Source organism: Diceros bicornis, chromosome 4 (genome assembly GCF_020826845.1).
Source record: "Diceros bicornis minor isolate mBicDic1 chromosome 4, mDicBic1.mat.cur, whole genome shotgun sequence".
Classification (NCBI taxonomy): Eukaryota; Metazoa; Chordata; class Mammalia; order Perissodactyla; family Rhinocerotidae; genus Diceros; species Diceros bicornis.
Window position 1 is genome coordinate 84,594,936 of NC_080743.1, and position 72,089 is coordinate 84,667,024.

General features: G+C 41.8%; 2 protein-coding genes across 4 annotated transcripts; both read right to left on the reverse strand.

The window, feature by feature from the left end:
- Nucleotides 1-1,223: 1,223 nt before the first annotated feature.
- NPL (N-acetylneuraminate pyruvate lyase) lies at nucleotides 1,224-41,425 on the reverse strand. 3 transcript variants are annotated; one of them, XM_058539912.1, is made up of 12 exons: nucleotides 41,371-41,425; nucleotides 37,293-37,376; nucleotides 28,730-28,803; nucleotides 26,906-26,993; nucleotides 23,752-23,809; nucleotides 20,776-20,851; nucleotides 11,960-12,052; nucleotides 10,498-10,646; nucleotides 10,337-10,383; nucleotides 7,937-8,021; nucleotides 4,534-4,573; nucleotides 1,224-1,837 (listed from the first exon to the last, which is right to left on the reverse strand). In XM_058539912.1, the coding sequence occupies exons 2-12, from the start codon at nucleotides 37,358-37,360 to the stop codon at nucleotides 1,653-1,655; spliced, it is 963 nt and encodes a 320-aa protein (XP_058395895.1). In that variant the 5' UTR covers nucleotides 37,361-37,376; nucleotides 41,371-41,425; the 3' UTR covers nucleotides 1,224-1,652. The 3 variants fall into 3 exon arrangements, with proteins under 3 accessions (XP_058395895.1, XP_058395894.1, XP_058395896.1); XM_058539911.1 differs by lacking the exon at nucleotides 41,371-41,425 and adding an exon at nucleotides 38,197-38,356; XM_058539913.1 differs by lacking the exons at nucleotides 7,937-8,021; nucleotides 41,371-41,425 and adding an exon at nucleotides 38,197-38,356 and having other exon boundaries at nucleotides 1,752-1,837.
- Nucleotides 41,426-66,915: 25,490 nt separating this feature from the next.
- On the reverse strand, nucleotides 66,916-67,953 carry LOC131404829 (small ribosomal subunit protein uS2). The gene has a single exon (XM_058539914.1). The coding sequence runs from the start codon at nucleotides 67,879-67,881 to the stop codon at nucleotides 66,994-66,996; it is 888 nt and encodes a 295-aa protein (XP_058395897.1). The 5' UTR covers nucleotides 67,882-67,953; the 3' UTR covers nucleotides 66,916-66,993.
- Nucleotides 67,954-72,089: the final 4,136 nt, after the last annotated feature.

Genomic DNA, 72,089 nt, shown 5'->3' on the forward strand with positions numbered 1-72,089 from the left:
ACTCCTGAAGGAGAAAGAAATATGAGAAAACAGTACATGTCATTCCTGGGCAAAAAGAGAAGTGAGGACTCACATGTGGAAGATAAACAAACATATAGATAAGGAGAACAGATTAGTGGTTACTAGAGGGCAAGTGGGTGGGGAGAGGATGAAAGGGGTAAAGGGGCACATATGTGTGGTGACAGATAAAAACTAGACTGTTGGTGGTGAACACGATGCAGTCTACACAGGAACTGAAATATAAAAATGTACACTTGAAATTTATACGATATTGTAAGCCAACATGACCACAACAAAATAACTAAAAAAAAAAAAAAGAGCAGTGAGGAGAGACAAATATAACAACCCTTAGCCAGCTGACCAATTAAAGAAAGGGTTAGCAAAGATAAGTGAATCTACCGATAATTTAAAATTCTCATTTTGAAAAAGTTCTCTTTTTAAGAATTAAAAAGTAAAGCGTATGAATTTCAAATACGTTTCCTCTGCCAATGAGCAGAGGAACAAGAAGAAGAAACAAAACAAAATCTTAGGAAATTAACAGACAGGATAACCAAGTTTAAAATCACCAGAGGTTAACTGTCAATACACTTGGTTACCAGAAAGCATACAGCAGGGCGTGTTAGAAAGCAGACTGAACGGCCAGAGGTATATTAGAGAGAAAGAAAAGAGTAAAGAAAGTGTGGAGAGAAAACTAAAGTGAGACGTTTGGGTCATCCCCAAATTTTCTATCACTGAAGAAAAGTGACTGCTTGAAACCGTGAAGGGCAAATAACAGTGGCCCTTGGCTCACCGTAGCAGGGAAGTTGGCCTTCACCTCCAACAGTTCAGGGTGCTGCAGGGGGAGCGACTTTCTTCTCAGTGAGGAGAGGGGAAGTTTGTGGTGCCCAGAACAGAGCTCTTCCTTTGAAACTTTGAGCTTTGAGTTCTCTGTATAGCAACAAGCGGAGACTTGAATGAATTCTTCTTTGGGGAAGGCCTTTCCTTTGTTATGTGAAAACCACTCTAGTGGGCCCTTTAGTTATAAGAACTGAAGCAAGTTTTCACCTTACCCATTGTTTGGGGGGAAAACTGTGATGTTGCAATTAATCTGAAAGCAGATGTTCTAGAGTTAGACTGAGCAGCCAAGTGAGCTGGTGTGTTAACAGTTGTGTATAGCTGAGTCATGTTGTAATTTGGCATTAAAGTTAGTGTGCCTGCCTAAAAGCAAAAGCTCCGAGTTGTCCTAGATTCCAAATGAATATTTATTAAAATGAAAGTACATTATAGTGGTTTAAAATTAGAAAAATTTAAAATAGGATTAAGAATCAGAAATCAAGATAATGAGAGCTCCTTTATAAAGGCAGCTGAAATTAACCAATTACAATTTTCCTTCTGATTCCATCTCATCCATATAAGCAGAAATTTCTCCACAAAAATTGTGTGAAATACTGAATGACTTAGGGCTCATGACTCCTTTTAGAGTTTTTGCCTCTTCACAAAATAAAACTTTTTAAGGATCATAGTAGGTACTTAAATACTTGTTGATTGACGTGAGATTTCATTTGCTAGCAGAGAGTTTAGTTCAAGCTCTTCTAAAAAGTCCTTGAGAAATGAATGCACTATTCAAGGTGGATTATGTCTCAATGTACACACTCTGATTTAATAGAGAGGCACTAACTACAGGCTTCCAAGTTTCCTTCCTTTAAATCATTGAAAGAAAGGAAATCCAGGCTCTTCAGTTTAGCTTCAGCATTATCAGTAAACTCCCTGGAGGCTTTCTGCAGTGGAAGCCGGGGTGGGCCCATTGGAATCCCGGAGACCAGAGTCATGATGGCTTTGGTCTGTGACACTCCAAAACCTAGACAGGAAAAATAAATGAGGAAACGTGACTGGGACTGTCAGCTTCACCACAAACATCCCAAAGCAGAGATCATATTCTTACAGTGACTACTACAATAGGATAAGGTGGTACTAAAAGATGGGAACATTTCTAGTCAATATGGCAGACCGAGCAGACATAGGAAATCCTTCTTCCTGCCTCAAATACATAGAAATGCTGGAAAATTCTTAACAAGTTGACAAACTGTAAAACAAAGACTCAAAGTAAGATGCAAAGTCAACCTCAAAGAAGGAGGGACCAAAGTTATCTGGAATAAAGAGGTCAGAGTGGTGAGGAGGAGCTGAAGCCAAGTGGTCCATCAGGATAATCTGACTCAGGGATATACCGTTGTTGGTCAAATGACCAATGAAGTCAAAGGGACTTCATCTCTAGGAGAGAATTTAGCTCAAGCACATCTAAGAAGTCCCTGAGAAATGCACTATTTAAAGTAGTTTATGAGTCAGTGCTACTGTTTTAGAGCTGGTGTTATAAAACTGGAGCAGGAATGCAAAATGAATCCTTGGGTCTGTGCACAGCAAGGACCTGGAATTAAATTCCCTGTATGAAACTGGTAGCCAGCCTTCTGTGAAAAGCAATAGAAAAAAGCCCAGCCCACTGGCCTGGGGATAGAGAGGCAAAGAAGCTTGACTTCTGCCAGGGCTGTGGATGGAAAAAGATCATATGAAAGAAACCCCAAGCCTGTGCTGTATATAAATATGGATCCATATTTGCATTACACACTTGGTATAGGAACCAGACTAAGAAATTAACCTAAAGACTGGTTAGAACTGGTGAAACTATAGTGTCCTAGCAGAGGCAAATGTAAAACCACTTGACTGGACACCTCACAACCTAGAGCACAAAGGATTGCCCAGAAAATGACAGTTTCTGAAGATGAGTTCAGAAATTACAAAGCACATAAGGAAAAAGAAGCTGCAGGAGAGCCAGCAAATGCCACAGCTGACAAATTTCACATGATACAAAATTCTGAAAGAGACTTCATGGAGAAAAAGAAAGAGTAGAAGCCATAGGCTAAATGAAGGGCATATAAAAAGAATAAGATTTGGAAAAAAAGCCAAAAAGAAATACTGTAAATGAAAAATATAAAATTAGTGAAACTAAACAGGAGAAAACATAGCTAAAGATAGAATTAGTGATTTTGAAGGTAGATCTAAGAAAATAATCCAGAATTCAGCACAGAGAGAAAGATATTTGTTTTCTTAACTAGCTATTGCTTTTGGATCCAAGGTATGATAAATAACTTTCTTTTGCTAAGTGAACTTAGTTACAGTAACAATTGAGCATTAGAAAGAAAAATACTAGCATGACTAAATATATAGACTATAGTTTGATGAATGCAAAATGGCCCTCCCAGGCTTATTATGAATAGTGGAATAGGGAGCTACCTTCATAAGACTTAAAGTTTATTAAGATAAGTCTGTCTTTGACTAAACCATGAAAACTCCAATCCTCAAGGAAGTCTTAAGATATGTTCTTTTAGACCATAAAAACTATCTTTAGGAGTCTCCTTTTAAAATGCAAATATTCTGCCAAAAGAGTAAATCCTTTCAGCTAATATCTTAGAGGTATATTTTGCAAAACTGTTGCAGTATTACTGCTGGTATGCAAAATGATCTTATAAACACAGATAAACTTTTAGTTCTTTTAAAAATTTAATAGTTCAATATCTACTTTAGTGCACTTTAGGAACATATAACTATCATAACAAAACCAAAATTTTGGGAAAAATATTGCTTAGGACAAGGGGATAATAATAGGTAACTAACAGCACTCATGGCACACAAATATGACAAAAATCATGAAGGTGGAAAAGCAAATGGGAAACACTGTCTTTGAAGGATTAAGAGAGCTAGCTGAGAACCCTATGAGAATGAAGGGCATAATACATAACAGGTGCTTGGGGCTCGGGAGGAGTTGCCAGGATGAGGCAGAAAGGCTCTGAAGAGGAGGTGGGATGTCTGCCAAGAATAAACCTAAAACTTTTCCTGGACTTGACCCAGGTTCTCAGGAAGGGCCAATCTCTTGCAGAAGTGGAGTGAATGGTGGCCTTGGTCATTTGTTATGGGATAAGACTTGGAGACTCTGGAGAGGTTTTTCTAATCAAATTCATCATATTTTCCTCAAATTTTACCTTGTCGTCTATCCAAACCTCCATCTATTTAAGCTTATTTGTGTGAACAAACTCTTTTTAAATTGCAGACACTCTTGGGAGAGCTTTCAGTCATTCACGGTTTAGTAAGATCTATATTCAAACTCCCTTCCTCCAAGCACTTAGGCTGAAATCAGCTATAGTGTGGCTGTAGAATTTTAATAAGCAGAGGCAAGTAAAGGGAAGGAGTGCTGCTGGTATAGGAGAGAAGGAACAAAAAGTGGTGTGTGTACAGAGCGGGGAGGTGAACAAAGTGCTAAAATGGAGGAGAGAGATTTGTAGAAGGGTGCCAAAGACCTTCCAACTAGGTTTACTTCACCATTTTATAGGGTTGGCCCTGAAGGTTAGTATTGGAAATAAAACTCTGCGCACAACAAAGCATTAAAAAGTGTTCTTGTTGGACTTTCAGACAGAGTGATGAAAGTCCCCCCTCACTTTCTCTGAAACCCTCAGAGAAGTCCATTTCCTTTACACTCTCCAGTAGCAGACGAAGCAGGAAACTTACCTAGTTTGACCACAAAGTTGATGAATCTCTGAATACAAAACTGGAAAGGAACAAACAAATCTATAGTCAGTATTACTGAACTGTGATAACAATTTAAAGCATTTAGAGGTCAAATTGCAGAAACTCCCGTCTATAATAGTCCACACACCTTAGTTTTCTAAAGGTGTGTCAGAGTGGAGAAAAACAGCCAAGTGAGGATGGTTGAGATCCATCCAGGAGAAGATAGGATCTTTTCATACACACAAGTTTATAAAATGGGCCCATGTAGAAAAGAAGCTCCAATGATAGAATTGTACCAGAGAGAGTTAAGATGGCGGAAGGCACCCTTTATCCATCTGGCTTACGTAGGTAAACTTATCAGCTAGTGCAGTTGTTTTCCAAGTGGGGTACACTAACCTCTGGGGCACCTGTCAAGACACCTAAGGGGCACCTGGCGAAGGCTAAGATTTACTGGACTCAATTTATATATCCTCAACTTCCAAAGTGCTATTTTCTAAAATTGATCAGAATAAGAATTCACATGTAATGGAGGTGCAGGTTGTCCTTTTATATTTCCCCTTTCACAGTCCTTCTTCTCCCATTTTTGAAAAACATACCTCCTATATCACTGCCTCAGGACACCTCTGGGAACCAAATAAAGGAGCCAATCAAAATGTTGGTATTGGCACTGACAAAGAGTGGCAGAGTGATTCCTCTAATTAATGGATAACAAGTCCTCTAAAAAATCATAGAGTTTTCAGTTTTTTGTTTTCAACATTGCTTTCAATGTTGTTACTCAGGTTGTCAGCTGAAAATCATTAAATGATCAAGCATTCTGTGATTTTTGGCATATGATTCAAAAACTGTTCGAAGAATTGAGTGACATTGCTACAACAAAATTTTTTCCATTCTTATCTACTAATTTATAGGAATGGGGTTTCACAGAAGTTATTTCTCTAAAATCAAAAAACAGAAATAGTATCGATGCTGAATTTTAACTTATCCTAGCATTAAGTAACATTCATCCATGAATTCATGAACTAATTCATAAAAAAAGACACCCATCCATCTCATTAAGAGATGCATTTTCAATAACATTTTACTTTCATGTTGTTTTAATCAATTGGATACTAATAATAAAAAATTCAATGCAGAATAAAATTTAATACCGAGAGCCTTCCAAACACATATGTTCTTTTTTCCCTCACATATAAGCTGTAGCACATTACATTCACAAGTTTGTACTTTGCTGCTTTTTACACTTAATATATCATGGAGATCTTTCCAGATCTGTATATATAAACCCATCTCTTCCTTTTAAAGGGCTGTATGTAATTCCACTGCATAACTCAAACATAATGTATTTAACATTATGGATGGATATTTGGGTTGTTTCCGTCTTTTGCTATTATAAACAATGCTGTAAGGAATATCTTTGTACATGTGTCATTTCATTTACATAAATATAACGGAGGGCATTTAAGTCCATGAGAATGAATAAGTTTAGCCCTAACTTTTTCCTTGTCTGCTTCTTCATTTGACTGCAAACTCCCTTAGGGCAGAGACCAGCCTTTTTGAAACTATGTCCTCAGCTCAGCCCTTGGCATATGAATAAATGAGTAAACAAGACCCACTTGCACTTGCCTTCTGTAAGAAGAAACAAGGAATGTGGTCAACTAAATTCCTTACCAATACTGTTGAGTGGGATGATTTGAGTGGGAGTAAAGGAAAAAAAAAGAGAGATGGAAACTAGATCAGCCAATAAAAGAAACCACTAAGTGAAAAGGTCCATATCACAGCTGTTTCAGTTTACTCTATCCTATGATTTCCCTGTTGTTCAGCTCAGAACAGGTTGGAATTTTCAGAAATAACTTTTTCTGGGAAGCCCAGGAAAAAAAAAATAACGAGGAATGCAAAGAGATGGCAGAGTCCACACAATTCAGACTTAGTCTCTTAATTCAAACCAAAGTCTTGCCAATGTTTAGTTTACTCGGCATAGCTTCCAAAGTCCCTACCCGGTTCCTGCTCTCAGCTTCACTTGGTCTGGGGCTGAACAAAGGGGAATATTAAGTAAGCTATTTAAACCTTAGGTAGAAAGTAGATTTAGCCTGGCTTAATGTTCAGGACTAAAGGGTGGGGGATAATTAATCACTCCTGGCAACTGCCTCCTCATGTTCTCTCTGGGTTGGAGCTCAGGTCACTCCCTCTAACCTCGAGGATGCTTTGTACTTCTGCTCTCTAATCTGATTGTCCTGATGGTGGCCTGTCCTGTTCAAAAAGACCCCTTATCTGAGCTTTACTGGGACTGACCACCTGCTCTAATCTTGCATATGCCTTTCATTCCCACTTATTTTCTTGGGATACTCCTCAGCCGTTTTTATTATTCTGAAAACCCCTGTGCCTCTTGGCCTCTAAAAGTCTTTCCCTTGTGCCTACCCTATTTCTTTCCACCTCATTCCATTTACCTAAAGTACACACCCTACTCAGCTGCTGAGACTGGTTCTACCCTTCAGTGAGGCTATTCATTCTCTGCACAGAGAGGTTGTCCTCCATGTAACATTAACAGCAGCCACCATTTCCTCTGGGGTCTTCCCTGTAACACACCAGCTCCTGCTGCTTTTCCTGTTTCAAAGCCGGTGTCTCCTTCTGGATCAACCACTCGGCTCTTGTTTCCTGCCTGGTGGATGTTTTCAGTTCTCAGCACATTTCCAGGGTTAAGAAGACTGACCTGTCTGACTTTGGATTAAGTCTCCTCATTTTATGTTAGCAGCTTCATAGATTCTTCAGATACTCTGGTGACTCAGGTGTGACATCCTCAAGGGGATGGCATGTGGTTATTTTCCCAGAGATCTATCACTATTATTTTACAGTCACAAAAATACTTTGAACATACAGTAAAAATAAGATCATTTCTAGGAGGAACAGAGAGGAACATTCCCGTATGGAGCCTGTCCTGATTAGATGTGTAGGGAACACAGACAATGGGGATAGGTTTGTTTTTTTTTTTTTTTTTTTTTTTGTGAGGAGGACCAGCTCTGAGCTAACATCCAATGCCAATCTTCCTCTTTTTTTGCTGAGGGAGACTGGCCCTGGGCTAACATCCATGCCCATCTTCCTCTACTTTATATGGGACGCTGCCACAGCATGGCTTAACAAGCAGTGCATTGGTGCACGCTCGGGATCCGAACCGGCGAACCCCAGGCCACCGCAGTGGAGCGCGTGCACCCAACCCCTTGCGCCACCGGGCCAGCCCCAGGTTTGGTTTTAAACAAGAAAAATTAAGAAACAGAAAGAAAGCAAAGAAAGAGGCAGCTAGGCGATTTTAAGGAGGGCAGGTGTGGTAGGAATGCTGATGAGAGAGCCTAAGAATTATCCAGTGGGGAAGAAAAAAGCCTGATTTATGTGAAGGGAAGAAAAAATTAACCTGGTGGTTCAGGGCTGAAGAGAAGTCCTTTTGTTCAAAAGCCTCCAACATCTGGTTTGTCTTTTTTCCCAGGTAATTATAGGTACTGAAAAGAAAACAGCACACACTGCAGGATCAATAACTCAGTGGGAAAGGTCCAGATCTTCAAACCCCTCTGCTGCTTAAAAGGAAAAAACATACCTGGACTTCTAGAGGTCTATTCATAGGCCCTAATCTATTAGAGGATCAGGTGTCTAGAAGTCTATCTGTAGGCCCTAATCTATTTGAGGATCAGGTGTCTTCAGTTGAGTCTTCCAGCAACACCGAGCAGGGCCAAGAGGAAGCAGAGAACACCAAAGGGAATAAAGAAAAGGAAGAAAAACAAAAAAAGGATAAAGTTAGGAAAAAGAAAAAAAAAGTGAAAGATGGAAGTCTAATAGGTAGGGAGCGACTGAGACCAGCAGCTGTCCCGGGGCCCACACTGGGGGGCAACGCTGGATAAGAACTGTGGATAAAGTGTAATATCTGAGGAGAGTCCTCAAAGCCTTCTGCTGAGGAACTGGGTGAACAGAGCACCACAGTAAAAGGGGCAAATCCCAACAGATTACCTAAATTCTTTGCCAACTTACATATTACCTGAGACTAGTTTCTAATAATAACATTAATAATGATAATAATAAAATGAGAGACCATTTGTTAACTGCTTGACGTAAATTATGTCTAATCCTCTCAAAGCCCTGCAAGGTACAACTGGTTTCTATTTCACTGTGAAAAAACTCAGTTCCAAGACGGGCTACAGAGTTGTCACAAAGGCTTTCCATCGCTTCATGCTGCCTTCTATCACAATTCAACAAAACTGAAGGTGAGAATGTTATTTGATCTGATAAAATGTTCTTGTGAACTTAAAAAAAAATCCCTAACTTACCAATAAAGACAAACATCTTAGACTAATTACTGAATTCTTAGGGAAACCAGCAAGGTGGAAGGTTATAGAAATTCGTAACAAGGATATTTCCCCAGTTTCTAATGACTTCTCATATGCTAAGTCAGTATCAGAAAAATGTATTTATCTTGATGTACCAAGAACAGAATGTTGTTGCTGGTACCCCCATATATGTAGACCCCAGAGTCAACAGCAAGAGATTCCAAGAACGTGAAGTTCACATTATCTTCTGGTAATAAATTAAGGAAAAATAAAATATAATAGCGAAGTCACTGGTAGATGTGAAACACTCCTAAGTCACAATATGTACATGAATGTCTGAGGAGTTTCAGAATCCTAAAATTTGAATCCCAGTGGTTTTAAATGTATCCTCAGTTAGACAGAGAGGAATGTGATTATAATTAAGAAGAAATGAAGTCTAACCAAATGTACTTTGCTTATAGACTATGTTGACAGAATCAAAATGCCTAGTACGGAGGCCAAAAAACAAGAGTCAAAAAAGTAAGCATTTCCAGGGAAAAAAAGTTTCCACAGTCAACAAATGCAGGCATCCAGGTTTCCTTGGCAGAAATGTCCTTATACTGGTGATGGATGCCACACGCCATCCTGGCTTGGTGAATAAGCCATAAAGACCATTCAACTCAATCACCCTTCATCAAAGCCAAGCTCACCAAGACACTTTATGAATATTACTTTGCTTCTCCCGTACTTTTCCTACGGGGAGGAAATGTATTTTCAGTTAATGAAAATATTTCAATCAATCTGCTTGCAGGTATATTTCTAATGAATTAGGTTAACATGTGCAGTGGACATGCTAATGGAGTTGCCAGCCTTCCCCAAGCCTTCTGCTGAGTAGGCATTCTATGTTCCTGGCTGCAGCTGATTGGACCTTAGGTGGACACCTCACTAGGCAGCGCTACCTAGTGATATCCTGAGATGCTCCATTTGGGCATCATGATTGGCCCTGTGCACGGAGAAGCAGAGAAAGCCCATCTGGAGAGAAAGAGAGGGAAATAAAGGGATGTGCAGAGAGATGCAGAGGTGAGAGTCTCCAGAGGACCACAGACGTAGAACAATCTGCCTTGGCTGTTGAGGGCTTTGCAGTTCCAGGTTCTCATCCTGAGGCCTGGCTGCACTTCCTCCTCTTGGGTTTTATGTAATTTCCCAGTATTTTATAATAACTTACCTTCTTTTACATAAGTTAGCTTGAATGGATTTCTGTTATTCATAACCAAGAGATTTCTGTGCATGCTCTCAGCTTGTGTGCCTCACCTCTAATCCAACAGTGCTTCTAATAATGACTGAGTTGCTAACAAACTGCTAAGCTCTAAATTCCCTTTCACTGAAAGAATGTGGGAAAGAAAGGCAACTTCCATCAGAAAAGGTATACACGCAAGAAGGGTAACTACTTAGGTGATGAATGCCCCTGGAGGGGTACTGTACATTTATAACCATTGGGAAAAATGAGTCATGCTTACCTGCCCACCGCTCCAGTCGCTCCCATCACCAGAGCACTCAACAGTTGCTAATCAGAAAGAAAAGAGTATTCACTTTTATGAAAAAGAGAAAGAGAAATGATGCTACATAAATTGTTTTGGACAGAAACTAACCTACTGGGATATGCCAGGGGGTGACTTACCTCATCCACCCCAAAAAGGAAAGCAAACTGTAGCTGGCGATTCTGATCAACACACTGCCCGAAGTCTAAAAGATCTGTGTCACTGAATTTCAGCCCTTGGAAGGTGGGGATCTTCTCCTGAATCCCATCCAACACCTCCTCAGCACGAACTGCTCAAAACAATAAATGCCTCATTAACCTGCACACCTCTGGAAAATGTCAAATAACATTTCATACAGCCCTACACAGCTGCATTGAGCTACCAGGGGCTGTTCTCAGCTGGAACTGACTGCAGACTGGACATAATCACTTGCCTTCACCTAGCAGTTCCTATGTACTTTTTAAAAATTTTGATTTATTTTTTTATGAGGAAGATCAGCCCTGAGCTAACATCTGATGCGAATCCTTTTTTTTTTTTCTTTTTGCTGAGGAAGATTGGCCCTGAGCTAACATCCGTGCCCATCTTCCTCTATTTTATATGGGATGCCACCACAGCGTGGCTTGACAAGCGGTGCTTTGGTGTGCACCTGGGATCCGAACCTGCAAACTCTGGGCCACCGCAGCAGAGTGCATGCACTTAATCGCTTGCACCACCGCGCAGGCCCTAGTAGTTCCTATGTACTTGTCAAATTATAGCCCCAAGTCTTCCGTTCCTTGAAGACAGTAGATAGATATTTATAAATTTATAAAGCACAACTTCTGTTTTTTCTTTTAAGGAAGTTAGAAAGCAGTGAGATTTAAAAAATAATCTTCTAAGAAATTTCATCTAATTGTAACAATCTTCTCGCTGGAGAAGTATAATAATAATAAAAGAAAAGCTAGAAGAAAAGTGAGAAGAGATCAGAGTACCTTCCTAAGTGCCAGCCAACGAGAATAGTGTAGGGTACAAGGTAGACACAGTCCCTGTCCTATGGCGCTTACAGGCTGTGTCTTCCCATATAAGGAGAGGTGTGTGTGACAGACACAAAGTGTCTTCTAGAAGCGCTTGGGGGCCAACTAGTCTTTCATACTTAACTTCCATTATAAGGTGGTGTCAATGGTTGATAAGGGCTGACTTATTTTTTTATTTTTGGTGAGGAAGATGGGCCCAGAGCTAACATCTGTTGCCAATCTTCCTCTTTGCTTGAGGAAGATTGTTCTTGAGCTAACATCTGTGTCAATCTTTCTCTATTTTTTGTATGTGGGATGTTGCCACTGCATGGCTTGATGAGCGATGTGTAGGTCTGTGCCTAGGATCCAAACCCATGAACCCTAGGCCACCGAAGCAGAGCGTGTGAACTTAACCACTAGGCCACCAGGCCGGCCCCAGGGCTGACTTATTTTTGATGAGTGACTTATTTTGAAGCAATTGGAACATCTAGTCAACAGTGTTATGCTTTTGTGATGCGAGGTGGGGTGGGGTGGGGTGGGGTGGGACGGAGTGGGGGTTTCTTAGCGGAATAGAGTAAGATGTGAGAGGTGGAGGGAAAGAAGCAGTACTTACTCTTTATCCCTGTCACGGCAGGAATGTGATAGTAATAAAATGGCAATGCAGGGGCAGCGGCAGCCACCTCCTTTAGGAAATTAATCAGGACATCTGAAAGAACAGCAGGAAAAGTCATAGTGTGAACAAGTGTAAAACACTGCCTTTCCCTGGTAAAAAATGAACCATCTAATGAAATGCAACCATGCTTTATGAAAGCTGAAAATTCTTGACTACCCTTACCATCCCCGGACCTTGCAACTGCAATGTCTTTGCAACTCACTTCACTCAGTTTTATTTTCCTTTTTGTAGAAAAGCCAAAATAGTATGATCACTTTCCTACCATACTATAATTTTATTTATTTATTTATTTTTTTCCCCCAAAGCCCCAGTAGATAGTTGTATGTCATAGCTGCACGTCCTTCTAGTTGCTGTACGTGGGACACGGCCTCAGCATGGCCGGAGAAGCGCTGCGTTGGTGCATGCCCGGGATCCGAACCCGGGTCGCCAGCAGCAGAGCGCGCGCACTTAACTGATGAGCCACAGGGCCGGCCCTTTCCTACCATACTAAAGTGCTATTAAAAAACTGATGCAGAGGATTCTGGGAAGATGGCAGTGTAGGAGGACTCTGAACTCATCTCCTCCCATGGACACAACAAATCTACAACTCCCTGTGGAACCATTTCCTCTGAGAGAGATCTATAAACTGGATAAATAGAACCCCACAACTAGGGAGAACACTGACAGGGTGAAACGGGCAGAAATACACCTCTGCTGAAGAAAAAACACATCCTAGCCACAGCGCTTCACAGCTGGGGGCAATCTTAAAGCCTTTCTTGGAAGAGTAGGGGGGATCTGAGTGGGACATCTATGCCATAATAGGCATCCCAGCCTTTGGATTCAGCACAACCGAGACGGGTTCCCATAATACCTGGCTTTGCCATTAAAACCAACAGGGAATACCCACAGAAAAACTATCAAACTTCAGGGAAAGAAAGCCTGCTGTTAAAGGGCCCATGTATAGATTCACTCATTCCGGAAACCAAGACAAAATCACCAGAAAGAAAGGTGCATAGTCCTTTGGTAAAAGAGATTCTCTTGCTAAGCTCTGAGTGCATCTCAGACAGGCAGGAGGCAGCTGGGCCCACCTCCCCAGGACTGAAACACTGGCGGCAGTGATTATTGTGACCTAATAGGGCTGTTGTGCTGACACAGACGCTGGCAGACACCACTGGATTTCTTCCTCTGGCCTGTTAGCACAGGGATTTGCCCTGCCCACTAGAGCACCGATTTAATCCAGCACAGCCAGGGCAGGTACCCTGCCCGAGGAACTGGCCCTGCCCACCAGCAAGCCTGTGGGCCCACCTAGGTGAGGTGTGTGGGACTCCGCAGCAGGGTGAGTGGGTCTATCTTGGTGGGGTGTACGTGAATGGCAGGCCTACGTTGGCACGGTCTGTGGTTCTGGGGGCAGTGGGGCACATTGTCCACAGCAGACTTGTGTGCTGCCAATCTCAAACAGCCACACAAGAGATCTGCCCCTCTTTCCAATGCCTCAAACCCCATTGTGTGCTGCCATGCCTGAGGCCAGCCACACTCATGTGTGCTCCTGAGAGAGCCAACAACAGCCCAGCGCTGCAGGGAGCCTCACCAGAGGCCAGCAGCCATTGTGAGTCCCTGAGCCTAGCAACCAGCCACACTGAGGGCCTGACTCACTTAACAGTAAAACAGCAGCAGTTGTGTGCTATCAGACCTTATAGCCAGCCATGCAGGAGCTTGCCCAGCTCAATAAGGTGACTAAAGTGACCACAGCAGTCATACACAGCTGAGCCTTACAACCAGCTACACGGGGGGCAGCCTAGCCTACCCGTGTGTCCACAGCAAGAGCAACCCTGCTACAACAGAAGGGCACACGTAGCCCACACAGGGGACACTCCTGGAACATTTGGAACTGGTGATGAGAGGGAAGCACACTGCTGGCCCCCATAAGGCATCTCTTACATAAGGCCAAATTTCCAAGATTATGAGATGTAGCTGATATACTAAATACATAGATATAAACACAGAGAAATAGGCAAAATGAGGAGATAAAGGAATATGTTCCAAATAAGGGAACAGGACAAATCCTCAGAAAAAGAACTAAAAGAAACAGCGATAAACAATCTACCTGATAAAGAGTACAAACTAACAGTCATAAGAATGCTCAATGAACTTGGGAGAAGAATAGATGAACACAGTGAGAACTTCAACAAAGAACTGAAAAACATAAAGAACCAATCGGAAATGAAGAATACAATAACGGAAATGAAAAATTCATTAGAAGGAATCAACGGCAGAGCAGATGACAGAAGAATGGATCAGTGAGCTAGATGAAAGAGCAGAGGAAATCACCCAAGCTGAACAGAAAAAAGAATTAAAAAGAAAGAGGATAGTCTAAGGGACCTCTGGGACATCAAGCTTACTAAAATCCATATTATAGGTGTCACAGAAGGAGATGAGAGAGACAAAGGGGCAGAGAACCTATTTGAAGAAATAATAGCCGAAAACTTCCCTAACCTAAGGAAGCAAACAGACATCCAGGTACCAGGAGCACAAAGAGCACCAAACAAGAAGAACCCAAAGAGGCCCACACCAAGACACATTATAATTAAAAACGGCAAGAATTAAAGAGAGAATCCTAAAAGCTGCAAGAGAAAGGCAACAAGTTACATACAAAGGAAACCCCATAAGGCTATATCAGCTGACTTCTCAGCAGAAACCTTACAGGCTAGAAGGGAGTGGCAAAACATATTCAAAGTGCTGCAAGGAAAAAACCTAGTCAAGAATATTCTTCCCAGCAAGCTTATCATTCAGAACAGAAGGAGAGATAAAGAGTTTTCCAGACAAGCAAAAACTACAGAAGTTTATCACCACTAAACTGGCCTTATAAGAAATGCTAAAGGGATTTAAGTGGAAAAGAAAAGACCACAAATAGGAATAAGAAAATTATCAAAGAAAAAAAATCACTGGTAAAGGCAAATATACAGTAAAAGTAGTGGAAAAACCACCTATAAAGCTAGTGTGATGGTCAAAAGACAAAAGTACTAAAAATATTTATCTCCATGATAAGAGGTTAAGGGATACACATGCACACATACAAAAAGAAGTTAGATATGATATCAAAAACATAAAATGTGGGAGGAGGAGAGTAAAAGTGTAGGGCTTTTAGTAAAAGGTCAAACTTAAGAGACCATCAATTTAATATAGATTGCTATTTACATAGGTTATTATATATGAACTTCATGGTAATCACAAACCAGAAACCTATTATAAATACACAAAAAATAAAGCAAAAAGAACCCAAACATAATACTAAAGAAAGCCATCAAATCACAAGGGAAGAGACCAAGAGAACAAGAAAGGAATAGAGAAGAACTACTAAAACACCCAGAAAAAAGTAACAAAATGGCAATAAGTACATACTCATCAATAGCTACTCTAAATGTCAACAGATTAAATGCTCCAATCAAAAGACATAGGGTGGCTGAATGGATAAAAAAATAAGACCCACATATATGCTGCATACAAGAGACATACTTCAGACCTAAAGACACTCACAAAGTGAAAGTGAGCAGATGGAAAAAGATACTCCATGCAAATGGCAATGAAAAGAAAGCTGGGGCAGCAATACTTATATCAGACAAAATAGACTTTAAAACAAAAACTGTAATAAGAGACAAAGAAGGGCACTACATAATGATAAAGGGAACAATCCAACAAGAGGACATGATACTTGTAAATATCTATGCACCTAACATAGGAGCACCTAAACATAGAAAGCAATTATTAGCAGACATAATAAAAGGAGAAATTGACAGTAACACAATAATAGTAGAGGACTTTGACACTCCACTTAAATCAATGGATAGATCATCCAAACAGAAGATCAATAAGGAAACACTGACCTTAAATGACACATTAGACCAGATGGACTTAGTAGATACATGCAGAAGATTCCTCCAAAAACCGAAGAGTACACATTCTTTCTGAACGCACATGGAAAGTTCTCCACGATAGATCACATATTAAGCCACAAAACAAGTCTCAATAAATTTAAGACTGAAATAATACCAAGCATCTTTTCTGACCACAATGACATGAAACTAGACATCAACTACAAGAAAACTGGAAAAGCCACAAATATGTGGAGATTAAACAAAATGCTACTAAACAAGTGTCAATGGAGAAATCAAAATACACCTGGAGGCAAATGAAAATGAAAATATGACATGCCAAAATTCATGGGATATTGCAAAAGCGGTACTAAGAGGGAAGTTTATAGTAATATATGCCTACCTCAAAAACCAAGAAAAATCTCAGATAAACAATCTAACAGTACACCTAAAGGAATTAGAAAAAGAAGAACAAAGAAAGCCCAACATCAGTAGAAGGAAGGAAATAATAAAAATCAGAGCAGAAATAAATGAAATAGGGACTAAAAAAACAACAGAAAAAATCAATGAAACCAAGAGCTGGTTCTTTGAAAAGATAAACAAAATTCACAAACTTTAAGCTAGACTCAATAAGAAAAAAAGAGAGAAGGCTCAAATAAATAATTCAGAAATGAAAGGGGAGAAATTACAGAGGACACCACAGAAATACAAAGGATTATAAGAGAATACTACAAAAAAAAGCTATATGCCAACAAACTGGATAACCTAGAAGAAAGGGATGGATTCTTAGAATTATACCACCTTCCAGAACTGAATCAAGAAGAAATAGAGAATTTGAACAGACCAATCACTAGTAAGGAGACTGAAACAGTAATCAAAAGCCTCCCAAAAAACAAAAGTCCAGGACCAGATGGCTTCCCTGATGATTTCTACCAAACATACAAAGAAGACTTAATATTTACCCTTCTCAAACTCTTCCAAAAACTGAAGAGGAGAGGAAGCTTCCTAACTCATTCTATGAAGCCGACATTACTCTGATACCAAAACCAGACAAGGACAACACACAAAAAAAGAAAATTACAGGCCAATATCACTGATGAACATCGATGCAAAAATCCTCAACAAAATGCTAGCAAATTGAATGCAACAATACATTAAAAAGATCACACACCATGATCAAGTGGGATTTATTCCAGGGATGCAGGGATGGTTCACCATTCGCAAATCAATCAATGTGATACACCACATTAACAAAATGAAGACTAAAAATCACATGATCATCTCAATAGATGCAGAAAAAGCATCTGACAAGATACAGCATCCACTTATGATAAAAACTCTGAATAAAATGGGTATAGAAGGAAAGTACCTTAACATAATTAAGGTCGTGTATGACAAACCCACAGCTAACATCATACTCAATGGTGAAAAACTGAAAGCTAAGAATGGGAACTAAACAAGTATGCCCACTTTCGCCATTCTTATTAACATAGTATTGGAAGTCCTAGCCAGAGCAATCCGCAAGAAAAAGAAATAAAAGGGGTCCAGATTGGAAAGGAAGAAGTAAAACTGTCACTGTTTGCAGATGACATGATTTTATATATAGAAAACCCTACAGAATCCACCAAAAAACTATTAGACATAATAAAGTTGCAGGGTACAAAATCAACATACAAAAATAAGTTGCATTTCTATACATTCAACAATGAAGGAGCAGAAAGAGAAATTAAGACTACAATCCCATTTACAATCGCAACAAAAAGAATAAAATACCTAGGAGGAAATTTAACCAAAGAGGTGAAAGACTTATACACTAAAAACTATAAAACATTGTTGAAAGAAACTGAAGAAAACACAAAGAAATGGAAAGATATTCTGTGCTCATGGACTGGAAGAATTAACATAGTTAACATGTCCATACTTCCTAAAGCAATCTAGAGATTCAATGCAATCCCTATCAAAGTCCCAACATTTTTCATGGAAATAGAACAAAGAATCCTAAAATTTACATGAAACAACAAAAGAGCCCGAATAGCCAAAGTAATTCCGAGAAAAAAGAACAAAGCTGGAGGTATCACATTCCCCAATTTCAAAATATACTACAAAGCTATAGTAATAAAAACAGCATGGGACTGGCCCAAAAACAGACACACAGATAATGGAACCCAGAAATAAACCCACACATCTATGGACAGCTAATTTTTGACAAGGGAGACAAGAACATAAAGTGGAGAAAGGAAAGTCTCTTCAATAAATGGTGTTGGGAAAACTGGACAGCCATGTGCAAAAGAATGAAAGTAGACCATTATCTTACACCATACACAAAAATTAACTCAAAGTGCATTCAAGACTTGAATGTAAGACCTGAAACAATAAAACTCCTAGGAGAAATCACAGGCAGTACGCTCTTCGACATCGGTCTTAGCAGTATCTTTTTGAATATCATGTCTCCCCCGGCAAGGGAAACAAAACTAAAAATAAACAAATGGGCCTACATCAAACTAAAAAGCTCCTGCACAGCAAAGAAAACCAACAACAAAACGAAAAGACAACCTAACAATTGAGAGAACATATTTGCAAATCATATATCTGATAAGGGGTTAATATCCAAAATATATAAAGAACTCATACAACTCAACAACAAAAAAACAAACAACCCAATTAAAAAGTGGGCAGAGGATATGAACAGACATTTTTCCAAAGAAGATATACAGATGGCCAATGACACATGAAAAGATTCTCGACATCACTAATCATCAAATCAATGAAACGCAAATCAAAACCACAATGAGATATCACCTCACACCTGTCAGGATGGCTATAATTAACAAGACAAGAAATAATAAGTGTTGGAGAGGATGTAAAGAAAAGGAAACCCTCATACACTGCTGGTGGGAAGGTCAACTGTGCAGCGACTATGGAAAACAGTATGGAGATTCCTCAAAAAATTAAGAATAGAAGCACCACATGATCTAGCTATTCCACTTCTGGGTATTTATCCAAAGAACACAAAAACACGAACACAAAAACACTAATTTGAAAGATATATGCACCCCTATGTTCATTGCAGCGTTATTCACAATCACCACGACTTGGAAACAACCTAAGTGCCCACGAATGGATGAATGGATAAAGAAGATGTGGTATATATACACAATGGAATACTACTCAGCCATAAAAAAAGATGAAATCTTGCTATTTTGTGACAACATGGATGGACCCTGAGGGTATCATGCTAAGCAAAATAAGTCAGATGGAGAAAGCCAAATACTATTTGATGTCACTCATATGTGGAAGATAAAAAGCAAACAATAACAATAAACAAACACCTAGACACAGAGAATAGACTGGTGGTTACCTGAGGGGACGAGGAGAAGGAGGAGGGCAAAAGAGGCAAAGGGGCACATGTGTATGGTGATGGATAGCAATTAGGCTTTGGGTGGTGAATATGACGTAATCTACACAGAAGTCAAAATATAATGATGTACACCTGAAATTTATATAATGTTATAAACCAATGTTACCTCAATAAAAAAAATGAATCTGAAAATGAAACAGCCCCAAAAATCTAATACACTGATTAAAAAACAAAATGGGTGTGAACCTTCCCACATATTAAGAGAAGCTCATGAAATACTCTTATAAAAACCAGAGGCCCATCAATAGGGCACTTGCCCTCTTACCCCAGAGGGCAGCTAAGTGTGGTCAGTGAATAAGGACTCTGCATAAGAATCAGAATAATCAAGTTGTAACTGAGAAAATTCTACTATAAAAAGACAAAGAACATCTGTTTAAAGAGGAATGTTATAAGAGTAGTGGCACATCTCATAACAGTCAACCATAGTTTGGTACTTCTCCCTTTTTGGGAGAAATTCAGATACGTCAGAAGAGACCTCACTCTGGCTTATTGAGGAATTAGGATTTCCTACGTTATCCAATGTGAGCTTCAACTGCAACATTACTGCAGATGATAGATAAATCCAGCAGAATTGCTTACACTTTGGATAGTGGGAGAGAGAATCTTATGTACTTCATCTGAATACTGTGATGATGTATTTTGTCTATGATAAATATTTCTGCCAAAATTATGTACAATTTGCTATTCTATCTTTTGTGAAAGGTAGTCATGTAAAATCTTTTAAAACCATGTGGAAAAAAACTTTTAAAATGTTCCATTCTAACCTCTTAAAATAGCAGTATTTAAATTACTTATCTATATTAACAACTATTTTCTATCAATAATAGGTGATATCTTACGGTAATTTTGACCCACTATACATTTAGTTATGGATTTATTTAATCATGCATACAAATAACATCGTGTCTGTTTTTAATCATTTTAAAATTTGTATTTCTTTTTTTGCTAATCAAAAGGATGAAAAAGACTCAGCACACTTGGAAACCACAAATAGTTTCTACAGAGGAAGCAGAGGAGAAGGGGAAGGGAGTAACTTGATATTTTGGAAGATAACGGATATTTCTGTGAAAACTCTTTCCAAATTCATCACTTACTCAACCTTCAATAGAATATGTAGTGTCAAAATGCCCATCATTTATGTTGTTCTTTTTTGAGAAAAATGGTCCCACACTTTGCCATGTAACCCTGACACTCTGCACAACCGACTGGACAAGGAGTGGACCCCTGACCCAAACACAGGCACCCATAGGTTGACCCAGGGCTTGGTGGATGACTCACTGGGAACTCTTGGCAAGAGTTGAAGCCCTTTAATGGAGTCTTATTTTATGGATCCAGGGAGGCCAAATATTCGGGAGAACCACTGTACCAATGCAACTGCATGCCTCCAGTCCATAAAACTTTACTTTCATGAGTTAAATACAAGCATTTTGAACAAAACCAAAAAGAAGTGGACCACTTGAGGCACTGTGCATTTGGACCTATCTACTTACCTTTGTTCCACGGCTTGAGAAAGAAAGGTGCAATGACAGCGATGCCATCGGCTCCTATTTCTGCTGCGTGTTGTGCCTTTAAAAGAAGAAAGACGACCTTTATGGGTCTGGTCACACTTCTGATGTGTGTGGGTGTGGGTGTTTCCCCACACCAACAAGCAATTCTCCGACACCAGTTGGGTGTCCTACAATTCAACTCAACTCTGACACTACGTACCTGGAGATAGAGTCAGATTCCACAGGTTAAGGACTCAGTCCCACAAGACTACCCTCACCCCTGCCTTCAGATGTCAGTCCCGAGCCCAGGTTATCACCTGTGCTTCTGACTGGCTATAGATTGGAGGTTTCAACAACCCCCTCCTTGGGTTGATTAAAATTTGCTAGAGCGGCTTGCCGAACTCAGAAACTGTTTACTTACTGGATCACTGGTTTATTACAAAAGGATATAACTCAGGAACAGCCAGATGGAAGAGATGCATAGGGCAAGGTATGTGGAAAGGGTGGGGAGCTTCCATGCCCTCGCCGAGCTCCAGCATGCCACTTTCCCCAAATCTCCACAGGTTCACCAATCTGGAAGCCCTTTGAAACCTGCCCTTTTGGGCTTCTATGGAAGCTTCATCACACAGGCATGATTGATTAAATCGTGGGCCACTGTCAACTGTTTCAACTTCCAGCTCCAACCCTTCCCCTCCCAGGAGGTTCGGAATTGGGACTGAAAGTTCCAACCCTCTAATTACTTGGTTGGTTCTCCTGGTAACCAGCCCCCAGTCTTAGGTGCTTTCCAAAAGTCACCTCATTAACATAACAAGAGACACCTTTATCGCTCTCATCACAGGAAATTCCAGGGGTTTTAGGAGCTCTGTGCCAGAAATGGGACAAAGACCAAATATACCTTATTATAAATCACATCACAACCATCCTGGAGTAAGTGTTTTATTATATTCACCTACAGCTTAGATACTAGAAGTTAGCAACAAACCCTTTAAATTCGCCAACTGATGCACCACTAGAGAGTGGAAAATGAGCCAAATTTAATGATAAATGTCATTACCAGGAAAATCCCAGGTTGCAAAGTAGAGACCCCCAGTGGAGGTGAGCTGTGAATTTAATCTTATTCTTCTTCAGACTTTGTCAGTACAAAAATCCTTTGCAGCTCAGGAGACATGAGTGGTTCATTTTGATAGATTATAATGTTAATACAGAAACTTGCAGGTGGAATTTCTCTTCTAATGTTGAACCCACTGGATGGTACTGTCTTTCCTGTCCAATGATATCACAGTTATATTTTAAAATTTATATTATGGATTGGGAATGTGGTTGAGAAGAAACAGATTATGTACATCACAGAAGATACATTGCACCACTCTTGTGTTTTCTCAAATTCCCCCACAAAAAATGAACATTTCCTCCTACTGGGCCCTCAAAATATTTTTATCTATTTCAGGTAGAGTACCTAAACCTACCACATGGTAAGAGAGTTGTGTACAGTGACTGTTCTCCAACCAGAATGAGTTCCCTGAGGGCAGGGGTCAGATCTTATTCACTCTCTTGTACAGGTCAATCAGGGTGCTGAGCACATAGCAGGGACTCAGTAGATGATTGTTGATTGTTTCAGAATATGCCCCACTACCTAAAAGGGAAAAACGGCTTTCCTCTGAGACTTCAACTAGTAACATCTGTATCTAATATGCACAAGTAAAATAGGCGAGTCAAAGAGAAGATTGGGATATAGTTTGAAGACCAATCAAGACACTGGGTGTAATTTCATCAACACAGGACTGGAATGTAATATATCTGAATCATTTGTTTAGTATTCTGTTTAGGACAAGAGTTAGAAGGGTAGCCTTAGCCGAAAGTAAGGAAAAAGGAAACACCCAAGAGACAGTTGATGGCAGTGCCCATTCAGGCATCATCCAATGGTCAGTTATGGCTAAGCAGATGCCAATACTATTGTCTCCAATAGACACCAATACTATTATTATAGATTATCCCTGTAGCAGGATTATCCCTACTTTTAGCGCCACTGGGCAATCCTTTTTTAAAATATTAAAAATTTTTTTTTAAATGGTGATAAAAAAGCACATAAAATTTGCCATCTTAACCATTTTAAAGTGTACAGTTCAATACTGTTATGTACAGTCACACTGTTATGAAACAGATCTCTAGAACTTTTTTATCTTGCAAATCTGAAGCTCTGTACCCCATCAAACAACTCTCCTTTCCCCCTCCCCATAGTCTCTGGTAACCATCATTCTACTTTCTGTTTTGTAAATTTGACTATGTTACATACCTCATATAAGGGGAATCATATAGTATTTGTCTTTTAGTGACTGGCTTATTTCACTTAACATAATGTCCTCAAGGAGGTTCATCCATGTTGTAGCATGTGACAGGATGGACTTCCTTCCTTTGTAAGGCTGAATAATATTCCCTTGTATGTATATACCACATGTTGTTCATCTATTCATCCATCAACAGGCATTTGGGTTGTTGCCACCTCTTGGCTATTGTGAATAGTGCTGCTAACAACATGGGTGGGGACAATCTTTTTGCGTTTCATTTCTCTCTCTCATTCTCCAGGCAGCAATTCTCAATTTTTACTACTCTTCACGTCTGAACCCCTTCTTCCACGTCCTTTATGCCCAGCAGACGGCCTTGCCTTGTACTTCCTAGAGATAACTGAGGTTGGCTCAAGTTCTGCTCCTTACCTGCAAACTTAGCTACATCTATCCCCATCCTTACTTTACTCAGAGGAAGAGGTGCCTCTGTCTCCTAATCAAAGCTCTGCTACAGTAGTTATCGCCTTGGGCTCTTCTCTTCATGGCTCTGTGCCTGCTTCTAGATGGTGGGCGCCCTGAGGTCCCACAGCTTATATTCTCCAGCATAGCATCCGATATATAGCAAAAATGGTACTAACTTCAGCATATAAAAGGAGGCCCATCGAGTGGTCTCTCTCAGATGGACCTATATACATACCAGTTCTTGTGACTCTTTCAAGCTTAGTGCTCCTACGTGAATTACTACCTGATCCAACCTGCAAAAGAGAAAACACTGTGGCATCACTTGAAGTTTACAGTAACACAGAAGGGCTCACTATCTTGGTTTGTGCTGGTTTTAGCAGTTAGCTAATGTCTCATTAATTTCAATCTCAAGATGATTAAATTCTACTTTTTAATTAGTCTATTCAAAATTAATGTAATTAGGGATTTAAAAAAAATGTCCAGGGAAAAAAATTTAAGGTTCAACCAAGCAGTAGAATTTTGAAACCAATAAACTAATTAATCAATACATGAATACTTATTTTGACTAAGCATTGTTTTAGATGCTGTATTTGATAGTGACACGTATATGAAGATAAGTATAAAACTGAGATATTTTTGGTTGGAGATAAATATAAGGAGGTTCCTCAAAGAACACAAGCAGAAACCAGCCATATGAGAAATGAATTCACTGTAAAAAGCTTTGTCCTATCTTGTAAGTCCTCAGAATTTAGCCATAAGAGAGGTTTTCTCTGACACCCCAATGTTCATCTTTGGGAGGTGCTCCACACAGACCTCTGGGGAGAGGCCACAGTCAGACCATTGTTCTCAGGGTAGGATTAATAAAACTCAGCTGTGAATTCAGTCATCCCAGCGAGTCTTCCTAGCGAGGGACTCTGAATGACAATACGCCTTCCTCGTGGGATGAAGACACCACATTCCTACTTAGGTCCAATCACTGAGTCCTCCAATGATTCTTGACTTGTTATGTCTTAGGTAAAATGAGACCTAGTTGGGAAATGACATGATCAGGTTTGCACTTTCAAAGGATAACAGAAGACTTCTGAAAGGAGAAAAGAAGGCTGACTGACCTGTTTTACCAACAGCTTTCTTGCATGACCTCCTTAAACCTTTCATTACCCCTTCTCCCAGCTTAGGTTAAAACAATCATCCATTCCCTCCTCCGCTCCACCCTGCTGCTAGGCGCTGCTAGAGAAAACCACCCTATGGCTTTAACACAAACTTGTAACTTCCCGATTCAGGAGAACGAGGCTCCAAAAAGCCTTCTGGTTGTCATGACTTACTTCCCTTTCCGATTCTCTGCAGTGGCTACTCCACATCTTGACTATTCTCCTCAAGCTCTAAATTCCACCACAACTCCTTGTTCTTTGCAGATGTCCTCGCTTCCTAGATACCAAAGATAAAGATGCTTTCACACAGAGACTCCCTCACTTTTCCTCCTCTTCACCTGTACACTTAGCTATGTCACCATCTATGCTTTCCTCCCGCCTTCTTAGCCGTCTTCTAAAGTTACTCTAACTACTTTTGGTTTTATTTCAAACCTCCCACCAAGACCTTCCATCAAAGGCATCAGTTCTCTACTCTCTTTTAATCTCTTCTCCCATGGCAGTGTCCTTTCAGCAAAGAAACATGCTCAAGACTTCTCCACTTTAAGAAAAGAAACTACCCTTCTTTTAATCTTGTTTCCTCCTCCCTAATCTACTATTCCCTCTCTCCTTCCCTTCACCAGGAAATTTTTTTGTGAGAATAAGCTACACTCACTGCCCCCACTTCCACATGTCGGCTGCATTCTACAGCTCACTGCAGTCTGCTTCTGCTACAATAACCCTACCAGCTCCACTTTCTCTGAGGTCATTGGTCACTTTCAATGTGTCAAAACAAGTGGTCTTCTCAGTCCTCCATCTACTGACTTTCATAGCATCTAATAATTATTATAATAAATGTTAAAACAAACTCAGCATCTTCTGCAAATAATTAAAATGAATTCTTGTTTGAATCCTCACCACCACCTTATAAGATAAGTACTACTATTCCTATTTTATAGATGAAGCACAGGCCAGTTAAGTGACTTACCTGAGTTCACAGAGCTAGTAAGAGGCAGAGCCAGGACCAAACTCAGGCAGTCCAGCTCTACGGTCCTTGCTCGTAATTTCCATGCTACACTGACGCTCTCTGAAACCATTCCTCCTGCAGTGACAGCATTCGCTCCTGACCTCCCTCCTACCCTTCTGAGGGCTGTCTGTTTCTGCCCACTTTGCTGTCCCCCTTCTTTCTAGTGCTTTTCTTAATGTTTATCCTTAACCTTCCTCTTTTCTCACTCTGCCCGTGTCTTTAATCTTTTTGGAAGCAGGATCTGACTGAAAATTAGCCGAAAGCTGATGGATCACCAGAGACTGCTTATGTAGACATGCACTCAAACTTGGCACACAATTTCAGAGTCCCCAAGGTGCTCTGGAGCCATTTATGGATTCCCAAGGTGGTCATGGGCTTCCCACTGACAACCTCTGTTCCTGACTCACTTGGGACTTACCTCCAATCTTTGCCTCCACCTAAGGCAACATCAGTCACTCCCTTCTCTGATCCCTGTTTATCCTATTTATCAGAAGGATCAGAAGGTTAGTTTTCATAACCTGACATCTCCATGGGACAGTAAGCAACCTGATGGCAGAGATCCGTTTTATAACCTCAGTGTCAGAACACAACATAATAGACAACGAATAAAACTTGGTTAATTGAATGTGCTTCATGAACTGATACTGTCCTATTTGTTTAACCATGGCATGAATTGACAGTTATAACAAAAACATATCATTACACTGAGGTTTAGAGGATGCAGAAAGTTCCCTAAGATTACAAGAGGAAGTACCACAAAGAGCATGCTGAGTCATATGCATAGAGATCTGTGAGGGAGAAACAGGCTGACCTAAATGTCAGGCACCCATCCTGAGGAGGGAAGGCGTATGAGTTGCTCAGCAGAAAAGCAAGGAGTGCAGCAGCGTCAGTCACCAGCACCTTCCTCTCTTGTCCCCTCAGCCCAAGGAAAGGTATCCTGAGGAGAATGGCCTGGTAGACAGATAATAAGGGGCAGTTTCGTTTCCAGATGGAACCTCAAGGAGCCAGGTGTGTCTTGCAGCCTGGCTGCTCTTGCACACAGAAAGGAAGGGTGCTCCTCTGCCTCAGCTCTTTGCAGAAGTGCGAGGATCCTCGGGTCCCTGCTCATTTTCCCACAAGCTGACCTCAAGCCTGGCCTCTGACCAGGAGGCGGGGAGGCTGTGTCATCCAGGGAAGAGCAGTACTTTACACAGCTCTTGCAGATGAGAGTTTTTTTTTATCCCCGTAGAGCCACTCACTTGTTCCTCCCTTTTGTCACCCACTCTTCTGCGACCTGGCGGCGCTCTGAGACGCTCAGGGATAGGCCTTCTCCTGTTGTGCCATTCACTGTTCCAAACAAAGAGGCAGTCAGTGGGACCAACCAATACCTTCTGCTCCTCCAACGCCAGTGCTGGGAGCACAGGGTCAGAAATCCCTGCTTACGAGGAAGTGATACAGAGAAACATCAGAGGATACAATCTGGGAAGGGAAAATGCCATGTTTCCATTTTCGCCTCAGACTCAGTCTTTTTTCTATCTACACCTTGTCAAAAGCAGCAGGAAGGTTAATTATAACTTGTAATTACAATCTATCCTTGCCATCAGGGACAGAGAGCAAATATGTTGAATGGAGACAGAGAAGACTGCCCACATTTTAGGCAAATCTCCAAACACACCCCCCAGTTCTATATTTGGGTGGGTATTCAATGGCAGGAAAATCATTACCATTGAATACCGGGATGTCGAGGTGGTCATAAGTGGGAGTTACTTAGGAGGACAGTGGTATATACTACAGAACTAAAACCACCTCTGTCTACAGTCTGACACGGTAGTGCTCTAGGACAACTCATTTTTTTAGTGATAATTCATCAGAAAGCACCAGGATATTAATATTTCTTGCAGCAAGCACCCTTATACATTCACTTATTCTCACAACAACCCAGCAAAGTACAAACGATTCTTCTCATTTACAGATGAAAATATGAGGTTCTGAATCACTAAATAATCTAAGTTTTGATCTAGATCTGTGTGATTCCAAAACTTTCCCTTCTACTACAATCATCTCTTAATAGATCACAGAAAGGATGCAAATGGCACTAGGATATATTACTGGGGCCTAATGCATACAGCAGCACTTTGGATCTCAAAACACTGAGCACTCAATTGGGGTAGAGGAGGAGGGTGGGAGGCGAGGGGGAGTAGGAGAGAGTTTTTATCACTCCTTTGGGGTCTTGAGACAAGTCAAACATGCTCCAGTAGTAGAGATGTTCCTACTTCTTCCCTATACCCAGGGGAGACCTGTGGCCCTTGGAGGAGGAAGAATCTGTCTTCACCCCTATGGCTTAGAACCACTGAGAGGTTCTGTAATCAGATCTCAGTCTTGAATGCAGTCTGGACGCCTTTCCACTGATGTTTTAACCTGATTATGACCATGGTGCCTCCAGCTCTGAAGGGGCCCCTGCTGGCAGGGCAGTAGCTCAGGGCCAAGATGTAGTGTCCTCAGAATGACAACCAATCCAAAGGGCTGAATGCCCAGAACACAGCACAAGGGGTAGCTCAATCGCAGGTAAGTATAGTTCTCAGGCTTAAAATGTTCAAGGTCTGATTTGTTTATTTCCACCGTTTACAAAGTAAATGAGAGTAACTGCTAGACCTGGGATTCCTCTGGGCGCTGCACTTAGAGTCTTTCTTTCGCTTACAATAGGAGAGGTCTGGTGAAGAGAGAGTAAAGCCCTTTTTTAAGAGAGAGCAGCCTGGGTTTTGTAGTTACTCAGCACCTCCTGGCTGAGTGCACTTGAGCAACCTAAACAATAGATCTGAGCCACAGATTTTCTTCTTTAAATGGGAATAAAAATAATACCTTATCTGTTTTGAAAGCACACTGCCAAATTAGACTATCTCTTGAGGTGCTTTATAGGCTTAAAATGGATGAGTCTACAAATTCACAGATTTTACATAGCTTAGCCACACTCAGTCATAACCTATGACACAACGGCACTGTGACCTCCTGGCTAGTAACAGTTGAGAGCTACTTTGTAAGGACTGAGCTAGAGACAGGTAGAGAAATCTCTAAAGATGACTTACCAAAAACATTCTTCACTCCCTGTTCTTCTACAAGATAATCCACATACTGACCAATGACTGAAAAGTTGATTTCTCTAAAAGACAGGGAAAAAAAAATAGAAAAAATGCATACTTAGTCTTTTTTAGATTATTATTTAACCAATCTCCAAATCTACAAACTCTTCAATCTTGTTAACGGGTTATTAAAAACCACCTAACCAGTTTGTGAAATTCTTAGCCTGCTCTGAATAATGCCTGTTTGTTTTTTTCTCCTGAGTCTGGTGATTTCTGTACTCAGCCACGTCTGTCTCACTTATGTGAGCAAAACACTATTAGTTATCAACAAAGGCTTTACGTTTAAACCTCATCACAAGTAATATTTAAAAAGTAGTTACTTAATCATCTTTTGCCCTTTTTGGAAAGAATGATGGTTGGAGGCATGGTTAAATGAGAATTTAACATTTTCCATTTGTGAGAAACAATCATTTTTTAGGCTTACAAGAGAGGAAAATTTGGTTTTAATAATTTAAGAATTTTAGCACTTACTATTGATGACAACAAATGGAGGCTTAAATTGTATTTGCTTAAATCGAAGAGGATTAACAGTTGGAAAGGAACTTTGTGTCACATTGCCTCTCAAAGCATGGTCTGCAGAAGGGCAGCATAGGTATCTGAGAGCGTTTGTTAGAAATGCAGAGTCCCAGGCGCCACAGAGACCTACCCAGTCAAAATCTGCATTGTAACAAGATTCTCATGTGATCTGCATGCACTGTGCAGTTTGAATAGCTCTGACCTTGTAAGGATCTGATGCTTAAGGCAATAAGGGCTCTTTTCCTTAACGTCATATTGATTTTAAAATCTGGAAACTGACTCACACATAAATCATATAAAACGACCTGTTCTCAATCAAAATGCAGGTAGGAAGGACGGGATGGAGAGACAAAATCCAAAGGAAAACTGTGTGGCAAGTCTGTGTTAAATGTTGCAGAACCTGTGGTTACATTGCCAAGAACAGAAAGTACCAGTTGCCTGACGTCTGCATTTTTGTCAATGGGGCCAGAGAATCCTAACTTAATTTTAATCTTATTAACATTCTTTTCATCTTTACTTACTGTATTCCTTAGAAAAACAAACAACAGAAAAAAATCTGATGCATATAGAAAACAAAGACATCAAAGGGTATTTGTCAAAGGGAATGGGGCAATAGAGATAAAGCAAAGACTGCACAGGCAATCACTGCCCACAACACACAAATGACAACTAGTCGGAGCCTGCCACTTGGGAAAACGTGTGCTTTCATGTAGTTAGAAGGCCCCCAAGGGGAGCAGGCTCCCTCCGTAATGGCTCATGTCCCAGTATCATAACATCGCCCCTCCCTGTCCCACTTGTTCAAATGCCAAATCCTGGCGTCTCAGTCTTGCTAAGCAGGGAGGCTCCCTGAATGCGTGACAGGAACAAATTTAGGTTGTTCTTACCTGAGGGGAGCATGGGGGAGTTAGCTGCCTAGACAATGCACCTCAAGACCCTCATTTAGGTCAGCTTGACCTGCTCGACTTCTTGAAACCTCTCTGCCTCAGACATTTCTGACCACTTGGAACCACACCTTTATGATATAGTCATGCGTTGCTTAACGACAGGGACAAGTTCTGAGAAATGCGTCATTAGGCAATTTCCTGCTGTGCGAACATCACCGAGTGTACTTCTATAAACCCAGATGGTACAGCCTTCTACACACCTAGGCTATATGGTACTAATCTTATGGGACCACCGACATATACGCGGTCCATCGTTGACCGAAACGTCCTTACATGGCGCATGGCTGTACACCTGCCCCTTGCTGCTTCCATAAGCTCTTCCCCACTTGGGATAAGCTCTGAGATGCAGGAACAATCAGCTGGGGCTTTGTGTGACACTAATTCTGGTTTTGACCAATGATGTCCATCTACTCATGCCAGCAACCAGGGAACAGCTCTGGCAGACCCAGGAGACTTCTGAATCAGATTGGAAACTGGAAATAAACTCACTGGGCAATAGCCTGTGTCGGGGTCATAGATTCAAACATAGTGGCTCCCGTACAATTTCAATGAAGTCTTGACACCTCCCTGTCCCACCTCGGCCACATCCTCAAAGACACTGAGAGCAGGCCTGGCTTTTTCACCAAGGAGCAGCCTGTAGACCTGTGTGGATGGTCGAGGCCTGGGAGGCACTGTACTCACTTTGAGGTGCTTCTTCTGGTTTAATCTAATGCTTTCTTATTTGGAAAGGGAAGCTAGAGAGCTTGTTTCCATTTTCAGAAATCCTTAAGAAGAGAAACCAATTTAGTCTGTTAGTGTGTATGTATAGTCCAGTTTAAAGTGGACTATAAACTGAGGAGGGACCACCCCTGCCAAAGTGGGCCTCTAATGGCCAGTCCAGCACAAGTGCTCAGCATTGTACCCGGCTCCAATTAAATGCTCGATATCATTGCTGTTATTATTCCTCAGTGACAAAAACCGGAAATACCTCACACTCCCAGCACAGCTCACATCTTTATTATTACGAACATCATTTGGTAAACTGTTTATGCCCGCTTTCCAGGCTGCAGCAAGAACTTCCTGAAGATAAGAACTGTGCCTTTTATACTTACAATCCCTCGTCTGCACCTACAGCGCAGATGCTCAACAAAGCCTGGTGAAGGAGTCGTGACTCACGAACTTATGATGATGAAATACCCATGATCTCTCCCTTAAAAGCAGCTTATCCCACACTTGCAGGATGCATTTAAATTTCACTATGATACTGAGTAAAGGAGATAGCAAATATAAATAACTAAAATATTAAGGAAAATATGATGAAGGCTATGACTGAGTTAAAAAGTATATAGGGGTTCAGAAGAAGGACTGATAATTCCAATTAGGAAGGCTGGGAAGGATACTTCGAGAAGGATTTGGAATAATAAATAGGGTGAAATCCTATGATGCTCCTTTCCTCCGACATTCTTGAGAGCTGCTATTTGTCTGGCCCTCCTCTGGTGTCCTCCTCTTCCCTGGAAGTTGGCTGCACCCTAGACCAGTATGTGAAACCCACAGTTCCTCCTCCTTCCTCAGTGAACTCCACACTATTCTATGGCTTCAGTGGGTAGTGCTTCTGTCTACAACTTCCCCTCCCCCTGCTTTAGGCTTTGCTGGATGACAGCTGTGACAATTTCACTCAGGTTAGGGTGCTAACGGGTGATACGTTATCCCTTCAAGAAAGCACAGTTTGCTGCTTCTTATAAAACGCCCCTAGCCTACAGGAGTGACACTAATGTAGAATTCCCGGGGCAGTGGCAGGAGTCACCCAAAAATGTCCCTGGACTTATGGTCTTTTGGAACTACCAAATCCCCTCAGAGAGATCAGAAGTTGATAAGGGATGGCTCCTAAATGTATTCTGTTTGACTTTCACAATGTTAAAATTTTTTTCATGTTAAAAAAAAAAATGACTTTATTTGAAAAGCCAGAAGATCTAACAAGGCCAGGCCCACATTTCCATACAGCACCAACTGGCTGGGAAGAGCAGTGGCTGCCCCCTTTGCAGGCACAGAAGCACCCCAGGTCACCTCAGGGATTTCATGTCCCTGCCTGACTGGAGGTGCCAGTTTGCAGCCCTGGGCAGAGATGCTCAGTGGCTCCAGTCACAAGCGAGTCCCGTGAAATCACACAGAGCTGTTGCCATATTTGTCACCAAGGCGCCCCAAACAGTAGGGCTCTGGAGGCAACAGGATGATAATTCTCTCTGGGGACTTTGCTTCCTTCCCTATTTTCCCACCCACTCGCCCTCCCCTGGGCATCTGGGTTTATGGTCATTGCTGTAGGCACCGCATCAGTTATCAGGAAGTCACTACAGAGAATGGAAACAACGAGATTGGATTATTCTTCTCCCCACTGGCTGGCTGCATGGGGCTTGTTGTTCAGGGAAGTGAGAGGTGGCACAAGCCAGTTCACTTGGAAAGGTTGGACTGGCTTTCCACTGTATCATCTCGTCCTCCATCAGCCCCCAACACATCTAACCACTGGCCACCTCAGGGAAGAGTGGCCCACAACCAAATTCCATGCCTGCTGTGGTCATTCCCATACTTACCCCAATTTCATGTCTTAATTTTAACTCCCATGGGTTCAGATTCTTAGCCTTAGGTCCATGATTTTTTTTTTATAAAAGTACTTTATTTTTTTTCATATTACAAAAGCTATATAATTTATTTTAGAAAGTACACACAACAAGAAAAGGAAAAAAAAAAACTCACTCAGGATCTCCCTGGAGATTATTACTCAATATTTTTTCACTTAGCATTCCAAATTGAATATTTTCCCACATCTTCAGATATTCTGTTATTGTACTGGCTACACAGCATTTCATGTACGGCCGAACATAATTAATTTAGCTAATCCTCTATTCTTGGACATTTAGTTTACTTCCAATCCACATAAGAGGAGAGAACATTTGTCAAATTATTTTTGTACAAACTGAGGCCCTGAGTGGGTGAACTGTGAAACTGCACGTAGACTCCTCTCTCTTTCCTTAGGGTATAAGGATAACAGAATTTTTCTGACATGGCTTTTCAGAGAAAAATCCCTACTGCTGTTCATTTCCTCTCCTGGTGCATGACACACAGTGAAGCACGTGCACTTTGAGAACAAAGAATCACGGGGACAGGCTCTTTTCGTAACTGGATGATCCGACATGCATATCAGAAAATCTGACGTCCCATCTTTTCACCTTTTATACATAACTCTCAGCATTCAAAATCAGATGGAAGTTGTGTGTGCTTATGGCAAAATAACTCTTCTTGGCTACTTCAAAACTCCTTCACCAGAGAAGCAAGCAGGGACTGTAACTGCCCCTCCTTGCCAGAGGTAGACAACGTTCTGTTCTGGGAACCTGGGTCATTTAGTCTCCCAACACAGTTAAAAAGACAATAATCTGTACAACTCCAACTCCAGCAGGCCAGAACCTCTCTGACTGGGGTAACAGGTTTGTTTTTACTACAGGGTGTTGTGAAGATTCCTATGGTGAAGTCAAGGGCATTAAAGGGAGAAAACACAACTTTTTTCTTGACATTTGGCCAATCAGAAAATGGACTTTCTAACGACTGTGTACTTGCCTAAAGGAAAAAGTGATTTCTTGAAACAACTGAGGAAAGCAAAAGTCTTTTACTCTGGTGCAGAAAAAGACGAGAGTTGGGATGGGTGGAGAAAGCTCTTCCTTTGGAGCTCTGTGGCTAGGCGCAAGTGTCTTAATCTTTAGGATCTGGATTTCATCAACTGCAAAAACAGAGATCACAGCTCTCTCAGAGAGTTGCTGTGAAGATTAAACTGGAACGTGTACATTAAAATGCCAGCACAGTGGCAGACACATAGTGTTTAGCCAACCAGTGTTAGCTTCCTTTCCTTACGAAACAACAAAATTTACCAGACACTGTGACAGACGCTGAAGATACAAAGATAAATAAGATACATGCATAGTCCTTGTGTATTGCCTGGTACTCAGTAAATATCTGTTGAGTAAGGTTAAGCAGCTCAAAGCCTGCTGGGAGAGACAGACATGTAACAAAGAGTTATCGTAATAATTATCATAAAGAAATAATTCTGATGTAATGTAAAAGGTATGTACAGGGTGCTATGGGATAACAAGGTAGGACTCTATAACTCTTTTCAGGGAAAATGGGGAAGACTCACCAGAGGGTTTTGAAGAGTGAACAGAGGTGTTCAAGTGGAGTAGAGAAAGAGAGGCTGCTGACAGAAAAAGCAGAAGAAACAGAACGCGTACAGGCACAGAGGGAAGAAAGGGTATGAGGTACCTGGGGAAACAGAAAAAAAGGCAGATTGTAAAGAACTATGTCATCCCAGAGAGCCTGGGCTTCAACCTTTAGACCAGTTCATCTCAGACTTTAACGTGCTAAAGAATCATCTGGGGACATTGTTAAGATGCAGGTTCTGGTTCAGTGGTATGTAGTACGGCCTGAGATTCTGCATGTCTAGCAAGTTCCTAAGTGATGTTGGAGCAAATGGCCCATACCACACAATGAGTAGCTAGGCTTAGACAAAAAGGAGTCAACAGAGATTCTTAAAGAGGAGAGTGACATGATTAGATTTATTTACAAGGATGCTCACTGGGCTACAGTGTGGAGGATGGACTGGAGTTACAGGGACTTTATACATTGGTACTTCATGGGGATCACCACAATATCCCTAATGACGATACTAAAGGACTGCAGACTCTCAGAATTCAAATGGGCCTTAGAGATAACGTGGCTGAAGTCCTCTGCAGAATATGAAAGGGAACTTTTAAAAGGTGACAAGACTTCCCCAGGGTCAGACAACTAGTTGGCGGCAAAGCTGGGGGTCAAGAAGGCAGACACTCTAACTAAAATTCATTAACCACGTTCTTTCTGCCAACCTCCCCCACTGCAGGATATCACCTTATATTCAGAGTGGAATCATTAATGAAGATTCCTTAGAATTATTAACAAAAAAGAATGCAGGGGAATAGTCCTTGCTCAGCCATTCCAAATTATGGAGGCCATGCTATACAGTATGAGCCAGGTTAGGAAAACTTCCATGATAGCAGGTCACCAGGCAGAATTTCCACGTGTTAGATTCCACGTGACCCTTCTTTTTGTCCCATCTCTTGGAAACATGTCTGAAGCACAGATGCCCTCAAGTAGGTTAATGGCCACTTGCTCTCTGTGGGGGCCCCAAACCTGCTTTGTACCTATAGGAATGTTTGCAAGGAGCAAGTTGTGGGAGAAAGGGGAACTAACACAGCTTACGTGCCTACTCTGTGCTATATACTAACACATGTTTTAATTTAGTTTAATTCTTACAAAGCCCTTACAAAAAATGCATTCCTATTTTGATTTCACACCTCAGGAAAGTGAGGGTCCTGGAAGAGAAAAGAATTGGTGAAAAAAGAGGAAATAGTGAAATGGAGGCAGCAGGGCCAGAGGTATTTGGGAAACGGAGAAGGATCCAGCAAAGGAGAGTCATTTCTGTAATCTCTAATACACGGGCCCTGGCATCCCAGGAAAACAGCAGAATATGGAGGACGAACACACCGGCTCTCTCAATGGGTCCCAGATGAACAAACAAGACTGTTTTAAGAAGCCACTTCTAGACTAAGAGGGGTCTGGTTAAAAAGGTTACAGGAGAATCAACCAGACTTAGTATTTTGAGCTTGCAAACAGGATATTACTCCATAACAGGAAGTAAACTCTGCCTGCTTATGCAATCACATGTCTTCTGTTTTATCTGCCCAGTAAGTGGCTGACACATGGAAAAAGAGCTGACTTCAGTCTTTTCTAGAACTTGTGAAAAGAGAGAAGCAATAGAAAAAAAATTGCTATTAACCACTGGGTAATCTAAATGCCATCTCACCAAGAATTTTACTTAGACTTAGTAAAGACGTGATTTTTTTCATGAATCTTAGAAGCTGGAAGTCTTGAACTCCAATGATCTAAGGGAAAACTGTGATATGGCCAACTTTGAAAGAGAATGGTAAAAGTCATAAGAAATTTCATCTACTTTAAAGGGGTAGGGTTAATTAAGGTTTATATATTCGGCATCAGAAGACCAAAAAAATAAAAGTCTTATTTAAAGATATCTTAAATACCTCATCTTCCTTTTACCCGTCTTATGCCACAATAGCAGTTCAAACTTATTGACCTAAGTACATACTGACCCTGTGCTAAGTACTATTATACAGATTATCTCATTTAACACTCATAACTCCATGATGTAGGTATGATTATCATTATATTTTATAGAGGAAGAAAGGAGAAGCTTGAAGAAGCAAAAATTCTGACTGTTTTAGTAAACTGACTCCTCCAACAGGTCAAAACCATTTCGATCCAGGAGATGGATGAATCCCCTTTTTGTTAACGGCAATGTCCAGGGAGGAGTTATATCCTGTGCATGAACACTTATGGCACATTATCTGACAGCATAAGCAGAGGAACTTCCATACTATTCATGTGCAAGTCAAAATCCTTGCTTGGGTAATGATTTCTCAGCAAATATCTGTTGCTACCTCCCACTCCTGCAGGCTCCCCGACATTCAACCAATGTTGAAATGAGACTGTAAATACGCCAAAGGGGTCCATCTTGCAGCTACCTGCCTCACTTTCCTCAGGTTAGGACACTTTCACGATGCCTATGAACAGCGTGGGGTGGAGTCAGGCAGACGTCTAGAGACAGGAGCTAGAGGGGATAGGCCAGTGCTCGATATCAAATCGTGCTAAAATGAGGTTCTCCTCACCCAATTCCACTGGCCTTATGTGGGAAAGCCAGGGCTCTGATGAATCCAAGCAGAATCTGCTTTGTGGAGCTATAGACACTGGGAGAAAGGCAAGCTGTCACATCTTACCTTCTCTCTTTCTGCACTGTTTGTGATATAGAGACCTCTTCTCTGACTTCGGGTCAGAGACACTGCAAGGGGACAACTAACAGAAGCTGCCATTTGGCAACAGTACCACAGAGAGGCAGAGTCTAAGTGACTGTTACTATAGAGAACTTCTGTCCATTTTGGTGGAGTGAGAATAAATTCCTTTAGGTCGCAAATGATAGTTACCCATGCTCAGTCATCGGCGTGATGGTTGCAGCAACAAGACCTTGAAGTTTCTTCTTCGAGGAGGCCATTGAGCTGCTGACGAGTCTGGAAAACATACAGTGTAATTCCTTTCCTTCCTCAAGGAATGTTCATTAATGATAACACTCCTGGGCAAAGTCCATTCCCAGTTTAGAACTGTGAAAAATGCTTACAAGGACACAAATACACAGAGCAAATGAGAAGAATGTAAAATTTTAGAGCTTAATTCTATAGGGGAGGAAACTATTTTTTAAAGACAGGAGGGGGTCGGACAAGAAGAGAGCAATGTTCTGGGAAAAGACTATCACAAAGGCCTTCCATTTTGTCTAAAAAGATGACTGAGGCAACATGAAACCCCGAAGAACGGGTAAATAACAGCAGACCCAAGAAAGAACATGAACCTAGCTCAGGAAGGTCAAATATATAAAGAATTACTATTACTTAAATTCCATATCTTCATTCTTTTAAGCAAGAATCTCACTTAAAACCAGCACTTACAGTCTTAAGGCTTCAGTGTGATCTATGTAACTATCTTCAAATTTACCTAACTATCCTTTCATATTCTAATTTTGACCAGTTTTGCCCTGTTTTCCTCGCTCTAGGAAACCATGTAAACTGCATCACAATTGTTTATTCACCTCTCCCCCACTAGACCAAGCTCCCAGGACAGGGAACATATTTCATTGTCTTTGCTTTCCCTGCACTGACTGCTCTGCTGGACGCCTCGTGTTCAATTAAAAAGTGATGAATATGTGGGTGATTGAATGAGGTGTTCAGATTGTGTGGACGATGACCTCCAAAGATGGGGAGATCAGTGCTGACAGAGTCAACTTGACCCTACTCATTTGGGGCAAAAGGATTCCTTACCACCTGGCAGAGAGTGTACCTGTCCACAATCAGCATAAAACAGCCAAGAAGTTGTCCAAAACAGGCAATGAGAGGCAGTAGAGCATCCTGGTTAATAGTCTGGGTTCTGCAGGCAGACTGCCTGGTTCAACTCCCAGCTCTGCCTCTTACTAGTCATAGAAGCATTGTTATTTTTTGAGCTGTAAGACATAAAAATTCGAAACTACAAATGCAGTCTAACAATTAAAGAAGAAAATAAATATAATCAGATAGTATTTGGTGACAACTATATAAAAGATGGTTGGCTTAGAGCAAACACAGTGATGTCTATAGGTAATCAACAAGAGGGGGGATACTATAGTTCTGAGGTCACCGGTATGATTTAAAAACCCGACGCCCACTACACTTAAATCTGACCCACATAGTGGAATAATTATGAACTATCTCATTTTGTTTCCTCTTTATAACTGGCATCTCCCCAAATAGCAGTATAAACTTCTGGAGTACAGAGATCATATCTTCTACTTTTTCTGTATCTCCCTTTTCTGTTTCTGGCTTCACGGGCCAGAAACAGGACAAAACAAGGACAGAAACATGCAAGGGTACAGTAGGGGAAAACTTATCACTTTTATGGAACGCCAACCTGATACCTCCCCTCGCAAACAGATGTGTCCCTAGCAAGACTTGCTCCTGAAATTAAGTCAAATCCTTCAAGTAGCTTTGTTCTGTACGGATAGGGCAATAATGGGGAACCTCACCAGATATATGGGATACTAGGATTTCTCTGACTTCTCCTAGTTTGAAGATGAGACTCAAGTCCTGTTGGAAGTTTTGAAAGATAAATGTCATCATCTGGTCCATGGGGAAAACACAAGGCCACTAACAGAGGCCCTGCCTACCCCAGGGGAATGTCTGAGCACGAGATGCGACTGATGCTATGCCTGCTGCATATCTTCTCCCGGTACTCCTGCAAGCGTCTCAACACCCCAAAGACAACCTGCCATCTTGTTCTCTGAACGATTTCTTCCTTCGTTCCTTACAGTAGGGGGCTTAGAGCACTAGCTCTAGAGTCAGACTTCAGGCTCTGCTTCCCGGTTCCTCCATCTACCAGCTTTGTGACCTGGGGACTGTTATTTAACCTCTCTGTGCTTCAGTTTTCCCTTCTGTAAATGGGGATGATAGTAATCATCTTGCATAGGGTCACTGAGAATTAAATGCACTAATTCTTGTAAAGTGATTAACAACAGTACCAGACACACAGTAAGCACAAGTTCAGCTCCCTCCATGAAGTCTGTCTGACGGCTACAGGACGTTGGCAAGTACTGTTATTAGTCCCTTGCCAGCACCCTCTTTCCTGTCATCTCCACTCTCCTGGTAACTCCTCCTCAACCCTCATTACTCTTGTCAATTCAGGGACTAAGTCTCTTCAATTCTGTTACCTTCTTTCCCTGCAATCCTTCCCTCCCCCTTTACTGCCCTTCTCATAACTTACCCTGTGTTACCTCTTATCTAGACCAATGGGCACAACCCCAGGTCCTAGGGGCCCAGAGGGGCTCAAGAAGCTTTAAGCGATAAGAGTCTCAAAAGCTAGGTTCAGCATTGTCTCCTAAATCCAACACTACTAGGCTGTTCACACTAGAAACTTCCATATTCTTGTGCTTTTAGCTGCATTTATTTCATATTTAGGGCAGTTACATTGATATTCTTAGGACAGTCAGAAGCTCGGACTGGCAGTTATATATATATATGTCTTTTATTGAAAGAAATCAAGTTAAATGCACTTTAGGTACAGTTTGATTAGTTAAAAATTCAAAACATGGGGCCTGTGGGGGTGTGGGATGGAAGTTAGGAATCTCTGTTCTAATCCTCACTCCCTTCTCTTCCTTCAATCCACACAGGCTGCCAGATTAATCTTCCAGTAGCACAGCCATTTCTCATCTTGCCTTTGCCCTGCTCAGAAAATGCCAATAACTTCCCCCTGGCTTCCACAGGATAAATACCAAACTTCCTGGTCTGGGTCTCTGGACAGATCTCTTCACGCCTGAAGTGCACTCGCTCCACTGTCCCCTGTCGCTCCTCCCTACCCTGTAGTGTCTAGCCTTTCTCCTGTGGTTCTCTCAGGAGAATATGAAAATGCCATTATCTCCCACTTCAGCCCTCCAGTCCAGCCAACTTTTAAAACTCAGACTTTAAAAGCTAGGGAACATTCCCTGATCCACAAAGATGAAAATAATTTCTCACCCCTTAGAACTCCTCAAACACTTGCCTTTTATTAAAAACCTTACATCAGAGTTATTAGCAGGGTAGTTTCTGCTCCTCTTCTAGACTGTAAGCCATGAGGAGGCAGGAACAGCTTCAAAAATCTGTGCACAGAACAATACACTAAATACATGAGCCAAGTTTGCTGACTTTGTGAACTGTGAAACTCTGGTGGAAGAGATGAAGATCACAATATCTTACAAAAGATATTTTGTAAATTTGAGTTCAAAAAAGAATTGGTAATGTTATGCTTTGAAATTCTTCATAGCCTGTATCAAAAGCAAATGGTTAGAATGTTCTCCAGCCTAAGGTTTAATGTGCATTTAGAATGTCCTTACTGAAATACTGAGGAGGGGGTATTATTCTTGAATCTTATACCTCTATCGACAGACAGGAACAGTTAGTGCAAAGAACTCAGGGCGCCTAAATCAAATTATCTTAAAAACGCAAAGTTTCAAAAAAAAAAAAAAAATCTTTGGGGAGAAGGATGCAGCTCCGGGCAAGGAGAATGACTTGAGGGAGAAATACTTGGAAAAGAAGAAACAGAAATAGAGAAACTAAAAAAATAAAAACAAAACAAAATGCAGAAATACAACCCATTTCCCGTAAAATGAAAGAATTATATCCAATTTCATCTCTAAACTCTCTTCCGCTCAATCGCTGATTCTGATCATTTCGGGAAAAGGATCCTTAGAGACCGGCTATGCGGGGTGGAAAGAATCCAGGGGAGCGGGTCCCTCTAGCCCGGGTCTGTCGGACACTTGCTCCCGGTCCGGACGGTGTCGCATTCACACTTCCTCCAGCTCCGTTTCCCAGCTTATCTGCCTTCCCCTTGCCCTCGGGCCGTCATCGTCTCATCCACCCCCGCGTCCCGTCCCCCGCGTCCCTCTGCCCGAATCCTGGGGTGGCCTGTCCGTCTCCGTCCGTCCATTCACGCCGGCGAAGGCGCCCTCACCCGAGCCGCCGGGGTCCGCCTCCGTCGCCGTGGCAGCAGCCGCCGCTCCGCGCTGCGCCCCCGCTGCGCTGCGCCCGCCCCCGCCGCGCTCTTTAAGGCCCCGCGGACGCCCCGCCCGGCACCACGTGCGCGCCACGCCCCGGGCTCCTGGGGACTGTAGTTCGGCGCCTCTCCCCGAGGCGCGCCGACACGCAAGGTCGCGCTTTCCGCACCCCCAGGGCGTTATGCACCCGTGGAGTTTGCTCTTCCTTCGGTGTTACATGAACGACGTGGGCTGAAGGAACATGGGCGCGCCGCCCCGGCTCCCCGAGAAGTGCAAGCAGGCGAACTTGCTCCTGCTCACACGCGCCGCGATTGCGCTGTGGGCAAACCTCTCCCTTCCTCTTTCTCCTGGGCAGTCCTTCCGCTTGCGGACGCCTCCTTGCGGGCTCCTTCCCGTCTTAACTTTCTTTCTGACCAGGGCCTTGCAACAACAGGCGTATCGTGGTTCTGGGTTTTGAAATTTGGGCTGCTGTTTCCGAAGCACGCTGAAGCCCCGCGGCGATTCCGTGATCTGCAGGCTGGGTTTGCTGCCCCAGCGGCGCACACTCGTGTTAAAAAGAGATGAACGGATATTAGAAGCGGATCGGTTACTAAAGCAGCACCTTTTCTGGCGTATTCTGGAGAACAATTGAGAGGATTTTGAAAGCGAAAAGTATTTTTAACTAAAATCTCTCTACTTGCAGGAATGTCAAGAGTTTGCTTTCTAATATCATGTACCGTGTTAATAAATCCAGAAACATAGCCATCAACGAGTCCTCAGCTTTCTCTTGCTGATGTGAGTTAACCTCGATTTTCCATAAAAGGCGATGACTTATGCTTATTATTTCATTTAGAGAAAGTAAATTTCCCAAAGGGCTTCTAGTTTGCAAAGTGCTTTTAAATCCGTTATAATAGTTCTTTCATTACACCCAGCACCGGAAATTAATTCATAAAACAATCATGTGTGGTGGGTACTAATTTTTTAATTTGTATTTTACAGATGAGGAAGCGTCACGCCATTTTACAGATCAGGTTTAAAGAGCTTATGTGATTTGCCAAAGACCATAGAGCCAGTGAGTGGTTGAGCTGTGATTTGATTTTGAGTAATCTGGCAGCTGATACTTTTAACCCCTACCCTATGTTACCCTGCAAAAAAGGAAGGGGGAGTCCCCCTTAGATCTGTTTGTTTTGTAATGTTAACAAGAATATTATATCCTAATGGGACAATGTTAGTAATTCTTTTCAAAATCACTCTTTAATATACGCAAAATTAAGTATTTCAGTACCCAAAAGTTATGGGTCATTAGGCTTAATATTGTCAACCAATAAAGCAATATTCCAAATGCAGCAACTACTGTTTATATAATATGGTAATACAAAGGAATTCCTTATAATAATGTGTTGGGGTTTGGTAAGAAGCAGATGGGATTTTAGGCAGGGGCTGCTGCCCCAACTGTGCACATTCCTGTGCAGGAGACTTATTGTGGGAGGGAGCCAGAAAAAGCAGGGAGAGCCCTCAGATTGTCACCCAGGGCTGACACCTGTGGTAGGAGACACGGCAAGAAAGAGGGCAGGGTAGGAAGAGTCTCATTGAATGGTGGGGGGCACATCACAGTATCCACTGTATGCCCTTAAGAAACTTGCAGCCTCTACTGTGAATTGTGGGAAAGACATCCCTAAAAATATATAGAGCTGTGCAAAGATATTAACAAACGCTGAGGGGAGACTAATCTTGGCGGAGAGGCGAGTGTGTGTGTATGATGAGGCAGGAGAGTGTTTCAGGGAAGTCTTCCTGGAGGAGGTGACACCTGAGCTCAGTCTTAGATGATGAGGAGGCCTTAGAAGAAGGGAGAGGCAGCAAAAGGCTCACTGTTAGCCTGCAGTCCTCTAACACTTTCTGATAAGGGGCAAGGGCTCTGTGACATTTCTTCTGTTGTTATCCAGTGTTATTTAATCATCATTACTTAACTTTTCGTGCTTTTGTTTCTTGCCCCCTAACTCCACTGCTAGGTGCTCAAAGCAGGCGCTGTGTCCTATTTCTTTGTTTTTCCCACAGTGAGGAGCACAGTGCCTATCCACTCGCAGGCCAAGAGGGCGGGATTGGGAGACATTTACTCCCTTCAGCTTTCTTTTGTTTTTTAAAAATATTGGGGTCTCACATCATATTTTCTTCACTGCAATTCAGGTTTGAAACCCACTGACGTAGAGAAAAGGGCTTGGAAGATACAGTGCACTGTCGTTGCTCAGACTGGCCACATGTTCCATCCTTGGAGCAGGATGTGGAGCCCCATCACGGGCTCCTGAACTGGTGGTGGGGAAGGGTGGTTCCCCAGAAAGGTTCTCCTCACCTTCTTGTAAGGTTGCTGAAAGGTGCTAGTACCAATTCCAGTGTTGGGAAGGGGGATTCCCCGTGCTAACAAGGCGCAATTCCCCAACACCATCTGGGTGTCCTACAATTTAATCCAGTTCTGACACTATCTACTATCAATAGCATCAGATTCCACAGGTTAAGGGTTCAGTCCTACAAGACTGCCCCCCGACCCAACTTCAGCTGCCACTTCAGACCCAGGCTGCTACTTGTGCTTGTGACCAACCAGGTACAGATTGGCGGTTCCCACGATCCCCTCCTGGGACGCCAGTTGCAGGCCCAGGTTGTTACCTGTACTTCTGACCAAATGGCTATAAATCAGAGGTTCCCATGACCCCCTCCTTGGGTCCATTAATTTGCCAGAGCATCTCACAGAACTCAGAGAAACATTTTACTTACTAGATCACAGGTTTATTATAAAAGGATATAACTCAGGAACAGCCAGATGGAAGAGATGCGAAGGGCAAGGCCTGGGTGCAGAGCTTCCACGCCCTCTCCAGGGGTGCCACTCCCTGCACCTCCATGTGTTCACCAAGCCAGAAGCTCTCTGAACCCTGTCCTTTTGGGTTTTTATGGAGGCTTCATTACACAGGCATGATTGATTAAACCTCCAGCCCCTTTCCCCTCCCTGGAGGTCAAGGGATGGGACTGAAAGTTCCAATCTTCTAAGCACGGGTTGGTTCTTCTGGCAACGAGCCCCCATCTATAGGTGCTTTCCAAAATCACCTCATTAACGTAACAACAGGTACATTTATGCTGTCATCACTTAGGAGATTCCAGGGTTTTAGGATCACTGTGCCAGGAACTGGATAAAGACCAAATACGTATTTCTTATTATAAATCACAATATCTCAGTTGCCCTTACGAGAAAAGAGGAAATGGATTTTACACAGCCAAAATACTGCTACAATGAGAAACATCCGTGAAGGAAAGAGAACCTCGTTAGATCTTGAAGTGTTGCTATCCATTGTTGACCTGAAAAAGTGCTGTCCACAGGTGAGCAAGAGTCCTTTGCATTCAATGTAAAGAACATATAACCAGGTTACAGGTATGAGAATTACTCCCGGAAATTCTGGCTGTGTGGGTGTGTCACTGGGGCTGGTGGAAAAGCTGGAGTTCATTTTTTCATCAAAGTCGAGAGATCTTCAGAGAAGGGAGCAGGCCGTGACTAGAACTTGGACTGATTGCTGGTCCCCAGGACAAAGACCCTTCCCTTTTAGGGTTCGACTTCTGAGGCTGAGTGCCAGCTAGCAGAGGGACATCTCTTGAGGGGAGAAAAGAAAAGTCTTGTGCATAAGCTTGGTTTCAGAGAATGCTTTGAGGTCACAGGAAGGAACAGTTTTGAGAGCAGTATAGTGCAGTCATGCTCAGTGGTCTCTTGGCTCAGCCCTTTGGTGAACACATACTGGATTCCTAAGGAGAAGGAATCTGAAAGGAAAAATGAGTTGGACAGAAGAGATGTAGTTCCATATTTGGCATTCTTAACCTGGGATCTGTGACTTCAGACTTTTTTTAATAACGGCTTTATTGAGATATAATTCAATACAATACAATTAACCTATTTTAAGTGTTTAGGTTCAGAAGTCTTTAGTATATTCACAGTGTTGTGCAACCATCGCCACAATCAATTTTAGAACATTTTCATCACCCCCGACAACCTGTACCCACTACCAGTCACTCCACATTTACTTCCTCCTCCCCACCCCAGCCCTAAGCAACCACTAATCTTTCTGTTTCTATAGATTTGCCTATTCTGGACATTTCGTATAAATAGAATCATACATTATGTGGTCTTTTGTGTCTGGCTTCTTTCCTTTAGTGTAATGTTTTCAAGGTTCATCCGTGTTGCAGCATGTATCAGTACTTTGTTCCTTTTTATGGCCAAATAATATCCGACTGTATGAATATACCCCATTTTATGTATCCCTCCATCAGTTGATGGACTTTTGAGTTGTTTCTACTTTGGGGTTATTATGAATAATACTACTACTGTGACCGCAGATTTTAAACCTCCTGGAATTTTGTGGTGTCCTTTTCCCAGTGGAGTTAGTTTATAGCATTCTGGCCTCTGTTCAGTTCCTCAGAATCCCCAAGTCCTTACGAAGACCAGGGCTTTTACATGTGCGCAGGATGCTCTTCATCTGGTTGCCTTCTACTCATCCTTCAGATCATGGCTCAAATGTAACCTTCCTAAGAGGTTCCCAAGTGCAGACCCTCCCCGTGTAGGTGACACCCTCCTCCTCATAGCACCCAGTGCTTTCCCTTCCTATCACAACTCATTAGTGTGTTTAGTTCTCCCTTATTAGTGTGTAAGTTTTGTGAGGACAGTGACCTGTCCTGTTCCCTGGGACACACATAGTGCCTGCTACATGGTCGGCACTCAATAAATAGTTGAAATAGTATGGACGCAGAATGAATGCTGATAACTCTGTGGCCTGAACATAGGCTTTAGCACTGATGGGAGGAGAGTGCCTCCTTGTTGACTGATGCTGATGTAATAGTAGGGACCCTTGTGGCCAAGAAGGATGGTGTGAACACAGAGAATGGGAAACTAGGGAGCATGAGGACACAGGAGCTGGACGAAGAGGACGATAAAGCCTCATTGAGAGCAAGAAGGGAGGGATTCCTGGCGTGGATTAAATCTGGGGAATGTTGCCTTGTTGCTGACTTGGAGACCCTCTTTCTGAATTGTATCTCTGGACTGATGTGCCAATGGTTTACACACATCGATTTGTCATCACCTAATAATTGGAGAACCCTTTGAAAATTTGGGCCTAGTTTGACTACCAACAAGGGGGAATTATGAGGGTGCCATCAGCTGAAAACAGAAGAGAAAGTTAATTTTGCTTGTCAGGGCCTCTTTGACAATATTCAAATAATTACAGAGGCAAAACTTACTTTTGAGGGTTGTTCAGCCTGTATTATTATTTCCTACATGAGCATTAGCCTTTGGGAAACACACAAGTAAGTCTATTCTACTTGTGACCGTAGTCTAAAAGTTTCCCCAGGGGTCTCAGAGAGAAATAAGCATGTCTTCTAAAAGCATCCCAAAGTTCCGTAGCTGCTTGTGTTATGAATAAGGTCAAAACTCACCACTAGGTGGCAGTCTATCAGCGGAAATTGCTTTCTCTGTTAATGAATGCTTTCCAAATGGAGAGTTTCTGGGAATATCAGTGAACAATAAAAATATTAGGTAATCTTTTCCTGATCCCATTTCCCCATCCTCCTTTTCCCAAAAATCTATGCAGTTAACATCTTCAATTTTAAACATTCTTCTTCAATCTCCATCTCTCTCACTAGTATTAAAATAATGAAAAAATGATTTATAGAAACAGAAATTATTCCCCCCCATACTAGTCCTTTGGGCTTTGAAGATGAAGATGGCTCTAAGAAGAGTACACCAGTGGTCTTGACTTTTTGATATGTAGAGGATACTTAAAATTATGGTTCAAGTTTAGTATTTACATATTAGTATGTAAAGTATTTTCTCCCTCATGAATAAAACTTGAGGCTTCCTTTTGAGCATTTGAGGTGAAGATGGGCAATTAGGAAAAATATTATTTTAGCTCTTTCGTGAAAAACTTTCATTTTATGTCCCTTTCGAACAAAGGGAAAATTCCCTGGAAATAATTCAGTGAGGTAAGTGCAATTTAAAATTTAATTTGCTTCCACCCAAGGCTGGTTTGATTCTGGGTAACAGCTGAATTTAAGTGCTAATAGTGGGCCCCAGACGCGTAGGCTGGTAGCATAGGGTAGGAGCCCAGATGGCCCCTGGGGGGCACTCAGGAAGATTTAGGTGGTCCTGTGCCTCCTTATTACTTCTGCCTAAGCCATCATAATTATCTTGGACTAGTACACTCAGATTCTGGCTTGCAGTGTCATTTCCACTGTCCCCATTGGCCAGGTTCTCCTGGGCCTACTGGAAAGCTCCCATAAGTTATGCCAAAGTCTCACTCTTTATTCCTGTGCTCCATTTCTCAGGGTAGGTATCTGAGCTATAGCTAAATTATGTTAGCTCCGAAAGAAAAACATACAATCTATATTTGGTCATGCATTTAAAGGTGGACCATGCAGGTAAAAAAAGCAGCGTACAGAAGAGTATTTATTCATTTTTTTCATTTGTATTAAAGGAAAAAAAGAGGTATGTGTAAGGATATGCCTGTTTATGCAGGTCTGTTATCTGGAAGGATAACAGTGATAATTCAGAATATTTAACAACTGGTTCTGCACTGGCAGAAGGGATGGCTGCTGGCCTTAGAGCTGGGGGGAGGCCGGGGGTCCTCTGATATCTAAGCTTTAACCCCTTAACGATGGATTGAAATTCTAGGGGGGGGCAGCACTCCAGGGGCTTGGAGCAGTGGCTCTTTACCAACCAGTAGGGAAATATTTAAGAGTTTTAATGACCTGTGTGATTATACTGTTGTATGCCAGCAGCTGTTAACGGTTTCTCCTGGGAAAGGGGATTGAGGGCAGGAGGGACTTATTCTCCTGTGTGCCCTTTAGTACTGTTTGGAATGTTTTTTTGTTTGAATTCTACTCAACCACGTACTTTAGATAGAATTTCATTTTGTTCAGCTCGGGAGTTGTCTTATTTTTAGAAATTGGTTCTGGACATTTCTGACTAATCATCTGACTCCAGTCTGTCTACAGCCTCAGGGCCGTTTTCTTTAGCTCCATCTTGCCGGAAACTCCTCCACCCAGAGCTTTCCTTAAGCCCCCCTCCTCGTGGGGAAGGGGAAGCCTGGCTGAACTCCCCCTCACCATCACTCAGTCTCCACCCCTAACCCCCAACTCGGGTATCTGCATCTCCTTCTGTTACTTTTCTTGGACCCCCTGTCTCTCCACCTTCCAGACCTCAGTCTCGTCGCTAACTAGTATAGGCATCACTGCTTAATCCTGTGACCAGCAAATAAGTGGGTTTTTTTCCCAAACAGGTCAAAGATTTTATTTAACTCACTAGTTAACGAGGGAACCAAGGAGATGTTACAACCAATTCGAAGGAGAACTCAAATTGCCACATATATAGGGACCGATGAGGAATTTAAGAAATGAATTTACAAGTGGATATAAGACTAGCAGAACTGGGCATATGCAGAGCATGATAATCAACTGCATTCCACTGGACACAACTTGGATTTCTATGAACAAGGATTATTTGCATTACTATCAGTTTTCTACAAGTTAACTTCTATCTCTACAGAGTTTTAAAAAAATTTTTTCCCCAGGTTTATTGAGATATAATTGACATATAACATTGTTTGAGTTTAAGGTAATACATGCTTTTTTGTGTTCATACAACTTTTGTATACGTAGAACCTGCATTTCCCTAAGTTTTATCTATGTATCAGCACTAATGGTAATAGTTATTATATTAATGGTAATAACTCACATTGCATTGGTTTGTGCCTTCACCTGCTTAGTGCAGAACCACCCTTCCCTCTGAGTCTCCCCCAGTTTTTCTGGGAGGCATGGTGGTACCTCCAATGTGCTCCCTCCCGTCCTTTCTTTTCTTCTGCTTTGAGCTCCTTGTTGGTGTCCCCTGCCATGAAGCCACTGGGGGGCACTGTCTCATCTCAGCCTTTGTCACAGCCACTCTCAGCAAAGGTCGCGCTCTCCTGGTGCCTAAAGATGTGGAAAGAAGCCCCTTTTCTTCTCCTTTGCCACATTTTTTTCACCCAGGCCCCAGAACAGCATGACTTGTGTCCAGTGTCTCACTGAGCCCCTTCCCTCTCTACCTGCGGGTTCTCCTCCACAGGGCTCAGGCGTGAGTCTCTGGAGCTGAGGCAGGAAACCCAAGTCAGAGACGAGACGTTTTTTCCTTCCCATCCCCTTTTCCCCACCCCAAGGCTATCTCTTCCTGTCCTTCTTTCTCCACCCCAAGGCTGCCACAAAACCGTGTTCAAGCAGTTGCTTCCCTTCAGTCTAATCAGTTCTTACCAGGTCAACTGCTCCCTTAGATTTATCAGAAAAAGTTGACTCTTAGTGGTGGGCACAACGGCTCAGGCCGACACCCTGGCCACATGTATTCTGTTCACACTTCTCTCACTGCAGGGTAATTATCTGCTGGCATGTCTGCTTTCCCGTTAGACTGTGGGTTTCTCGAGTGTGAGCTCCTAACTGTGTGGTATTTATCTTTGTATCTCCAGCGTCCAGTCCCTGCCTGTTATATGGCAGACCTTGATAAATACTTCTGAAAGAATAATTGAACACAGTTGTTTAGCACAGATTCACAAAAGGAAACAGCTCATCTTTACCAAAGGCAGCACACACAGAGGGAGGGAAGCTATCCTTGAGGGAGTCCTCTACCCTACAAAGTAGCCCTTCAGAACTCTCTAGGCTCCTTGGGTCCTCAAGTTTGGAGAAGATTCAGAGTTAGAGCAGCACTTTTGCGAGAGGCTTAATTGATCTTTTTTGAGAGAATAACATGTTGAACAGCTATTTGACTAATTCTATTTTATTGTGTACCTGCCAATTGAAAACACAGGGATAAAAACATGGTAAAGGGTACAGAATGGCAAAACATATTGATCAGAAGGGGGGAATGCAGATGACACACAGGGACAGAACATTTTATTTGTATCATTCCAAAATCAGAGAAATATGGTTAACTCAATGCTTGATCCACCTAAATGTTTATGGCAGAGGTAAAAGTGACAGACTGAGGCATGGATTTGTTAATGCTGGAGAATGGGTGTTTCTTCTCTTATTATTTACTAGAAGTAAGTCTGATGTCATGTGGTAGACCACTAAGTGTAAATGACTCTTCAACCAAGAAAGGTGAAGAAATTGTATGACTACCTGACTTTACTCTCTGAGAAGCAAACCCATGAATCACAGGCAAGGCAGACACTCTTCAACTAGTGTGCGAGACAAACAGAGGTACTAATTATGTTTATTATGATAATAATAACTTACTTCAAGGCGTGGCATTTCCAGAAATTGGAAAAAATAAGAATATTCCAGTGGCAATTATGGACACTCAGTGGCGATGTCACAAATAATCACAATCATGGGAATATTTTCAGAGATGAAGAATGAGCATTTAGTTTCAGAGAGAGAGAGAGAGAGAGAGGTTAAACAGTTTGTTGAAGATCACACGGCTGGAAAGCAGTCTCTCTAATTGCAAACCATGACCTCTCTCCTCTACACAGCAGTGCATCTCCAATTGGAGAATGTAATAATGTACAATCTTTAGAGGAAAAACATTTGATTTTCATGAGATTTAAAAAATGGTATTGTCTGGTTATGTGTTTTGGTTTCCCTGTTCTACATACATAGAAAAAGTTAGGTAGAGAGAAACTAAATGGCTTGCTAGGTGACAAAGCACATTGGACTGAAAGGATAGTGGCTGGAATGAACATGGTGCCCAAGTCTTCTGTTACCCACACCTTCTCTATTTCCTGCTTCAGGTTCTAGATAACTCAGCCTACTTCAGGCCTTTCAGAAAATCAACCAGCCAATCTCCCAGCCCACCCACCAACCTGCCCACCCACGAGCCAATAAACCATGCAGCATTTGTTGAGGGCCCACTTTGTTGTTCCTGGAACAGTGTTTGGTGCTGTGGGAAATGCCAAAGCAGGACCACACAGGGTCTCTGCCACCCTGGTGCCTGTAATCTAGGTGGAAAGACAAGACAAAAATACATGACACAATTATAGAATCTGACAGAATGTAATAAAGTGCTAAATTGTGTGGCACAGACAATTAGAGAACAAGACAGTATATAATAAAGTGCTAATTGTGTGGTACAGACAATAAGTATAATAGAGTTCAGTGAAGGGATGGATGAGTGTGGGCTGTAGTCTTCAGGGAAGGCTTCTCATCATGTCAGGCTGCTGTGTTTACCCAGTGCATGATGGGAAACTGAATATGAAATAGAAGATGAATTAAGAGCAGAATAACTGTACTGTACTGTGGTATCTCATCTCAGTCTGGATGAGAACAGAAAGAGAAAGAGTTCTTTGAGAAGTGGCATTCTCCATTAAAAAAGAGTCAAATAGAGAAATACCTTATTTTCTTTATTAATTGTGTTACAGAAAATTTCCACAGAAACTTAAAATCATATTTTAAATTGAGTAATGTTTTACATGTACTAGGAGAGTTTAGTATTTAAAGAAACCATGTGTTATGAGAGGTTCGGGGATTCGATCGGAGACGTAAAAGACACTTTCCACTCCAAACAAATGGACTGAAGGTATATTTTATTATATAGAGGATAGTAAAGGCGACAGTCTGCAAACAGATCCAAATAGGTCGAATATTAAGAGGGAAAAAACATCAGCCCGACTGGAAAGGGAAAACACCCACATCGACTGAAGAGAAATGACACAAATCAACCAGAAAGAGAAACACCAGGTTGACCGAAAAGAGAACACATCAAATCAATTACTTCATATCAAATCAATTACTTCACATCAAATCAGTTACTCACAACATCCACGCCCCACTGCCGGGAGAGCCCTGTCAATCGACGCGGCTGGGCAAGGATCACACGTCCTGGGCAAGGTGTCCCTTCCACAGGTGGAACTCTCTCTAGGGCTCAGTTTCCAGCAGTTTTTATACCATCAGTAATTTTCAGAGTAAGCAATTACAGAGTTTGCAGAGCAAGCATTTAGTGTTCCCATGTACAAAATGGTTATCAGTGGCGTACGTGCACTGAGCCCCCTGGCTAACATCCCGGCCCAGTAGTTGTGTACGTGCATTGTTCTCTTTGGTTATCGTCCCAGCCCAGCACAGATGGCCAGTCCATCCCGTGCTACGACGCTCCAAGAGCCTTGAAATGTTACAACTTGCAACTCTCTCCGTGAGAGAAAGGCCAGTTCCCAGGAAAAGGCCAGTTCCCACCACACAGAAAGCAGCTTTTATATTTCTTTTTGTGCTGGTGGCTGTAGGTCAATGGAGCGGCCAAACATGGCTGTACTCATGTCAAGACACCATGTTATAAATTCTTTTCATTAACAAAAAATACTTTTGCATGATAGATAATCTCTTACTGGTTTATCTTTATACAAGATTCCCTAAAGCAAGTAAATAGATACTCCTGAATACTACTGGCGGAACTGATAAACCTTTTGCAAGGTAATTTGGCAATGTGTACTTCAGATCTTGAAAACATGCATATTCTTCAGCTTATCAGTTTCACTTCTGGGAATTCTTCCTAAGGAAGTAATCATGGCTGATTGCAAGAATAACTTTTCTACAAGGATAATTATCACAGAGTTGAGAGAAACTGGGGACAATCTAAATGTCCCCAAATAGAGGACTGATGAAATAATTAACGCATTTATAAAATGGAATGTGTAGTCACTAAAATGCTACCATAGAAACGCATTTAATATGTTGGAAAATGTCTATAATACATAGATAAGTGAAAAAAATTCTAAAACTTGTAGAGTATGATTCCATTTTTGTTAAAAGTATGTTTTATTGCAGAGAAACATCTGAGTGGTGAAGATATAAGTAATTTGTACTTCTTTATGCTTTGGCATAATTTCCAAGTGTTTTCCAAGCTACGTGGTTTACTCTGTAATAAAAACGTGTATTAAAATCCTACAGTTCTCGGGCCGGCCCCGTGGCTTAGCGGTTAAGTGCATGGGCTCTGCTACTGGCGGCCCGGGTTCGGATCCCGGGCGCGCACCGACGCACTGCTTGTCCGGCCATGCTGAGGCCGCGTCCCACATACAGCAACTAGAAGGATGTGCAATTATGACATACAACTATCTACTGGGGCTTTGGGGAAAAAAAGGAGGAGGATTGGCAATAGATGTTAGCTCAGAGCTGGTCTTCCTCAGCAAAAAGAGGAGGATTAGCATGGATGTTAGCTCAGGGCTGATCTTCCTCACAAGAAAAAAAAAAATCCTACGATTCTCTGATTTAATTTGTTTTGAGTTTGGGGAGTCACTTTGGACTGTCATCCAGTGAGTTTTCTTAGAGTGGGGTAGACCTATCCTCGAGGGATTCCTACAGACCTAGGAGGAGGAGGTGGAGGTGGGTTAGAGCCAAAGATCTCATACAACAAACAAGTTCTGGGCCAAGAGACAAGTGTCAGAAGCATTATTCCATTCTCCTTTGAATTATAATTAACTCCTATTGAGCAAAATGTATACCCTTTTTTCGTGAACTCACATCAAGGTAGGAGATATTTGGGAGGTATGCACACTCTTTAAGGCTTATACAACGTGAATTTTTAGCAGCAGAGCCTGGCAGAGGAGGCGGAAAGCCCAGGGCATGGATCAATTTCTGAGACTTCTGGAATACTAAAAAAAAATACACATGTACCAAAACAGTTAAAAAAATTGTAGTGTATTTTATTTTAAATGCTTATCTCGAACAAGTTAATACCTTTAACATATAAAATACAAGAACAGGAAGTAAAACTTCACTTGGAGATTATGAATTTGAGATCTTTGGGGAATGTGGGATCCAGGCCAAATTAGGCCCTGCCTTGAAACCACGTGAGGGATGTGGAATTATTGAAAAACATCAGGAAATATCTGGAAAGGATTTTGGAATTTTTGGTCTACGGAATTTTCCATGTCTACAAGTGAAGACAAAATACTCTTTTTCTGTTCCGAGAACTTTGTTTAGAACTATTTTGAAAGGAGCTTTTCTCTGAAACATTTCAATACAAAAGCACTTTATTTCCTCATCCTATGACTTGATGTCTTCCATTTTCTATGTTTTGACTAATTTAAGGTCTTAAAATATACATATTTGAACCCTTTTAGTTAATAATTTTCTGTTTCTACCTCACTGTCTAGCTTCTCATCTGTCAGTTGGCCCAGTGAAAATAAAATGCAGCAAAGTCAGAATTTTACTTCCTTTCCTATGCCCCCAAAATATAGAGGAAATCCTTGGATACACAGGTTTTTTGGAAGTGAAAGCTTGGCTAAAACTGGGCCGTGTATGCCTCTCTCTGAAGAATCCATCCTAAAGGAAAACTTCCTTTTGCTGAGATGGGCAGCATCCCTGGAGTTCAAGTGGTGAGGACTTGTTCCTGTACATTCCCGTGTCTTCCAATTCATTTGGGCTAATTAATTCCTCTGTGCTTCAGGCTTTCCCTTGGATGGCACAGTATAGGGCTCAACTAGAGGATGAAGGGCCTATACAAAGTAAATAAAGTATTTCTGACAAATGGCAGACAGCTGACATGGACAAAACTTCCCTCCCACCACTGTCACATAGAAAGCCTAGATAAAATGTGGCAGCAATTAAAAATATTTATATACAACCAGCATTGAAAAAAGTAAGGGAAATAGTCTAGTTCTGTGTGGAAAAGTAACTCAGAGCCTGTGGGATAACTGTAGCTAATGTTGCTGCACCTGCATGTAGGTCCTAGAATCTGAGGGCTGGGGTGTTGAGGGCCATGTAGGGACAGGATATGTGGCCTCAGGTCAAGTTTAGGCAGAGCACTGTGATTAGGGTTGTCAGATTTAGCAAATAAAAATATAGGATGCTCAGTTAAATTTGAATTAGGGATAAACAATGAATAATATTTTTTAGTGTAAGTACGACCCAAAAGTTGAATGGGACATACTTATACTAGAAAAATGTTTATCTGAAATTCAAATTTAACTGGGTGTCCTATATTTTATTTGGTAAGCCTAACCGTGACAGAGTTCTGTCAATAAACCCTTGAGCCCAGGAGGTACACTTCATGCATGAAGAAGGGACTGGAGAAAACATTGACAACTGTTGTGAGGAAGCAGGTAGGATGCTTGTAGTTGGTCTGGGGCTGTGGGTGGGCAAATGTAAGTGTCCCCCAAGGCTTACCAAGAGTAAATTGTAGGATTCAAATTTATACAACCTGCCGGACACAGAAATCTCAACCTGAGAAATTACCATAAAAACTGGTCCAGAACCTCTGAACCCTCAGAATTTCACCAGGAACAAACTGCCATGTTGTGGTACTTCTACAACTTAAGCACACAAGTATCCATTGGGATAGCCAGCCCTGCTGAAGATGAAGTCTTACTAAAAATTAGAAACCAAATGAGGAAATGAATCACTCTAAAGGGGAACCCAAAGATAAAATAAACAGGAAAATTAGCAACCTAAAAACTGAGTTAACTTAAAAAATCTCATAGAAGTTATGAAATAAGTATCTTTTTTTTTTTTTTTTTGTGAGGAGATCAGCCCTGAGCTAACATCCGCCAATCCTCCTCTTTTTTTGCTGAGGAAGGCTGGCCCTGGGCTAACATCTGTGCCCATCTTCCTCCACTTTGTATGGGATGCCCCCACAGCATGGCTTACCAAGCAGTGCGTCGGTGCGCGCCCGGGATCCGAACCAGCGAACCCCGGGCCGCCGCAGCGGAGCGCGCGCACTTAACCGCTTGCGCCACCGGGCCGGCCCCGAAATAAGTATCTTTTAAATGGCAGAGACATAAAGGGAGGAATAGAATGAAAGAATAGTTTATTATGAAAAAAAGAGCAGGTTTATTTGAAAAGGAACCAAATAGAGAAGAGAAGAGAATGAAGAGAATGAGTGAACTGGAAGAAAGAATGAAGACAATCACCCAGAATTAAGCACAGAGGAATAATGAGGTAGAAAAATATGAACATGAATAGGAGAAATGGAGGTTAGAATGAGAAGGTCATGCATGTGTGTGTGCACAGATAAACACACACACACACACACACACACACACACACATTAAGGAAGCCATAAGGAAAGGGGAGAGTAGAGAGAACAGAGGTACAATTGTTAAGATATGATAGAAGTGGCTTAAAAAAAGACCCTAAAATATAGAGGCCTAAACAAGATAGAAATTTATCTCTCTCCCATATAGCAGTTCAGATGTCAAGGGCTGATAGAGTGGCTCTGTTATTTTCACTTTGTGGCTACTGTTTCAGGATCCCTCATGGCTTCTTTAGCTCCAGCCCTCAGTTCTGCATCCTAGGCAGGGGTAGTGTGGGGGAGTTTGCAGGAAGGGAAAAGGAGCATGCATGCCCATTTCCTTTAAAAGCACTATCCAGAAGATACACATATCACTTTTCACATTACAAAGCCATTAAGGAGGCAGGGAGAGGTTCTATCTATGTTCCCAGAAAAAAATTTGATAGTTCTATTCTCAAAGGAAATGGAGAAAAATAGATATTGGAGGGAAACTGGTAGTTTATCCCACAGAGGTAAGGCAACATTAGAAGAGATTGTGAATGGGAGTTTTCCAGAATTGGTGAAAGACAAGGGTCCTAAGAATGAAAATTAGAACATGTCCCAAGCGAGATTAATAAGAACAAGCCTCACACTGGGCTGATATTGCCGACTATTAAAGTAAAATAAAAATATTAAAAACAACTAGAAAAAACCAGACTAATCCCAAAAGAAGGACAAGTAGATCAATAGCACACTTCTTATCATCCATGACAGATGCTAGAAAACAGCAAAATAGTATCTCCAAAGTGTTGATGAAAAATAATATTCAACCTAGAAATCTATATCCAACTGAACTATCATTCAAGAATGAGGAAAAAATAAGGGCATTTTTTGATGAATAATTTAAAAAATAGACTCTTGATAAAGAACTACCAAAGAATATGTTTTGGATACAGAAGGAAGGTGTGGGATGCAAGAAACAATGGTAATCTCCTCCTTGTGTAATATTCTTGAACTCTATTGCACTTGAAAATTCATCTCAAAATATATAAAGCAAAAATGTGACAGGATTATGAGGATGAGAGGTACCATAGAAAGCACATCAGCTCAGAAGATTTGGGTTGTGACCTCTGATTTGACACTATTTTTCTCAAAACATCAGATTAGACTAGATATTTTTATAATTTATTCTAACTTAAAAAAAACAACAACAACTCAACTCCAATTTGTCAGTTTTATGGCCTTGTGGTGTAATCTTTCTGGTTTACAGTGTGGGCTTTGGATTATGATAGTCCTGGTTCAAATTCTTGCTCTGTCATTGACTAACTTTGTGATCTTGGGCAATTTAACAAACTCTTAAAGCCTCAGTTTCCACATCTGAGAAACAGGAAAAATAATTGCAGTAGTCAGAGTTTTTGTATTAGTCAGTGTTCTCTAAGCAATAGAAGCTGACTCTTGCTGAATAAATGGAAAAGCATTTTATTTAAAAAAATATTGGGTGGATCACAGAACTATTGGGTGGACTGGAAAACTGGGCTTGAGGATAAGCCTTGAGAAACAACACTCCAAGCCAAGCCATAGATCTAGTGGAAAACTGCTGCTCCTCCGCAGCTGCTGCTTCTGCACCAGAAATACACCATTGCAATCCCTGGGAAATAGCTGCCACTGCTGCTGCCACCACAGAACACCAAACACCTCTGCTTCCTCCTCACCAGCAAAGATGCAAAGATGGAAGGTCCATGCAGACCCTTTCCTCAAGTCACTTACTCCTGAATCAAAATCTTATGATGGCATCCCTGATTGGCAGTAACTAATTCATGTGCATGAATCCTAGCTTTAAGCGAGGCTGGAAATCTGCATTCTGACTCCTGTTGGAGTAGTGATAACTCATAATTTGGATATTTCCCTAAATATAGGAAGGAGACTCCAAAGATGATAGGGTGCCATGAATATGATAGATACTCACTATAATAATAATAATGTCTTCTGTCCAGAGTTTGAACTCCTTCCTACTTTTGGAGAATCCACCATTTTGTGAGTCCTGCTAGGTGAAGGATCTTCATCCTACAGCAGAAGCCAAAAAAAAAGATCAGATACTAGTTCGCTTGAAATGTTGACATGAGACTTAGTGTGGACATGAGACTTAAACTCTTGTCCTGAGCTTTATGACTGTAAGAGTGATGCAAAAAGCTGGGGCAGTTTGGCAGTGAATCTACTGTGGCAGTGTTGACGGCTGTGACAGTCAGTGTCCAGTGTCCACTAGCAATAATGGCAATAGGGTGCAGAGTCCACAGCTCTCATTGTCACAATGAACATCTTTTTCTCATCTGAAAATGAGTGCACCTTACTTTAGAGGGTATGTATAAGCATTAATTGAGAATTACAAATGAGAAAGGCCTCTGAGAACCATCAAGCACCTCATACATGCAGGACGTTATTCTATTCCCCTATCATAAGCGCCAGCCTTGGGAACATAGCATAATGTCTGGAGTTCCAGAAGAAAAGGAACAACTCATTTAAACTTTAAGAGGATAGATAAAACATGTAAGAGGAAACAAAGACTATTTGTTCATTTGACCATTATGTACTACTGAAAGGTAATAAATGCAACACTCCATTAGCTCACTGGGATCAATGACAGATCACCTATTTTGACAAGTTGGTTCTTGTCATTATATCACCCTCAATGTGCAACTGAAGTGTTTGAATTCCAGCCATAATACGACTTTTGAGTATGTTCGTTCGAGGCTCCAAATAAGGCTAATTCAAAATTCTTTAGCACATAACAGTTACTCTCAGCTAAAAAAAAACATAAGACACTTCGTTGCCAGAACCTCATGTGGTGGGGATGTGCAGTTGATATCCTCATAGAGTTGTAGCTCTGTAACATTCCCCATCTAATATTTACGTGTGTGGTTGCAGTTTCCTTTTTGTAGCATTTGGAGTGGAGAGTGATGTCTGGGGGACTCTTGAGTCCTTTGGGGCTCAGTCAATGCTGCGCAGGTAAGCCAGCTTTTAGAAGCACCCTAATTTATAGCATTTGTCAATTCCCAGGGTTAAATATTGCCAGCATGGCTAATTTCAAGCTACTAACATGGTGTCTCTGAACATGGAGTTGGGAGGAGATGTGCAAAATCAGCTCTTGGATCAGCTAGCTGGATCAGCCAGCTCCTGAGGCACACCACTGGCAGTTTGCATCTTAAATGTTTGCTTTTAAGGTAAGAAAATTCCAAATAGGCCATAAATCACACTGTACAGTTTCATATATTTCAAAGCTATGGTGGCCAAAAAAAGCAGATTAATAAAAAGTTTTATCCAAAGAAAACCTTTAAGCCTATTGTCCCTCTGAACTTTAAAACTTGCTAATTTAAATGAAAAGGAGGCAGAGAGATCTCTTTCAATCCTAGAGTGGAGAAGATGGAGAGGCTTCTGTTCGGGGTGGGAGTCCTTTCTGTAGTTAATGTGTGAAGGGGCCATTTTTTTTTTTTTTTTTTTGTGAGGAGCATCAGCCCTGAGCTAACATCCATGCTAATCCTCCTCCTCTTTGTTTGCTGAGGAAGACCCGCTCTGAGCTAACATCTGTTGCCAATCCTCCTCCCTTTTTTTTCCTCTCAAAGCCCCAGTACATAGTTGTATGTCATAGTTGCACATCCTTCTAGTTGCTGTTAGTGGGACGCGGCCGCAGCATGGCCGGAGAAGCAGTGCGTCTTGTGCACGCTGGGGATCTGAACCCCAGGCCGCCAGTAGCAGAGCGTGTGCACCTAACCGCTAAGCCACGGGGCGGCCTGAGGGGTCTTTTCCAACGATATTCAATCATTTCTTAGATTTATATGACGCTTTACAGTTTTCTTTGTTTGATTCTAATTTTAAAGAGAAGAAAGCTCATCAAATGGAGAACTAAGATTTGATTCTTTTGATTCCAAGTCTGGTGCTTTCCCCACTGCTCTACGCTGCCTTCCCAAGGCAGCCAGTCTTCCCTGGTTCCTCTCTCACAGTCCAACTCAGGCAGGATGTTTTCTTTTCACTGCCAGGAAGCTTCTTATTTCATCATCTCTTTCTCACTTTCACAAGGGGAAGTTCCCTTGGCCTTCCATGGACTTGCTATTTTTATTGTCTCCTTGGATTGCACTCTTGCCAAGGCCCTTCTCCACTTGCAGATTGACTGTGAGTAACCACTCCCCCATCTCCTCACGGTGGGAACTAGGACCTGTCCCAAGTCCCGGCAACACTGGAGGGAGGCAGTGCTCGCGAGCTGCCGGAGGAAACTTTAAGGCTCGTTTCTAGAGATAACACGTGCTGAGCCGAGTAGTTCTGCCATCTCAGTGATAACATTAATCTGCTCTGTTAATGGTGCTAATAATGAATTTTTATGATACCAGTGATTATCGTACAAACTCTGAGAGAGTTCAAAACCCTACGTCATTTGACTTTAGAAGCAGCCATAGCAACAGCAATCCCTCCACAGTTTCACGCAAGGAGGGGAAAATACTGACTGCACGGGAAGCTTGAAAAGCTTAAATAGCACTTAATTAATGCATTCATATGCGAACCAAATATGTATTGCCCATCTATCATGTTCATGGCTCTGTTGTAAGGCCTGAAGACTCTCAGGGTAAAATTATGGCGTTTGCCTTCTGCGTATATTTGCATAGTGACAAGGCAGACATACACACCGATGGTTGCGATTGAATGTGATATATACCACAACAGAGACAGGTGCAAGCATGGACGAGGAGGTGTGTACCTCTGCCCAGAGGAATGAAAGAACCTTCACAAGGTTCTAAAGCTGGAGCTAGAATTTGAAGGACAATAATGACACCAATTATGTAGTGCTTACTATGTTCCACAAACTGTCCTATTCTAAGCACTTTCCATATATTAACCTATTTAATTTTCTAAAAACCCTACAAGGTTGGTACAATTATCATCCCCATAGGAACCTGAATCGCAGAGAAGTTAAATAACTTGCCCAGTGCCACCTAGCTAGGGAAATGTGGAGCTGGGATTCAAACCTGTGCCACTAACCTCTGAGCTATACTACTATGATTTGCTGGGATTATGGGGGGGTGGTGTGTGTGGAGGACATTCAAGGCTGAGGGAATAGCGTGGACAAAGGCCTGAAGATGCGAGAAAATGTTACATGTTTATGATTTTTTCTTTGAATTTGTGTGGGAAAGCAACATAGAGCCATTGATCGTACATGCATCATTTTTCTTTCATCACAGAAGGTTTTCTAGAGAATATTTGGAAAGGAATTTATCAATACCATTTCTTAAAACTTGAGTATTTTTAAATGGCTGCTGTCTAGCTGGTCACCCTGCTGAGTTGTTGGCTGAGGGTTGTTTTGAATACATCCCCAGTAGAAGGATACGAATTTCTTGATTTCCCATTATTCCCGAAATTGATTTATTCTAGTGCTACTTGACGCCAAAATTGCAAAATTGATTCCCACAGAAGACAGCATTTCTGGAAGAAATTCTTTGGCATAATCACAAAGTGCATTCCTGATCATGGTTGAAATTCTTGCCAATGTTGGCTATTGATCCCCAAGTGAGACGCGTGCTCCATGCAGCACCTCGTCACCCCACAGGATATGTGACAAGTACCCGAATGGATGTGCTTTAGTAGCAAAAACAAAGTGTGGCAGTGTTTGGCCCAGAACAGAACCTAAATGGAGGATAACATGGCAATTCCATGTTTCTTGGGAAATTTTCTACTCTTAATATACTGGAGGATAGTTCATTCATTCACTCATTCATTCAGTATTTTCCAAGTGCCTGCTATAATAAAAGCTGGTAATAACAGTTAACATTAATAGAGCTTATCATGTGACAGGCACTGTGCTAAGCACCTTAAACTTATTATCACATTTAATCCTCACAATAACCCCATGAAGTAAGAAGATTATTATCCTTAGATGAGAAAATAGAGAGATTAGGAAACTTCCTCCATATCACAGAGTTATTGAGCTGGCAGAGCCTGATTTCCATGCCAGACAGTCTTAGTCCAGAACCTGCTGTGCCATGTCATCTCCTTATGTTGGAGGCTCTGTAGTAGGCATGGTTAGGGAGGCAAACAACAAACTGTAATCAAGTCACAATGAGACAGGCATAGAACACTGGTTCTCAACCTTTTGCCCACTGAAACGGATGCCAGCTGTTATGCATGTATGAGATGCATTCTCTGGGACGACACCAGCATTATGCATAATTCCACCGCTTTCGCTCCACCCTCCTGCACCAGGAAAGCATATTAGAATGCATGGGAGTACGAGTGGCATTATTATAGTAATGACATTGAATCAGAACTAATTTATGAAGGAGATAAATCCTTTGCACATGTTTGTATAAGAAGATAGTAGGTATAAATCTTAGGACACAAAGGTATCCAAGAAATACGACATTTCTTTTGTTTCTGTAAATCAACTTAATATTGGTTCTGCATACCCAGCCTCTTGGACTGGCTGGAAATTTAGCCTTTGTCTTTCTGGGCTAACCTCTCTTACTTCCCATGAGCCTGTGCCAAGATTCTGGGGTCTTATGCAGGGTCAACATATTGTGCTGGACAATTAATTATCTGTACTGGTTCCACTGAGACTACTGCTCTCTTTAGCCCAGAGGATCCCTTTGGCCCTTGGGGCCCTGAAACTTATGAGGATCCGGCAGCCCTAGGGGAGAACTCAGCCTCCTGGCTTCCTCCAGGCTGCACACGGCCTTTTCTCCAAGGTCCCTTAGACCTGTCTCTCTTCCCCTCGACCCATGCTGTTTCTTTTTCTCCTAGGGAAATTCCCTCCCCGCTTTCCTTCTGAGGCACTTTTTCTCTCATCAAACTCTATTCTCCTCAATGGGCTTTGCTTTTTGGGAAAAATAAAGCTGGGAAGTAATGTATCTTTTCTGTTCTTTCTTGCTGCTAAACTCTTGCAAGGCATGTAAGCTAGAATCTGCTTGAATTAGAAGGGGAAAATAGTAATAATAGTAATAGTAATAATCGTAATTGGTCTTTAGAGTGGAATTTACCTGGAAACAGATATCTTTCATTTCTTCTTCTTATCGTCCTCCTCTCCCTCTCCTTCTCTTTCTTCTTGACAAAATGTAAATAACTTTATTTTCAATTATAAAAGATGCCACTGAGCAAATTAACAGTAAAGATAACTACAGTTTGGTATATATTTTTTCTGACTTTTTTTTTACTATGCATACATTTAACAATGTTCAAGAGATATATATATATATATATATATTTTTTTTTTTTGTGAGGAAGATCAGCCCTGAGCTAACTTCCGTGCTAATCCTCCTCTTTTTGCTGAGGAAGACCGGCTCTGAGCTAACATCTATTGCCAATCCTCCTCCTTTTTTTTTGTCCCCCAAAGCCCCAGTAGATAGTTGTATGTCATAGTTTCACATCCTTCTAGTTGCTGTATGTGGGACGCGGCCTCAGCATGGCCGGAGAAGCGGTGCATCGGGGCGTGCCCGGGATCCGAACCTGGGCCGCCAGTAGCGGAGCGCGCGCACTTAACTGCTAAGCCACGGGGCTGGCCCAAGAGATATTTTTTGAGTTCTTACTGTGCCTTGTAAGCTTGGATAAGGAGGCTGGATGTTATCTGAAGTGTCAACCTGTTGGAGAGTTTGCAGAGCAGTCACCTAATCTTTTCTACATGTTTTAAAGATCACAGTGGCTGTCCCATGGAGAGTGGATTTTCAGGACAAGAGACTATTATAGAGATAAGCGGTGATAGTCCTGACGCAGGGTGGGAGTCCTGGAGGTGGAGAGATGAGCAGAGATTCTGTGTCTGGTTGGGAGGGTAAGCAGACAGGACCAGCTGGGGACTGGATATGGAGGTAAAGGGCAGTGAGGAATTGAAGGTGATTTCTAGGTTTGGGACTTGAGCAGCTGTGTGGGTGGTGCCATCTACAAAGAGAGGAAAGACTAGAAGAGAGTGATGTTCTTCATTTCCTAAAACTCTCCTCTAGAAGAGTGCTTCCTAACTCCCAGGACCTCCTAGAGTCTTGAGCAAGAAATCTAGGTGGTGAGTCCTGACCAGGAGAGGCACAGGATGATCCAAAGGGCCTCAGGAAGAACACTTAAAATTTCTATTTAAACTAGTTTTTCTTCTTATCCTTTTTAATGTACATTTCTGTATGTGCTTTACAAAATGCATATTAGTACAATGTTTTATATATATACACATATGTATACCATATATAAATAAATAAGAATGACTGAATAAAGGAAAGAATAAAGTGAGAGTTGTGGCAGACAGCTAGCTGTTCACCAAAATCTGTCCTTCATTCTAGAGTATACAGTTGTAGCTGGGATGCTGCTGCCTAACCAGAGGCAACTTTCTCAGACCCCTTGTAAGAAGCTGTTACCAGTTTTCCCCAACGAGAGGTAAGCAGAAGTGATATATGTCAGTTCCAGACCAAGGCTTTTGAGAAGCAGGCATGACTCCTGGCACTCTTTCCCCTCCTGCTGCCTTAGATGCAGAAAATGGCCAGGTCCTGGGGATGTCAGAGGCCCGAGATGGAAGAAACTTGCATCCCTGAACTGCTGCTGGGAGGGGAGCCGCTTACTTACCAGGAACATCCACCTTAGGTGGTTATAGGACCAAGAAATAAATTTTTGTCTATTTGAGCCATTATACATGTTCGAGTCTCTTTGTTATTAGAGCCTAGCATGCAGGGAGCGTGCTTAACATTTTTTTATTGGGGTGCATGTGCGAAATATTTGGAGGCCACTGATCTAAGCACTTGGCAAATGCCAATGAAATAGGCAGGGTTGTCTTGTCCCATCAGACGCAGGGGACAGCAGCTCACCATTTCTAAGCCATCCCCTCACATAATCAAAAGCTGTAATTATCATGGAATGATGTTTAATTCACCTGAGTTTTATTTTTGCAGAACTGAAAGTATTGAAATTTTTAGGAAGACTCACCAATTCAGATTGCCATTAATTGTAAAAAGTGACTAGCCTTATTGGTAATCCAAGGGTCATCTTAGAAAATGTGGAAATACTCAATGAACATTATCAGTGAAATTCCGCAAGATAAAACATTTGTTTGGCACAGGTTTTGCTAACATTTGCAAATACTTTCATGTCCTCAGATTTTAGCTTAAATTGTCTTCTTTCGAGGCCTGTGGACTTTTAAGATCCAAGCATTTTCCAATTACCTTTGCAAATGATATAAGAGTTTTCTACATTCCCCCAGAACATACAGTTGTCGCTGGGATTTAGCTGTAGTTTCCTCCTCCCTGGGGTTTAGATGGTGAGACTCAGAAAGGCTTCCTTAGAGCATTCAGCACAGAGAAGGAATAGAATGATGCATCAAGGCAATATTCCAGGAAGCTGAGATTGACAGACCATGATTAAAGTCAGCCTGCAGTTATGTTGGCTGAGGATGTCTCGCCAGCTACTTGTAAGCCCCACAAGATGATGGATATCTTACTGCTATCCCTACTGCTGTCTGGAATTTATCAGCAGAAAAGAAAAATGGGGAAAGGTTATAACTCCTGGAAATTCCAAAATTCTTTTTGCAACAGTAAGCAGTGAAGGCTTGGGCATCAGTTCTGAGTGGATCGCTGGACATTTGTGTGGTGGCGGGGAGCAGTGTCAGAACCTTGGCACTGTAATCAAGAGCAGGGAGCCTCTGGACAGAAGGGCGGGTGAGGCGGGGATAGGGCTCACGTGGCAGATCCATTGTCATTCGAAACCGTGAGAATTTCAGCCAGTTGTTGTTGAGGGAAAACTCATTGTTAATATCAGGGAAACAAAATCCTAAGGGCTTCCCTCACTGTGGAGGAATAGATGGTTATAGGGAATGGAAATCCTGCGTGGGTTCAGGAGGGAGGTGCTGAGTTGTGGTGTTGTGAAACTGGTGAAGGGCTGCGTGGGTGGGAATCCAGGGGCAGCCAGGTAGGGAGGCAGAAAGATGGATTTGAATCAGTCATCTTGGGTCTGGACGCAAATTTCCCTCTCCTTTCTCCTAATAAGGGACCTAAGAATAAAAATGCTGGAACCTACTGTTTTATTTTTCACTCAAGAAACTGATTAATGAGGGCTGCTGGGTTTAATCAATGGTTGTCTATTTCAGTTTAGAAAACACTATTTTGGGGAGTGGAAAAAGTAGTAACAATCATTCACCTTTGTGGAGAGCTGCATTATTTTGCAAGTGGTTAAAGGAACTGACTTTGGCCTTAGGGAGGCCTGGGCTAGGATACCTGTTCCTCTGTCTGGGTTGGGATGTTTACTAGCTGTATGACTTGAGTGGTTACTTCACTTCACTGAGCCTTGTCTCCTCACCCAGGAAATGGTGATAATAACATTACTTGCCTCTTAAATTTGTTGTGAAAATTGAGCAAGAGCCCGGTATGTTGGATAAATATTAACTCTCTCCATTATCTACCTATCTTTGCTCCTTTCATCTTTTCAGAAGTAAGATACGACTGTATTTGTTTATGGGTACTTTGGTTTTGAGCCCCTACTCCTGGGTAAATTTCCTCCTGAGCATTTTCTGAACCCCTACTCATCTTTATTGAATCTGGAGAGTTAATGTCACCCCTATTCATTTCTTTTTTTTTTTTTTAGAAACTGTTTATTTTCCATCAACCTTATTTCCATTTTAAGGAGTCTGTGGAAGAACAGCTTAAGACCACTCAGTGGTTGTTCCCACCCATTCAGTGGCCTGAGCAGTGGGAGCTGCAGACCAGTCTTCAGTAGCAGGCTGAGCACTCCAGTCTTCAGTAGGGAACTGCTGAATAGGCACAGAGGGCACCTGCACGCCTTCAGACCAGTCAGCTACCTCAGGTTGAGTAGCAGTGAACTCAGGAGCTGGAGCAGTCCATTCACCCTGAAATTCCTCCTTGGTCACAGCCTTCTCAGCAGCAGCCTGCTCTTCCTTTTCAATCTCTTCAGGATCTCTGTAGAAGTAGAGATCAGGCATGACCTCCCAGGGGTGTTCACGGGAGATGGTGCCCTGCATGCGCAGAACTTCCCGGGCAAGCATCCACCACATCAGACCCACAGAGTGAGCTCCCTTGTTGTTGCACGGGATGGCAATGTCCACATAGCGCAGAGGAGAGTCTGTGTTACACAGAGCAATGGTAGGCAAGTTAACATAAGACGCCTCTGTGAGAGGCTGGTGGTCAGCCCTGGGATCAGTAACCACCAGAAGTCTTGGCTCCCGGAAGGCTGCCTGGATCTGGTTAGTGAAGGTTCCAGGAGTGAAGCGGCCAGCAATAGGAGTGGCTCCAGTGGCAGCAGCAAACTTCAGCACAGCTCGCTGGCCAGTATTCCTGGAGGATATGACACTGACATCAGCTGGGTTTTCAATGGCAACAATGGCACGAGCTGCCAGCAGAAGCTTCTCCCAGGTTCTCTTCAGATTTATGATGTAGATGCCATCACTTTTCCTTTTGTAGATGTACTGTTCCATTTGGAAGTCAAGGTTGGTGCCACCTAAGTGGGTTCCTGCTGCAAGGAATTTGAGGACATCCTCCTCCTTCATTTGCAGGACATCAAGGGCTCCGGACATTGTGAAAGTTTCCCTTTTAAGTTACGACGGGAACCCAGAACAACGCCGTATGGACCCCTCCTCGGGCAGCGCGGAAAAGGACCCCTATTCATTTCTGTCTGGAGCACTACCCTCTCTTTCTTGCCTTAGGAAGTAAAAAAATGAACCGACAACAAAGGGAAGTTTGCTTTAATTTCCTGAAGAGAAACTGTGGAATAAGAATTTGAATATTTATTATTCGTTGAGCCTGGTCAATGTTAGGCACCCTTACATAGTTTGTGCAGAGGAGCCATCTCTGTTTTAGGACTATGAAATTGAAGAGAGAAAGATATTCTAGATGCCCAAAGTGAGCTTTGTGTCCATGGACCAGGAGCACTAAATCCCAGCTATTGTGTTTGATTGTATGAGAGCTTCATCCAAGCACTGCACCACTTTAACCTCTTGTAGCCTGTCTCTCTGTACCTGCAAAACAGGGAAAAATCAGGGTTCAGTTCAGGAAGCAGAAACTGCTCTAGGTATTTTAAGTAGAAGGAGGATTAATATAGGAGATTGGGTGCTTCCAAAATTATTGGAAGAGTTAGGAGGAGTGGGCTCTAAGCTGGGCCTCCAGAATGACTCCTAGAACATTGCAGAACTGACCCACAAGGGAAATGATGACCTCTGCCCCCGTTAGGGAGGGCAGTCAGAGGCTGGAATCATTGACTTTCACGACACAATGGCAGAGATCTAGAGATCAGAAAGACAGTATTAAGAAGCAGCTACAGCTGCTCGTCTCCCAAATAGTCTGGATGGTGGAATGTGGAGTCTGGGATCTCCCTTGCCCAACCACCTCTCAACATCTATGAAAGCAGAGACTGGACGCTGAAAACAGTAAAATCTTCTCTGCCAGCAGAAAACAGCAAAAGCAGCAGGAAGATGGCTTCCACACACTTCCACCTTCCAAATCTCTTGAGTGCTTCTAACTGGAGGAACGTTAAGTCACATCTAGTCCTCTTACTAGAATCTGGAAAATGTAGTTTTTCTCTTCCAGTTAGAAGGCAACCAGAAATAGGTGAGAACAGATTCTGGGCCACAATCAACCAAATCTTGCACACTGCCCTACCTGAGTCCCATTATGTGCATACTCAACTGCCTTCAGTTCAACAACATGGTCTCAGCAAAACCAAACCAGTTCATTGAAGGAGAGAGAGAGATTTAAACACGGTAGGTAATTGTGTTGAACACTCTACTCAAAAAGTGGGCATCAGATCTGGAGTGAGTGTGAGAAGAGAAACATGGACCGTCTGTTTCCTCAGCGGATCTCAGGTCCTGTATACCTCTCACAGTGAGAGAATCTTGCCTCTCTAAGTCTGTATATTCTTAATAAGTGAGTAGAATGATTTAAGAACCATATCTTTGTCACAATCTGGCCCCCAACATAAGGCCAAATCCTTTGTGTTTACAAGATAACGTGGTAAACATAAAGAACATTCTAGGAGGGTAATTTGTTTTTAACTGTTTATAATTTTTTGTCTTCTTGGCTGAAATTTTGGACCACTCTTCCCTGCTCCACTCTCATAAGATATAGCTTCATTGTACTTCACTGAGACTTCAGTGAGAATCAAATCAAAAGGGAAGTCATGTGAAAGTATATTGTAAACTGTAAAGTCCTATATAATATCAGGTATTATTATCATACATAGTGCCTTACATGTGATGGGTACTTCTAACAGTTTGCCAAATTTGCTTTATCATTGTCTCTCTGTATCTCTTTTCTCTTTTTCTTTTATTTCTCTTCCTCTCTCTCTCTCTATTTTTTCATGTGAACCATTTGACAAGTTTCATAAGTCATACCCCTTTGTCCCTAAATACTTCAGTATATATTTTCTAAGAACTATTCACTCAGGATATCTAACAATGACATACTATTATCTAATTACAGTTCTTACTCACATTTTACCAATTGTTCCCATAATGTTTTTTTTATAGCAATGCTTCTTTTCTGGTCTAGGATCCAATCCAGAATTATACAGCTGGAATGGTTTTCTGGCCCTTGCTTTTCATGACACTGACATTTTTGAAGAATTAAGGCCAGTTATTTTTCAGAATGTCCCTCAAATTAAGTTTTATCTGATGTTCTCTCATGATTAGAGTCAGACCATGCAATTTTGGCAGGAATATTAAATAAGTGGTTAATGTTTCTTGAGCTAAATAGAAAACCCAATCTGACATAGATTCACTAAGTGGTAGTTTGAAGATCACTAGACGGGAGTCAACCGAATGTGGAAGCCAAAACCCAACGTGGAAGCCAACTTCTGTCATTAACCAGGCGGTATTGAGTTAAAACAATAAAGATGATGACGATGATAACAGTAATAATAACAACTTTATTTAGCAATATGCAAAGTGCTTTTACATTCATTATCTCATTTAATCCTTCAACAATCTTATGAGGTAAAAATGATTCCTTATGAACAAGGAAACTGAGGCTTGGGGTGATCAGGTTCTTTGCCCAAGGTCACACTGGTGGAGAAGGGCAGAGCCAGGGGTCAAACCCAGGTCTGAAAACCAGACTCTGAAGCTTGTGCTTCTAAACCCATATCCTGGAGCGGAAGTCACATTGCCTTATTGGACATTCATCTCTAAAAGGAGAGGAGTGAATAAAACAAAATGCATGAGATAGTGCTTCCCAGCCTTGTGGATTTCACAGAGTAACAAATATAGTTTTAAAACTTGGGGAACAGACACAGGGCTTATAATACTTTATACTACCAAGTGAGAATATTAAAACACAAAACAATGTTATCTAATATCAGTGCTGTTTGATAAAAGAAAGGACATTTTAATGTAAAAAAAATATAGAAAAGCCATAATCTCAGAAAAAAGAACATTGAAATTGCTCAATAACTTGTCCTTAACTTCCCCAGTTCACTGGCACCTTGTGGAAGTTCTGCCCAGAGCAGCCCCTGTCTGTAGCCGGCATTTGGGGAGCATGTATGATGGTGTCTTCCTGCTCTGTCATCCAGTGGCTTTATCCTACATGACACAAGTGTGTGGGCAGGGAAGGGAGCAGTGCAGAGTGAGATGGAGCAGAGTTGGAGGAGAGTGGGGAGACACACAATACTGGGGAGTGTTTATGTTGTCAGCTCCTGGGATTTATGAGTTGCCTTTGATTCCTCTTCCTCCTTATTCTGTAGTTCCTTGTTCACTACTTCCTTCCCTATGTTTACTGCTATTGTCGTTTTTTTTTTTTTAACCCCTTCCCAGTTTCTAGTCTCTTGCTTCTTTGCTCCTTAACTCTCACTTTCAAGGAGTAAGGAAGAGTTGGTGGGAGACCAATACAACATCATCATTTGGGTAGCATAGGAAAGGAATGTTACCTGTTTTGTATCTGAGGACTTAAGGTAGAAGGTTCCAGAAGGAAGTTTCTGTCAGTTAAGTTAGGCACCCATCTTGGCACAGTGTGTACTTATTTTATATCATTTTTGTGTCTTTTATTAGTGCATTAAATAACCAGATCTTGAGGTGGGTCTGATAACTCCATGTCAAAGTAGTGATGATTGTAAATAATATTTTGCAATATTATATGAACTGTAATGTGATTTTAAAATAGCTGTGATTTTCACAGATGACAAGTGACAGGAACTGCTACTACTACTGAGTGTGATGCCTACAGTCGTAATTGAAGGAGAGGCTAAATTTCAGTTAGGTGAGTGAAAATCAAGATGCAATTTTTTTCCATTCCAAATTCATGGATTCCCTGAGTTCTACTCATGGACCCCTTGGGGGAGGACCTGTGGACCTCAGATGAAAACCCCTGTTTTAAACTCCATACCCCCTGATCACTTCTTTGTCCTCCATTCATGTCTCAAGTTTGTGATTCCTCAAATATCTGTTGGTGCCGACTGTGTATAAGGTCAACAACCTTTCGTAATCTGGTTTGCATCCCTGTGGTCCAGGGTCACCACTCTCACCAGAGTCACCAATGTTCCCTCAAATTCAAAGGACCTTTTTCTATCTCTGTATTACTCCATCTTTGTGCAGCCTCAGATGCCAAACCGTTTCCTCCTTGGAACTTTCTCCTTCCTAGGCTTCTGCAATATCCTTCTCTATGGCTGTGACACAGTGGTTTTAAACCCTCGTAGTGGTGGACTCATACAGGGAAATTTTTCAAAACACAGAGCTGGGGCCAGCTCTGGGTATTCTGAGGGAGAAGAATTTAGGTGGGGTCCAGTCTACATGAGTAGTTC

Bases quoted from the DNA above. Each gene is read 5' to 3' on its own strand.
- NPL (XM_058539911.1), bottom strand. The intron at 28,804-37,292 runs GTAACTATCATT...CCTGTCTTTTAG, and splicing joins ACGCCGATGACTGAGCATGG to AGAAATCAACTTTTCAGTCA. The intron at 26,994-28,729 runs GTAAGTCATCTT...TGTTTGGAACAG, and splicing joins GGGAGTGAAGAATGTTTTTG to TGAATGGCACAACAGGAGAA.
- LOC131404829 (XM_058539914.1), bottom strand. From the start codon at position 67,881: ATGTCCGGAGCCCTTGATGTCCTGCAAATGAAGGAGGAGGATGTCCTC.